This window comes from Thermobia domestica, chromosome 12, assembly GCF_964235325.1.
Source record: "Thermobia domestica chromosome 12, izTheDome1.hap1.1, whole genome shotgun sequence".
NCBI lineage: Eukaryota > Metazoa > Arthropoda > Insecta > Zygentoma > Lepismatidae > Thermobia > Thermobia domestica.
In genome coordinates, this window is record NC_137465.1 from 233,280,982 (window position 1) to 233,353,070 (window position 72,089).

The 72,089-nt window shown below is 36.2% G+C and overlaps 1 protein-coding gene across 1 annotated transcript; it reads right to left on the reverse strand.

Annotated features, from left to right (window-relative positions):
* Positions 1-14,649: 14,649 nt before the first annotated feature.
* On the reverse strand, positions 14,650-50,116 carry LOC145667121 (uncharacterized). Its single transcript, XM_081734865.1, has 3 exons — positions 49,311-50,116; positions 29,284-29,631; positions 14,650-14,912 (listed from the first exon to the last, which is right to left on the reverse strand). Exons 1-2 carry the CDS (start codon positions 49,840-49,842, stop codon positions 29,294-29,296), a joined length of 870 nt encoding a protein of 289 aa, XP_081590991.1. The 5' UTR covers positions 49,843-50,116; the 3' UTR covers positions 14,650-14,912; positions 29,284-29,293.
* Positions 50,117-72,089: the final 21,973 nt, after the last annotated feature.

The window sequence follows — 72,089 nt, forward strand, 5'->3', positions numbered from 1 at the left end:
AATTAAAACATGCTACAAAAATGCTAAAGTCCTCATGCCTACAGAAGATGAACATGGTGTCCAGTGAGAAGAAGGAGGACGTAAAGAAATTCTTACACTTTTTCAAAATGCCAGAAGTGGCAAGAGAATTTTATGAAGATGTTCTCAGAGACTGCTAACTACAACGCAAATGTATGCTTCATTACTTACTATTGTAAACACTTTGTATTCTTACATTCTGATGTTACTTTTTGAAATTTTGCATAATGTCTTTTATTTTTTCATTCGTGTACCAATGTAGAAGTAACGCTTTACACTGTACACAAAACTAACTGAATTAAACAAAATACTAATAAAAACTAAATAAAAATGTGGCTTATGTAGCTGAGGAGACGACGTAGTTTCCTTTTTGCTGGCACCTCCGGTGCTTGGGGTCCCTGGTTCGATCCCAGCTCTGACCGTGTGGACTTTGTGGTGAACAAACACCGTGCTCGTGGGTTTTCTCGGGGTTCTCCCGTTTCTTCCCACTTTATTCATTCCACCATTTCACTCATCTCTCATCATCACCGTCTCCTTTAGCCTAACCGGCATAACCGTGGGACGTAAAACTTCAAGATTTCATTTCATTTTTCCTTTTTCGCTGGCTGTCTGGAGTGATGTCCTGCTGTGTCGCTGGTTCGATAACCGATACCAGTTTCTATATACACACATGACTGAAATATGTATGGTGGCTCAGAGGTAGAGCACTTATCTCTGGTGCGAAAGGTTCCTGGTTCGATACCAGTCCATGATATTTCGTGCTGGACAACATCGTGTCTGAGGGTTTTCTCGAGATAGTCCCATTTCCTTTGCCCCTAAGAAGAACGTTGTTGTCGCATTTTGCCTAAAAATGGTCTTGCACAAGGCCACAAAATCAATCCAGTTTCTTAAACAAAACATTAATCATTATTCTGTTTAAATCCTGTACTATTGATAGTAGCCTAGAGTTATAGTTTGAAGTTAAACTATTCTAGTCATATAAATAAATAAATGTAAACATGATGTATTGCGTTCTCAAGCTGGAGAAGATAATTGAAACAACACTGTATGGCACATTTCAGTGGAAAAAAGAAGAAAGAATGTTCCTGGAATACAGCATTGTTCAGCTCAGAGACCAGTTTGTCAACACACTACTGCGGTCACTTGGACAATGCAGAAACAATTCTTTCAGTAAATGTCAGCCATGTTCCTTACAGCACTTGATTCCACTGGTAAGGTAGCACATCCCAATTATATGTCTTACAGTATTATTAGATGGAACGCTTCAATCACACTTCCTGGCTTACAATTAGGGATGGCCACAAAGTTCCGGTTCCGGCGGAACCGATTCTGCGAAGAACCGGTTCTCGGAGATCCGGTTTTCACAACCAGTTCCAGACCTGGATCCGAAAACCCGGTTCCAGAACCGGATCTTAGGAACCGGTTCCAGGCCTGGACCCGAAAGCCCCCAAGACCCGTAAAGGAGGCACAAAGTTCACCTTCAAAAAAAATGCAAAGAGGACCATGCGCTTGTGCATTCCACGCCCAGAACCGCTTGTGCCCCCAGAAAAAAAATTTGGTCCACCAGTGGGTGTTTAGCCAAATGAGTTTGCCAGTTTGCCTGTTTAGCCCATGAGTTTGCCAGTTACCCAGTTTATTTAGCCAAATGAGACAAGCTGCCGCCGCCTCGGCGCCTGCCTGTCACTTCCATCATTTCATCTAGTATACTGTTCACACGGGTTTAGCGTAGGGATGGTCACAAAGTTTCGGTTCCAGCGGAACCGGTTCCACGAGGAAGCGGTTCTTGGAGATCCGGTTTTCAGAACTGGTTCTGGATCCGGTTCTAGACCTGGATCCGAAGAACCGGTTCTAGACTTGGATCCGAAAAACCAGTTCCGGAACCGGATCTTCTAGAACCGGATCCGTTCAGACCCGAAAACCGGTTCCACCAGGAACCGGTTCTGGCCATCTCTAGTTAGAATTACTCTTGGTTTCCTCCTTTGTTTACTAGACTTGGGAGCAGCCGGGATGGCAGACGGAATTTGAATGCGCAGCAGCAAGGCCCGTCCTCTCATTTTCAACTGGAACCAATCATGCTCATTATTCAAGAGGTCATCATAGCGTGTTGAGTTCACACGTATTATTATTTTAATTTATCCCTGCAACTAGACGTGAAATATTATGATTCTTTTTGCTTAAGAGCTTGACATACTAATAAAGATAATTCAAAATTTACCATATTTCTTTTGCTTGTTTGTTCATATAAGGGAAAGGAGATAATGAAATATAATTCACCACAATCATAGATAATGTTATTCTACAACAGAAAATATGAACCTGAAGAATTTTCAGTGTTGCCCTCTATAGAATTTCCCCAAAACTTAAGTTGAGGCAGCGACTAGAGGGACGAACTCAATTGCATTTGATTACGTATCATATTGTTTTGGAATACTGTGAACTACTTACTTAAATAACATTATTATTTAATTTTAATAACTGTATGTTAAAACTATTTTGTTTATTACAAAATAAATACAACTATTATTTAAAAATTGATACATAATCAAATGCAGTTGAGTTTGTTCCTCTACTCGCTGCCTTAACTAGGATCTTGGGGAAAATGTTATTCTGGCAACACTGTAATTTCTATGGATAGCATCGTTGAAAATTTTTCAGGTTCATATTTCCTGTTGTAGAATAACATTATCTATGATTGTGGTAAGTTGCATTTCATTATGAAAAACAAGCAAAAGAAAAATGGTAAATTTTGTATTATTGTTAGTATGTCGGGCTCTTAATAACAAAAGGTAATAGTTGTGAGCGTTAAGTGATACAGAAACAGGATTGTCTATAAAACAGGAAATTACTTTAAAAAACGAGGCCCAGCAGAAACTTGCCACATTTCAGAAAAGAACCTAGGTGCCTGTGGTGTAAGTTTACAAACAACACAAATAATTATCAGCTTGGGAAAACTAGTAGCGAAGCGTAATCCTATAAGTAGGGTAGGCCCGACAAAGTAATAACACAAATAACAATGTATCACAAAATGTTTAAAATTTCAGTCAGAATCCTATTTTCCTTATTGAGTTAAAAATACTTACCAAATCTATTTATTTTAAAGAACTTTCTTAGTTGTAGTTCTAACACTATTCAAAGTTGAATTTATGTGCATGTATACTTATATTTTTCTTGTTGTTGTTTAATTTAACAAGTAAGAATGAATATGTAAGCAAAAGTAGAAGAAAAGTAGTCTATTATTATTATTATTATTATTATTATTATTATTATTATTATTATTATTATTATTATTATTATTCAACAAATATTTACACGAGGAAAACATGCAATATGTATTAATGGAATATTCCCATTTAGCTCCACTACAAATATTTTAAAGTAGAGTTCATACTTTCTTCTGTCTGGGATTTGCTTGGGGATTAAGGGGAATTTCCTTCTCACTTGGTGTTTTCATTTCCTGCATGTTTGAAAATGGAGGGAGAGAAAAAGAAAGTACATTCTTACAGTTAGCTGTTAAATTTCTTGGATAAGGGTCTGTTAGTTGCTTCTCTCACTCTAAAGTAAGTACAATACTGCATTTAATTAATGCATCACGTGATAATGACTTCACTAGAAATGTTAATGCTCAGAAGGAACTTTATTTGAATCAACACGAGATATTTAATATTGTATTATATGGAGTGGCATATTTAAGGGGGTTGGCTTCCGAACTTGAGCACTCATCCAAATTTTATCGCATCTTTTTATTGTTTATATAGATATATTACAGAATTTTCACATTTCCAGGAATAAAGTTAGCAAAGCCCTCTCGAAACAAGTAAAGCCCTCAGAAACAAAATCATACATACCCCTCTATTTCTATGAAATGAAAAACTCAACTAAACTTACAAACAAATATAATTATTTTATCCTGTACGGTAGTGTTTGGTAAATTTATACATATGTTTGATGTATCGCACTTATATTCTACAAGCTATTATGGACCAGGCCCCATGTAGGGGAAAAACACTTACTCTGAATAACTCCTGAGAGTATATACCTAAGTTAAACAAGTTATCACTAGTAGAAATACGTAATTCTACACAGAAACTTCTTACTTTGTGTTAAGGAAATCATTTTATAACATATTAGCATCGAAAGATGTTTTCAACGCTAAAACTTAACCCCCAGAGGCAAGCCTTCGTACCTTCCTAACAATTTGTGCAATCCTCAGCTATAATAGCTTCGCTCTCTGAGCAGCATAGCCCGGAAACCTGTTAAGCGAACTGTTGAAGCTCAGACGGAAGGGACTCCGAGTGTTTAAAACCTACTATTTTGTTACCGAAAAAACGAAAAGTTGAACTATTGACTTTATTTTATAAAAAAACAAATATAAAGAAAATGGTAGAAAACAGGGTAGTTCCGTCCTCAGAGCCTCATAATAAGCTTCGCCAGTGGGGAAAACTTGTGGGTGGGTTCGCAACAACTTCCCTGTGTTTAAAGATACAGTAGGAAAGCATCAAATTACGAACAAATAAGACATAAATGTACTGCCCTTCCCGGTGGTCTAGTTACTACGCGCGCGTCTTTGAGCATGGGGATCCTGTATTCAATTCTCAGTGGAAGCACTTTGGAAAATTTCGGCGCATTACTCTGATTTGTATTTCATCTTAAACTTCAGCACTACGTCTCACATTAACTCGGACCTGAAAAGAGACGTTAAATCTTCAATAATTGAGTAAACATAAATTTAGAGGAGGTATCTACATTTTCATTTCATTTTCAAATCATTGTAATAAATAAAAATAGATTAGATTAGAGTTATGTCCTTTTAACAGCGAGAATATGTGAGACGTGTACTTTAAGCTAATCGTGGATTTCGAACCACATGAGCTCCCACCGGCATTCAAACTAGTGCTGGATACAAAGATCCGGTTCCGGCGGACCCGGTTCCTCGAGGAACCGATTCTCGGAGATCAGTTTTTCAGAATCGGTTCTGGAACCGGTTCCGGACATGGATCCGAAAACCCGGTTCCAGAACCGGATCTTAGGAACCGGTTCCAGACCTGGATCCGAAAACCCGGTTCCAGAACCGGATCTTAGGAACCGGTTTCAAATCTGGATTTCAAAACCCGGTTCCAGAACCGGATCTTACGAACCGGTCCCAGACCTGGATCCGAAAGTCCCAAAGACCCGTAAAGGAGGCACAAAGTTCATCTTCAAAACACTGCAAAGAGGACCATGCGCTTGTGCCCTCCCCGCCCAGACCCGCTTGTGCCTCCAGAAAAAAAAATTTGGTCCACCAGTGGGTGTTTAGCCAAATGAGTTGGCCAGTTTGCCTGTTTAGCCAATGAGTTTGCCAGTTCCTAGTTTATTTAGCCAAATGAGACAAGCTGCCGCCGCCTCGGCGCCTGCCTGTCGCTTCCACCATTTCATCTAGCACACTGTTCACAGTCTGTCAGCAGCTCGGGATTAGCGTAGGGATGGTCACAGTTTCGATTCCAGTGGAAATCCGGTTTTCAGAACCGGTTTCGGAACCGGTTCCAGACCTGGATCCGAAAAACCGGTTCCGGAACCGGATCTTCTAGAACCGGATCCGTTCAGACCCGAAAACCGGTTCCAGCAGGAACCGGTTCTGGCCATTCCTAATTCAAACTCGAGTTTCTTTCGCGTACGCTAATTATACAGCCACGAGACAGCTTAATTAAAAATAGCAGCAAAACTGAAGTAATGATTTTTGTTTGTTTATTTTTAGTCAGCTTGATTGATGATATTTCAAAGCATAATTGTAATGAAGCAACAATCATTTATCATACAAATTCATATAGATCTAAATGAAATGAAATCTTTGAATTTTACGTCCCAAGCTTATGCCGACTGGGCTAAAGGAGATGCTGATGATGAGAAATGAATGAAATGGTGGAATGAAGAAAGTGGGAGGAAAACCCCGAGAAAACCCACGCACACTGAAAAAATCATATAATGCAATATATAATGAAGGGTCTGGAACGCAACATTATACTGAACTGTTCATCACAGATATAATTCTTGTATTTTTTTAAATTTCATTCTTTGAGTGAACAGTTGTAGGTTAAGAATAATTATAAGTAGTCAATTATTATCTGAAGAAAATATAGGTAGAGACGGAGAATAAAGGTAAATATTGCGGGGTTGATCTTTATTGCATTAGTATTTCTATTCGTAAGCTCTCCTCTCCCTCAGCGGCAACGATGGTCTAAGTTCTCGCCCGAACGCTGTGCAGTGCTAGCAGACCAATCGCCATCCACTTGCTTCCAACTCTAACAACATCGTACTCACCAAGAGCACGCGGCTTAAATATTGCAACAAATGCTTACTTTCGATTAGCCAAAACTAGAAAATCTCAATAAATGCTTTCTCTGGTTTGTCGGATGGCTACACAGGATATTTAAAATCACTTCTAGGAACGATTTTTACTTGGTTTTCTTAACACCTTTCCTTTGATTGATTCCCAATGACTACTCAAAGTTGAAATACAATATTCTTTATTTGCTAGTAATGTATTAGTTGGAACTATCCAAATTCTAGCAACTTGTCAGTGTAAGTGATTTAACACACTTTGGTCGCAGCTGTGTATAGGAAGGAGCAAATGTTTGTGTTATAACTGGCTCGGATTTTACACCAATTATACATGAATTAAAATTATATAAAATACCAATAGCAAGCACATATCATATATAATACAACACAAAATAAATAATTCAAACTGAAATGAAACGTTGAAAAATTTGAAAAAGAAAAACTATCATTAAAAAATTATGCAAAACGGAAGTAAGAAACAAGAACAGAAAGGAGAGGAAGAATCCGTCCATATTCCTCATAAACTATATTTCCTTTAACATACTCACGAGCATATCTGGTTTAACATATCAGAAATATGATTTGATAATAATCAGATTTTTAAGGGATGATCACCGATTATGCTCATCTTCAAAATCAAGTAAGAAAGGCCGTAAGAGTAGTATACAACCAACAGAGGAGTGCACTGAATGTTACGAACAAAAGTAAAAAAATTGTCATTTTTCTCTCATGTCAATATATCTAAAATACTCTAACTAATACATGACAAATACTGTTTTTTTTTTCTATTATGGAGTATTGTTTGTTTCAGTTGAAGATTAAGAGAAATTATATTCAAATAACTTCTCGTCTTGTTTGTTTTGTTGTTTTTTGTTCCTGATTCAGAAAGAACCAAGTATATCTTCATTTTCTAGACTCTGACGCATGACTTTATGAGAATAGCCACGAGTACAAACATTCAAGGCATAAATCATTACGGGCAAAAGCCATTCAACGGATTTCATGATTCTGTTTTAGCCTAAAGAACATAACCGTCCCTTAACATGTTAATTATCGTTAGTTACTCTTTCGGTTATATATTATTTTGCCAAAGCTTCGACACCAAAGATTATCCCATCTCCGTCCGTATCTCTCTATAAGTAGCAGACCACTTCCGGTTTCAAAGTTAGATCATAACAGTTTGGAAGTCTACAGTAGTTTGACAATGTGAAGCAAAACTCACTTTTTAAAAAATAGCTGAAAAGTTTTCTTTAAATCAAATAAACAACTTTCGACCAACACAATTTTATGAATGATTTCTTTCTTGAGAAAAACGTGTCCTTAAAAAATAAAAACAAGCGAAAGGAAAAGAGGAGAATAATTAAATTACTCTAAATCCATAAACAGAAAGTTCATACAAGAAGTATACACACTTTATTTAAAAACACTGAAGAAAAAGTACACTATCATTCAGTCTCCATCTTTTCTGTAGGCAAATGCACGCTACACGAATTGTAGATGAAATGGAATTTTGTAAATTAAAAAGTCATGTTTCTGAGCTTCAACACAAATGATACTCTGACTTTTCAACTCTCCATGAGATTTTTTAATCAAGGTATTTTTTTCCAACTCTTTTTTTTTATGTGTGTGTGTGTGTGTGTGTGTGTGTGTGTGTGTCCGTGTAGTTTACGAATTTATCAATTATGTTCCCTCCACTCGGTAGAGTATCAAAAACTATCTGTAAGAAGTGATGGAATTTTTCGCGACCCTCTTACCATTCCCCAGATATGGGCCAAAAAAGTTCGGATTTCGGGTGATTTAAATAGTCATATCTCGGGAACGGTATCTAGGAATATTTTGCGATTTTTTTAAAGTTTTGAGCATGTGTATTCGTAAAACAACGTATCGTAGAACGTTTTAACAGAACTCTTGAACAAAAAAAATTAATACTCACGGAAATTATAAATGGATAGATATATTACAAGAATTGTTTAATGAGTATAATAATAAATTACATAGAACAATTGACACAAAGCCTGTACAAGTTAATAAGAAATATTAATAATTTTTAGTTTGTTCTGGTAATGCTCTTGAAGCGTTCTCAACTACAGGTAGTTTAATTTTTGTTTTTATTTATTTCTCTCAAGAATTACAACAGGCTGTTGATCAATTAAACTAGTTGATAATTGATAATAAAGGATCTAAATGAGTGTAAAATATTAACTAACTGTGAAGTGCAGAGTGAGCATCCTTTCTCTCTTGCATGTGGATGTGTAAATTAAGTATATTTGCAAACAAATATTTAAATTATATGTCATTTGTACATTTCAATACAAATTTTTATTAATATTATTATTTACAGTATGCAATGATTGATGCTCTATTCCATATAACTGCAACTATTCAAAATTATTTGCTTGTATATAGTGTTATTTAAATTTTAAACTGCTTTTAATAATTTATTTATATTAATTGAATAGACACATGATTCATGTCAGAGAGACAGAGGACGCTGAATAAGAATGTTTTGTATTAGATTTGTATTGATGGAGAATAAGAAAATATCGTAATATTGCATTGAAGGGAAGATTAAAGCAATTTTTCTCTATCTTCGGAAGAACCAAGCGAACACAGCATTCTGGATTTTTCGTTCCTAACCCTTTTTCTGGAACTTTTGTACCAAACGATGCTCATCTCGGAATTTTGAAAAGCTATAAGAAGATAGCGAAGTATTTTATTTGGAAAAATATGTACGAAGATGTGCACTCCTGTCATGAGTGCCAACTTTCTAAGGCAAGGAATTATTTACCTCAAGGGCATTTAAATTCGAGGTACTATACTGAGCTTAATGGGCATAATTATATCGACTTAGCTAGTCCACTCCCATGTAGTTATGGGTATCGGTACATGTGGTAAGTCTTGATAAGCTAGTCTCTTTTTACATCTCGTGCTTTTACGGAATGCTACTAGAAAACTTGTTATAAAAGCCCTGACAACTGACAGATATCTTTTGTCGCTTCGGATATTGCCTTGCTCTTACTAGAGAGGGGTTCATGTTTTTCTTTTGCAGAATTTAAGAACTTTCTTTTCGAGAATGATATCAAACATATTCGGTCTTCACCTTATTTTCCGGGTGAAAACGCTGTAGAGAAATATGTGAGGTTGGTAAAAACAAGTTTGAAGTCATATTTAAGAGGAAAACAGGAGAAATGGGCTTACTTTATAAACCAATTGCAGTTTTCGTTGAACAGTCAGAGTTAAAATTGTCACCGTTTAGATTATTTTTGGGAAGAGAACCCATTGATACATTAATGCTAAAATGGAAGATTTCATCAGGAGATGTTGAAGTCCCGAATAGTGAGACAGTCTGGGAACAGGCCTTGGAAAATATGAGTTGACTTGAGTTGATTTCAAGCTTAGCAGCGAGGCTATATGAGGAATGCACCTACTGACTAACGTGGAATCCAAACCAGATGAATTGGAAATATGAATATGGCTTGGGAGGATCGTAAGAGGTTATATAATAAACGTATTTTCCCCGTAACTTTTGCTGTGGGAATTCGGGTTTTCATCAAATCCCAGCAAAAGTCATCCTTACAGGATACGATCAAAAAATTATTGGCGTATCCATGGTGGGGTCCGATAACTGTTGCCTCTAAACATGTGGATTTCAAGGCGAATGCGCTACTATTATCAACTTGCAAACAGACAAGAACACAAAGAATATAATATTATGGTAATTAAAAAACTTCATTATATACTTCGTATATTGAGTGCCATTATCTGTGTGCATATGCAGTAGGAATACATGCATTATACAATAACTTCACTAGTTTTTTTTGATAACTTCACGTACCAGCACACATCTTTGGAAGCTGTATTCAGTATAGAACACCAGAACAACAAGTATTTTCAAAACGACATAATGTAACCGCACAACAGTAAAATTATTGCTTTGAAATATTTTCTATTATACCATGGACCAACAAACCATAAAACCTTGGTGCTTGGAATCTGTCATAATATAACGAATGAGCAAATCAATCAGAATAATTTGTATCACTTGTTTTCGAGAAAATTAAAACGGAACCTTCACACAAAGCCATACTCGTACTTCCATTAAAATCGATTATTATGAACCCTATGAAAACTATTAAACACATATTTGCTCTGCTGCTATTTCATGGATCAAGACGAAATTTTCAGTTTAAGTTGAACATAAAATAATACACTTAAACTCGTTTTATTACTCATCTAGTTTGCAGTCTTGCCAAGTAATAACTAAAAGAATCGTGAGAAGAGACTTTTTACGGAAATTTTCTTAAATATACCTTAATTATTTTTCGTTTGTACGCAAAAATGTCTCATTTATTACGTAAACTGAAAGCCTACACACTTACAAATTGATCGTGTTATAACTTGTTATTGTGTTGCAGTAACAGTTGGAACATGGACACAAAGTCATACTCGTACTTTCATGAAAATAGATTTTTATGAACCCTGTTAGAACTATAAGAAAACATATTTCCTCTGCTGCTATTTGGTAGATCAAGATTAAATTTTCAGTTTAAGTTAAACATAAAATAGAGCACATAAATACATTTTATTATTCATCTAGTTTGCACTGTTGCCACGCCATAACTAAAAGAATCGCTAGAAGGGGCTTTTTCAGGGAAATTTTCTTAAATATTCCTAAATAGCAGAGGTGGATTAAGGGAGGGGCTTAGGGGACTATAGCCCCGGGCCTCCAGATAGACAGGGGCATCAATCCTGATCAAAATCTCAAATGGCTATCCAAAAAGAATCATGAAGATACAATCATCATCATAAAATAAAATATAATCAAAAACATGAAACACATTCCCTTATAACTATCCTACTGTACTTTCATAGAAATGTATTAGGTGAAGGCAGCAGGGGCTACATATTGTTTCTAGCCCCGGGCCTCCAGATGGGCTAATCCAGCCCTGCTAAATTATTTTCCCTTTGTAGGCAGAAATGTCTCGTTCATTACGTAAACTGAAAGCCTACACTCTTACAAACCGATCGAGGTATAACTTGTTCTAGTGTTGCAGTAACGGTCTCATCTATGGCCATTTGCAGAGACCACATCGATGTCTGTAAATATACACGAGTGCTAAAGGGTTAAGGGCCACAGGACCCAGCTGTTGTACTTATATCTTGACCAACAACTATTTTTTGATACTAAGGAACATTACTAATATAAGGGGGAGAAAATTCCCCAAGGGATAAGAGCAGTTATCACCCTCTCTAGCTCTTGCTCTATTCATTTTCTGTCCTTTTCCCTGTTCCTTTTTTTCTCTTTGCTCGTCGACCTGTATATATATATATATACACCGAGCGAGTCAAATGTACCTTGCCATAGGCCAACTCGGTAGATATTGAAGATATCAAGAAATGATAAGAGAGCATTTTGATTGCCAAGTGTGGGTTGTCAATCTAAAATGGCAGAATTTTCGTAATCGGACCAATCGTTTAAGCTGGACCTGGTATAGCACCCAATAACTAAAAAAAAAAAATGAAACGTTGCCACGTCAGTGGAGGACAAGATGGAATGAAATAATCTGGAGCGTGAAATACCCTGGGCCAAGGATAATAGAAAGCTTGGCAAATTAACGAACAAAGAAGCAAACCTATTTGCAGGGCCCACGACAGTGGCGTCAGCACCACAAGGGGGAAGGGGAAGGAGAGAGGAGGTACACGAGCAATACAAACAAATGGAAATAAGTCGAGTCGGTTTCTGACAGGTTTATTGTGCATGTTAGTGAGAAGAAACGTACATACCTCACGCACGCACGGCACTTGCTTCCAGAGGCAACAGTCCTGGGCACTATGCCAATAGGTGCTCAAATTGGTGTCCCTCCTGCTTGTAGCACAAACGGATACGGCATCGTACACTACCACGCATATGCCGGAGTGTTTGGGATGTTATTGCTCTATACACGTTCCGAATATTCTCCTGCAGCTGTTCCATGGTTCTGGGTCTATTCCAATACACAACGGACTTTAGGTACCCCCAGAAGTAAAAGTATAATGGCGTGAGGTCAGGTGATCTGGGTGGCCATTCCACGGACCCCTTTGACCAATCCATAGGCCAGGAAGCACCTCATTGAGCCATTATCGCACTGCGCGGCAGTAATGTGCCGGTGCTTCATCGTGCTGGAAATAAAATACACGCCGCGATACCAAAGGCTTTTCATCCAGATATGGCTGTAATGTGGTGTGCAGATGATGTAGATACTGGTCTGATGTTAACCTATCAGGCAAAAATACGGGCCCTAATATCACATTGCCGTGTATTCTACATCACGCATTCACTCGCGGATCAGGTTGATTGTGCGCTTCAACAACTATGTGGGAATTCTAGTGAGAACAATACACAGCGTTGTGTCTGTTGACTGTGCCGTTAAAGTGGAAAGTAGCCTCGTCACGGAACAGAATGTCAGCCTCTAACATAGGATTTTGTATTCGTGTCCGGTGAAACCACTCACAGAACTCTGTTCGTCTGTGTGTGTCATCCCCATGTAACGCTTGTACGAATTGTATCTTGTAAGGATGATACCGTTCAAGTGATAACATTCTGGAGACCGACTTCTGACATATGGACGTCTCTTGTATATACAATCTTCCCTTGTTGGTCTTTCAGGACTAACTGCCACCTTTGCAAGCACATCAATAGTCATGTCGCAGGATGTTGCAGTTCGTGGTTGTCCATTACGAGGCCTGTCCGCCACGCTACCTGTGGCTTTAAAGCGTGCCGTGAGTGGGACGGTGCTATCTGATTTGGATGAATCCTGTGATACTCTGCTGCTGCTTCCCTTGATTCATTCCAGCTGCATGAAGGAACACCATTTCAGCTTTTTCTTGCATTGAATACATTTCACGTCCTCAAAACACACGTGTCACAGGTGAAATCGATGACAGAGAACTATCCCAATTCATCCAGAGAAGTCGCATTAGACACACCACGAACAAATAGCCGCGTAGCACAGGTAGGTCCGATTGCTATGTACTCATTGATCAGCACATTGCATTTTTTATTGTTATCCATCAGGTAGACTTAGTTTCTTTATTAGTTGTTCTTAATGTGTTTTTACTTATATATAAAGCTCGGAAGAGCCGAAGCAAATCAAGCCATAAAATAGAATGTTCTACTTGATCAATGCAGGTGTGTATACCTACTTTTGGGCAACCCTGCATATATGTGCTATAGCTATGGTACAAGATCTCATAATTCGAAAAGTAACCAATTACAATACAATTTGGTTACTTTTCGAATTATGAGATCTTGTACCATAACTATTAGTAAGCAGTCATATGATCGCAGTTCTGTATTATGGTATTTGTTAATTGGCCTTTCCTCAGTGATGGATAGAGAAAAAGCAAAAGGACCCATCACTTGTCGTCTTCATCGGTATGTACAACATATATCTTCTGAGTTGTGTAAGAAAAAAGTTTCATTTTTGTTAGTTGTATTATCACTTATGTTATTACTATATATGTGTGTGTTTTATGTAGAGTAGTCAATAAAATCACTTGATATGTTGAAGAATATTGTTGGTTAGATAGGAATGAGACCTGTTAAAAAAATATTAATTTGGAATATTGTCCCCAATTTATGATTCAGGCAGTAGCCATATTAGAACCAAACTCTAGTTAGAACATATATGCAATATTGCTAAGGAGAAATTATGTGTACATATGAACTCGATAATTAAAGGTAATTTAAGATTCATATAGGTGTATTTATTCTATTTATCTATTGTAGACGTTTATTCTCGTAGGAACTGAAAGATTTTTTTTTTTTTTACTATTTTGTTAATAAAATTGTTACGTTAACTTAATTCCAAGGTGTGTTTGTTAAGTCAAATATTTGCTCTATCCTGCAACCAATGAAGGCTGAATATTTAAATGTTCTTAATGTTTATCTTTTTTTCTAGTTATATTTTCATTTTTACGTGCGCTAAGTAACATTGAGAAATACATACCTGTTGGGGATACCTTTCTCAGGAAGACTTTTATTTTTCCGAAAGAAGGTTTAGCATTTTGTGAAAGTTGTTCTTTTTTTGACGGGGTCGGGGTGGTAATGACATTACCCATCATTAACAAATACATCAGATGATCAATTGGATAATAAATGGCGTCTTATTTATATAATGTGAAACAAAGTGGAGAAACTATGTTAGTTAATAAATAATTGTTGCATGGATGAGAGGAATACTTTTCATTTGAAGTTTGATTTTGAAAAAATAATCGTGTAAAATAAAATAAAATTGATTAATGAAAACAGTATACAAAAGAATTACGAAATCTGTTGATTTATTTCTAGAAATAGGTTGCGATAAATAACAGAATAAATACATAAATAGCATTTTTAAACAATAACAGAACTATCAACAACAATATTTACAAGTTGTTAAGTGATGATATGTAGAAACCCGTCGGTGTATATTGTAACCCGTATGTTGTCATGTCATTTGTCGTATGAAAACAATCTTGTCCTAAGTCCTTTGGTCCAATAGTTTTGACATTTTTTTCTCTTGAAAATAAATTAGGTCAGCTTTCAGCGTCGTCTTCACCTGAAATATATAGAAGAAGAAGAAATGAAACAAGTGTATTGAATGTTGAAGAGCATAACATAATGTGTTATCGGCATAATTGTCTTACTTCAGGAAATACTGATAAGAGATATTGTATCATGAGCGTGTAATTATTATCTAAAACCCGCATTCTGTTTTTCAGGGACATTGTATAGCAATTGTAAGAACATAGCATTTGCCCATTTCCATTGCAGGAAGTATGTGTTAACTCCTTATCTTTATGACTAAAACACTTCAAACAAAATATTTTTTCTGCAACGTTAGTGCGCAGTATTTTATTCTAAATACATATTTTGACCCCAATTCCTCACAAGCGGAAGGAAAATAATTTTGTGTTCTTTGGTATTCACGAAGTTATGAACCTTTGCAAAACACAAATAATTATCTATTCAGACATTTTACCAAGCATAACGGGGTAGCAAATAAAATGTTTAAACTTATATGTTTTATGTAGTGTACGAAGCGGGAACAGTATTACCATTCAGCCAGTTCGGTCGAAACGTTTAGTAAAACTTCTCAGGTGCCTAAAATAAGTTGTTAACATTCAATCTCCAATATTTATGATAAAAGCAAAAGAGCTCAAGTATTATTTTTTAAGAATCTAATGTTTACTTTTTCTTTCCGCTTTTTGAAAGATACAATTAAGAGATCTAACAGTTGAGACAAGAGACTTCACTTACCCTGGTTCGAAGGGTACCCAGTTCGATCTTCGGCCAAGTAAATTTGTGGTGGACAACATCATTTCCGTGGGGTTTCTCGAGGTACTCCCGTTTCCTCCCACATTTTCATTCCACAGATTCCTGCATCATCATTCACTTGCTCTAATCATCGTCTCCTTAGTCTAAGGGACATAACCGTGGGACGTTAAACTGAAAGAATTCATTTCATTACAAATACTTTAATTTTCTCAAATGATTTTTTCAGTTTGTGTGGCTAATTAGAAATTCCTCGAGTCATTAAAGAGGTCAAGAAAAATGATTAAATTTGTTTCTGTGAGTCCCGTGGAAGCAAAGAGGGCATTTAGGTTAATGGATAATGTAATTAAAAATAGGCCTATAAGAAATTCCCTCCTATTGTTGGAAAACACATCGCACGCCTGTTTTTATTTAAAAACTCATCCGGTGTCGTGAGAAAAATCGAAGCGAGACGCAAAATATCCCTTAAAAAAGCGTCACATACTTGACTCGTAGTTACATAATATGCAGGGGTCGTAATGGCGGGATTTAGAGTGCAGTTGCGCATCAAGAAGATATTAGGGGTCATAATTTGTCATTGAAATTAGTACAAAACAAACCGGAGAATGATAAATTTGAGATTTGTGTCCAGGCATTTCGGTGATGGCCACTCCTTATGGTTTGTATCGGCTTCTACAGTTTTTTTTAAACGAAATAATCCCTTGTACAAGAAATTCAGTCATTAAAAAATATGGCATTTAAGTGACAATCGATATCTCCTAATCCCGATTCCCGATGAAGTGACAATATAAGTATACTACATGATCTAATAGGTACTGGTACTAGTATTATTAAAATAAATAAATAAATAAATAAATAATAATATATAAATACAAAAAATATACATACAAATACATAATCACATAATAATATCAAACTATGTTAACTTACTATTTTAAACACAGAAGGGTATGTCCACGGAAATAGGGACAAAAATTCATGAAAGAAATATAGTTATAATTTTTAGTCAAGTTGTTCTTTTGATAAAAAAATATAGTTGTATGTAGCTGGCATCATTATTTTTTTTTCAGAGAAGTACTATTTTCTTATTTTTCCCGTAGGTTGCCTTTCATCTACTAAGTTTTAATGTTGATTATATTATACAAGCCTTATTTATTATTACATAGGTCTTACTTCTTTCTGTCGGTATCCCAAGTAAAATTTCATATAACTGATGAAACCTTTTCTTAAAGTAAAGTTCAATGTTCAACTTAATTAAACTGTGCTTATTTCAAATTATTATAAGTGTATGTTGCTTATACTTAATAATAAAAGACCGTTGACAAATGTAACGTGAGTTACCCGACTCTGTGCATATTCCACTAAAATAAGTAGTCATAAAATGTAAATAAAAATTTAATATTTTTGTCATAATTAAATTATATGTGTTCCTATTTCACATAGTAATGTCATGCACATATCTATGCCAGGACAAAAGAAAATGTACTAAAAAATCACAGGTTCTGAATGTAGGGGAAAAATTTGTAACGTGAGTTACTATAGTAATTTCTTTTCTCCTAGGTTTGCTGTATCATATAAAATGACAATATTTGGTAATTATCTGTATAAATATGACAGCTTTCCTTTTTTTTAAAAAAAATGGAGTTTTTAAGTTTATTGTGGTTAGTATCCTTCAAAATATACGTCATTACGTAACGTGAGTTACCATGGACATACCCAGAACTGGTTCTTAAATGATTTGAATAACACCACTGAGTGTGGTAGAGCGCTTGTTTCTGTTGTTAAGGATCATTGGTTCTATTTCAAGACCTACAATTGACTGATTGAAGACAAAAATCTCTAATACTTTTAGTGTTCCGTTGTTTAATACATTTTTGTTGATGAACAGAATAATAGAGTAAGAGATTTCCTCCATTTAGTCTATATTCCTTTATGATCTACACAGTGTGTTCAATAATTTCCGCGACTACCTCAAAGTAATATACTGAACGATGCCAGAGAAAATTATTAACGATTTACTTTTCTACTATACAACCCTTCCCGCTTCATAAAGGCTTTGGAAACCCGTAGAAAAGTCGTCTATTAGAATTCTGTTTAACACCCAGTCACGCTCCCTTCTCAGATCAGATTTCACATTAGGGAAGAGTATGAAGTCTGCTGGGGATAAATCAAACAATTATGGAGAGTGCTCATGAACTGTGGTCCTTCGTTTGGCCAAAAGCTGACGCACAAGAAAATTGATGTGTAAATCATGTCCATACGGGTTCTGCATCAGTGTATATCTCAGTCACGTTGTTTTTTTTTTTTTTTAACTTAACTGCAACACGTTGTTCCGTTCTCTTAACACTGACAATGAATAAAGAAATACTGACAATGAAAAAAGAAACACTGACAATGAATAAAGAAACATTAACAACGAATAAAGAAACACTAACAATGAATAAACACTGACAATGAAAAAAGAAACACTGACAATGAATAAAGAAACATTGGCAATGAATAAGGACACATTGATAGTGAATAAAGAAATACTGGCAATGAATAAAGAAACACTGACAATGAATAAAGAAACATTCACAATGAATAAAGACACATTGATAGTGAATAATGAAACACTGGCAATGAATAAAGAAACACTGACAATGAATAAAGAAACATTGACAATGAATAAAGAAACATTGACAATGAATAAAGACACATTGATAGTGAATAAAGAAACACTGGCAATGAATAAAGAAACACTGACAATGAATAAAGAAACATTGACAATGAATAAAGAAACACTGACAACGAATAAGGAATGTGAGAGTGCGATGCTGAACAGCATTCTAGTGGATGATTTTCAGGGCCTAGGCCCCCAGTTTTTTGGTGACAAAAATAATTTAAGCTATTATTTATATATATTTGAAAGCTTATGGTAACCTCATGATATACCTATCATGGTCTGGGTTCTGGCTGCCCCCGTTTTTACGTTCTAGATTCGCCACTGGATTCTCCTCAAGCATTCCAGAGCTTCTACGACCGATACCGCGAGTATATGGCGCAGAAAGTAATGTACACTTCTGTCCAGAATTTCTGTCGCATGTTTTTCAAAATCACATAAACAGAAATAACTCTTTTTATGATAGACAATGCCAAACGTCTTCTTAAAAATAAGCAGGAAAAGAAAACACATATTTCCAAAAAATATTTCTATAAAAAGTTAAAAAATGAAGAAGTTATAATTAGTAAAAGAAATCTTCGAAACTTTAATCGCCAAATTATAAGTTCCATTTTCGTAAACGTGGCAAACGCGCAGAGAAATTTACATAGAGAGAGGGAATTTTTTACTTTATTAGAAATACAACGTAAATCTTTCATAAAGTTAGTTAGTATACATATTGCACACCTCTAATAATTATAGTTATTAAACACTTTACACGTAAACAAACAATTAAAAAGAAATAAGCCAGAAAATATATGAAGCGATCAGGCAATTTGTGTTAGTGATTTCCTGATACGCTTCTAGTAAGGGAACAGACTTTAACATGACTTCGTAGAGTAGATGGTTAGCGTCTGCTACGCAAGTATTTTATTTTTATCCACGATCCTCAGTTCCAATCCCATACCCTACACTAACCTTTTTTTGGGAAGTTGAATCGATTGGATAAAACTACATCTCGATATCTCTTACTGTAGACATAACAGATGTTTGCAATCGATTGAGCGTCCCAAGGATAGGTTTCATCTCCTCTATTTACTCTCTGCTTAAATCGGAAGTGGTTCAAATTAAACGTTTCCGGTTTCAACGTTTATGTCCATAGAGCAAAATGGTTATTAGATAACAACAGGCGGTTTCTGAAAACGATCCAGCGTTTCAAAGCAACGTATCATGACAATAGCGAACACTCTACCAAAACCGGGAATGGTTTAAATTTACTACTACTTCCGGTTTCGATACCGATTTCCGTGGAGCAAAAACTGTAAGAGATATCGAGATGTAGTTTTATCCAATCGATTCAACTTCCCAACAGTACGTTCTGTCTTTTAACCATCTATTCAAGCCGGACGCGATTCAAATTAACGATTTCTGATTTCAGTCTTTAGCGCCATAGAACAAAAAACAGTAAGGGTTAGCGAATAATGGCTTTCTGTATGGATTCAGAATCCGAGGAACAGATACTATCTCTGATCTCATTAACCTATTTATAAATATTTATAAATATATTGCTTTAAGTTTGAGTATTGAATTCACATAATTTGGAAGTCTACAGTAGTTTCAAACTGTGAAACGAAATTCACTTGTTTTAGACATACCGGTATTTCGACTTTACAACTTATAAGATTCAACTTTTCATGTCCAGATAATGTAAATAATTATTATAAGGTGAAGAAAAACAGTGTAATGTTTTTCGTTTTATTAAGCGTTCTTTGTAAATGGTATGTCTATTTGTCTCACAACTTAGGTAATATTACTTGTTTTCATTGCACTCCCAGTGCCCCAATTGTCTTACTGAATACCGTATTAGTATTAGAAAAGAAATTCCAGAGGTATGTTTCCTTTCTACTTTACATTGGAATGTGCGTGCATTTTATTTTCTGAAGATGATTAACTAACCAGGCACTACTTATGGACTAATAATAGCACCAAATGTTTTACTACCTTAGTCTAATACATTATTATCTAAAATACTTAAGAATTAGTTGCTGGAAGTATAACGACTCCCTGCAACACCGAGTCTTTATAAAACTTGGACTTACAGATTAACGTCGAAACCGCAACAAATTCACTTCTACTGAGATTCGAATTCGAATGTACCTTACATCTTTCAGGAAGACACAAGGGCATGCTGTATACAAGTAATTTAACAAAAATAGATACTTTACATATACTTGAACCATTCTCAATTTACTTTATAGCAGTAACGTTGAATTCAATATACATAAAACATATAAGACTGATGAAGTAAATACAACTATGATAATAGTATAATCTACATATCAAGGATGCACTTAATATTTCTATTTTAACACTCGTCAGACTGCTTGAAGAAAACCCTGAAAGTTTCTACATTTATTTATTTAATAGCAGAAATATCTGTTTTTTGAACGGGAAGATGTTTATTTGAGAAATATTTCAAAGGTTCATTTAAACCTCCTTCCTCTCCTTACGATGGGAATTTCAACTAAAGGGATCTCATGAAAACTAGCAAGGGAAAATTAGACTTAGATAAATGATCCTCGGGGCCATATTTCGCGACATAGTAGTGCACATTTAAAGTGTTAATATTACAAACTGGGAGAGCGCAGTAGCCAGAAAAAAGCAAAAAAAAAAAAAAAAAAGTCTTAAAGTTTCTGACTCGCCGAATATATGATACGACGTGTTAAGTTGTCAAGTGACGGTGCGTGACAGAATGAGGAGCATCTACACCTCACGTACAAAGGGTCCCGGGTTCGATTCCCGCTCGAGTCTCTTTTTATTTTAACAAATAAAGTGGCCATTTGTAACTATAAGTAAAATGTTAATTCACCATATGTTTGTAATGCATAAAGCAATAGAAATGTTCAAATCAGTTGTAAAAACCTTGCAATGTTCCATGTTAACTAGCAACAAAATGTAACCTATTTCGTAACATATTGATATCACGAGTTATATTATGGTTACCTCAGTCGTTGTATAAAAAATGTCTTTGACATTTCGTATATGAGTCAATCCATTCTAAGTGATCAAGCATGTGCCGCTCGACCATCTTCAAAAAATCTATTTTTTTCATGAATGTTTAATCTATATCAGGGTACTTCAAAATCACAATTAATTATTTTTTACAACATCGCATGGCAACACAACGGCTGCCGCTATTTTGCGTTCTTTCGATTTTAGGCGTTTACGTTGTTTTGAATATCTCAGCATGTATTAGTTATACCAAATTGAAAACTGCTGGACGTCTCCAACTTGTGCAGAGCTAAAACTTTGATCTCTTAACATTTTTGGCTAAAACCACTCGAAGGGGGTGAAATCAGAGTTTACAGTAGCAATATTTTTGGACATCGAAGACATGTTAGGGAAGAGAAAACAGCTGACGTAGAGGCCTAAATTTGTGTGAGCATGTAGTCTCGGGTTATAAGATGATAGACAAAAATTTACAGACCTATAGCTGCTCTCAAAGGCCTGCAAAAATCGTAAAGTTGGGGAATTATGCCAATTTAGCATGTTGCACTGTCCAATATCTCAAATGGATGAAAAAATCTGAAATTTTGGGAATAGTTGGTCCTTTAGTATATCATAACACACAACAAAGCGCGTTTTGTGTTTTTGAGCAGAAGGGGGTTAAATTATTAAGTAATGACGACATACTCTATGAGATGTTGTTTTCATAAATTCAACTGGAAATTCGTTGTTGTGAAGTAAAATAATGTTAGTCCAGTGAAGGCTCTCAATCTCGTTTCTTTCCTCTAATTGTAACACTGTCTTATCACACCCACAACAGCACTGGTGAAGAATGCCGCTATCAGCAGAAGGTGAGGAAAGTCAAAATACACACTTGACAAAAAGTCCGTAAGTACTCCTTGCTCTTGCTGCTTCCTATATCAATGATATTCTATTATGATTATTCTTGTTTTAACTGTCAAGTCATGCAGAAGACTGTTGTCCTTTCGTTTGATCTACATTCCCAAGTCAGTGAACACTTACTCGCTGTAAACACTGAGGGCCCGGGCCTTAAGTGATATATACTTTGTAGGCCCAAGTCCGGCCCGCATGCAGACCTCTACAACGCATACGGTTGCTGTCCACCCCAAAACCCATTATGCAAATCTTTTACACAAAATGTCCCCATTCCCTGATTAGAAGCAGAATTTGTTACAACGTTTAGATATATGGACACTTATTTCTAATAAGGAGTTTATATACCGAATTTCGTCTTCCTAACATGAGAAGATTCTGAGATTCCAATTTTTAACATAAGAACTCTCTCTCTCTCTTACCTTAGGATACGGATTTAAATAAAAGTAATGTGACAAGAATCCGACAGGAGAACAGTGCTATTTATGTTCATAAAATAATTTAAAATTATTTTTTTTAAAGATTTAATTCTGGATTATTTGGAAATATTCAAATAAACTAGAATGAAGAAGATGATACTATAGAGCATTATTATAACAAAACGTTGTTTAACGAATTGACAGTATCAACCTTTTCAACAAAAAAGTGTAGGGTATGGGATTCGAACAGATGATCGTGGATAAAAATAAAATACTTGCGTAGCGCACGCTAACCATCTACTCTACGAAGGCATGTTAAAGTTCTTTCATTAGTAGGCGCAAATCAGAAAAACACTACCATAAATTGCATGATCGCTTCGCATATTTTGTAACATTTCTTTTTAATTGTTTGTTTACGTGTAAAATATTTAATACCTATAATTATTAGAGTTGTTCAATATGAATAGTAACTAACGTTATGAAAGATTTGCGTTGTATTACAAATAAAGTATAAAATTCCCTCTCTCTATGTAAATTTCTCTGCGCGTTTGCCACGTTTACGAAAATAAAGCTTATAATTTGGTGATAAAAGTTTCGGAGATTTCTTTTATTAATTTTAACTTCTTTATTTCTGAAGATTTTATAGAATTATTATTATTATTATTATTATTATTATTATTATTATTATTATTATTATTATTATTATTATTATTATTATTATTATTATTATTATTATTATTATTATTATTTTTGAAATATGTTTTCTTTTCCTACATATTTTTAAGAAGACATTTGGAATTTTCTATCATAAAAAGAGTTATTTCTGTTTATGTGATTTTGAAAGACATGCGACAGAAATTCTGGACAGGAGTGTACATAGAAAACTAAAGTGGTAATTAATTTTTCTGGCATCGTTAAATACTTTTTTTCGAACATTGACTGCAGTATGTTGTTGCAATCTCCTAACACTGACAATGAAAAAAGAATCATTGACAATGAATAAAGAAACACTGACAAGGAATAAAGAAACATTGACAATGGATAAAGAAACACTGACAATTAATAAAGAAATACTGATAATGAGTAAAGAAACAATGACAATGAATAAAGAAACTCCGACAATGAATAAAGAAACATTGACAATCAATAAGAAACACTGACAATGAATAAAGAAACACTGACAATGAATAAAGAAACACTGACAATGAGTGAAGAATCACTGACAACGAATAAATGAAATCTGTAGTTTTACGTTGCATGCTTATGCCGGCTACGCGAAAGGAGACGGTGACAAGAAATCAGAATGTGTCAGTACGGTGCTGAACAGCATTCCAATGGATGATTTTCCTCAAGCATTCTAGAGCCTCTACGACCGATACAGCGAGTGTGTGGCACAGGAAGTAATGTATGTAGAAAAGTAACATGGTAATATTTTTTCTGACATCGTTAGTTTTTTCTCTTTACCTGGAGGTGGTCCCAGAACTAATTGAATGCACTATGTATGTCTGTACAACTTCCGTTTTTTGGGGTGTGTGTGTGTGACGTGTTTCAAAATGGTCGACAAGCTCCTTCGTGTATAACTGCTCAGTGTACACAGTTCGGATCCCACGTAAAGCTGTAGGTCCACATTTAAAATAGCCTCGCTGATGAAAGGGATACTAAAGTGAAAATAAAATGGGGTCTACAATACAATCTAATCAAAATGGACCATGGAGCATTAAGGAGCACGATTCAAATATTTGAAGAAAGGAAAACTGCATTTGTCTCCTATTAAAAATTGAAATAAAAACGACTTCATTATAAATTGCTAAGAACTTGTAAAGCACGGAATTATTTTACAATAAAATCAGAATCGTTTTAAAAGAATCGAGTTTTACGAACACTAAAAATAGACAACTTTTATAGCATACATAAACTCTTAAATCCTACTGCTATTGCATATTGAAACAAAACACAAAAGAAAGAAAGAAAGAAAGAAAGAAAGAAAGAAAGAAAGAAAGAAAAATTGGATACGTTTAAAATTGTTTCTTATTCAATGTTTTTTTTTTTTTTTTTTCTAAATGTGAAAGTAAATTACATGGCACGAAGTCCCAAAGCGCTTTAGCCGACCATATTATGCTTTCATCGTATTTATTTATGTAATGATCTGTTAGCGTTTCTTTCACATAAATCCCCTAACTGTCTTCAGTACGCTAGATAAGGGCAGCGGCAGAACTCTCACCTCTGGTGCTTGGAGCCATTTGCTCGATCCCAACTCCACCAAGTGGACTTTGAAGTGGACAAATAGTGTAGGCGAATTTTCTCCAGGTTTTCTTGTTTCCTCTCATTTGTGTCATTCTACCATCACCATTCATCTCATTCTCACCGTCTCCCTTAGCCAGGGATAAACATGGGACGTTAAACTAAAGCATATTAGAACGCTAGGTGAACAGTGATCTGTTTTAGTCATCTGGTTTTCCCCTCTACTGATCAGAATTTACACTTCTAGAGTATTTGGGATTTTTCAGATATAGGGTTGGCTTTGGTAAGCGCTCCAAAGGCCAGCGTTTCTTACATTGTAGTAAGTGGACCAAAGTAGTCCTTGAAGTCTGCCCTGGTAGTAGTCTCACAAAGCAGGGTACCTCGGTGTAACACTCCGATTGCACAGACATAAAGAACATCAAAAATGAAGCGACACGTATTTTTTTTATATCGGCATAAGTTGCACGTATGCGAAAGAGACGCAGATTTATCTCAATGCACGAAGATGGGATAACACGCAGGAAGGATGCAAACGCCGTTTGTATAGGCAGCCAGCGAGACAGTACTGCGCAGTGGGTTGCATATATCGGGTAATGGGAACAAAAATTCATAGCACAGTAGACGGTAATAGCAGCTGCTCCACATACGTAAGATAAACAGCAACAGTAATATCAGTAACACGCATGAATATCAACATTACATAAATACGGAAATACGCCTATAACATTACAGTAATAGTAACATTTTTGATTTGTGTTACTACTGCCTACACACAATTTCATTTCGAACATCCATCTTATCATTGCTCCCATTACACGATATATGCAACCCGCTGCGCAGTACTGTCTCGCTGGCTGCCTATACGAACGGCGTTTGCATCCTCTTTGCGAGTTCTATCATCTTCGTCCATTGAGATAAATCTGCGTCTCTTTCACGTACGAGCAATATGCGCCCAAAGCAAAAACTTATTTTCTGTTTTCGTTTCTTCTTTCTTCCTATTCCTTACCATCCTTTTCCCTCATTACCGTAACACATTTTGACAATGTTGTACATATGATTGGTATATTTCCGGATGTTCTGGTTTCTTCTCATGGGTGTTTTCTGCCTTATTGCCTTGCTTCGACTATGGGTAGTATTTCCGATATCTCTTCTCGTTCTGGCTATATTCCCCATAATCTCATTATGACCCCATTTTTATGCCCCTATTTGACCCTTTCAATGTGCTTGTTGGCCGATATAAAAAAAATACGTGTCGCTTCTTTTTTGATGTTCTTTATGTCTGTGCAATCTCATCACAATCGGCGCGTTACACCGAGGTACCCTGCCTTGTCAGATTAAATATTAGTCCAAGAAGACCAAGGAAAAAAGAAAAGAAAAGAAAGAAAGAATTTTAACTGAACATCATCATAGCACACATTTTACAGTAGTTGAGAATCTCACAAGGAACGGACATGAACCTGTGATCCGGACATCCGAATCAAACCTAGTCTATTCGATAAACATAACAAAGATATGTTCATGCACAAAAAATTAGGTACCATGGACAACGGAGTAAGTCCCTGAGACCTATTAACCCTGTTAGTATAAAGAAAATCGTAGACTCGCAGTGAAATAACTATTTAGCACCTCTGGCCCCAATACATAGCACCTCTGGAGAGCTTGTTTCATGCTGAAGGCAATGATCTATAAACCATGACTTTCCACCGAACAGTGTTGATGCAATAGCTATTTCACTGCGAGTCTGTGATTTTCTTTATACTAACAGGGTTAATGGGCTCCAGGAGCTTAAATGAGCTCCATAGCACCTAACTTTTTTGTGCATGAACATATCTTTGTTATGTTTATCGAATGGACTAAGTTTTATTCGGATGTCCGGAAAACAGGTTTATGTCCGTTCCTTGTCAAATAACTTATACCAGACCTAAAATAGATTTACCTATAATTTAGTCAGATAAAAATAATACAAATTATAATAGTTTATTTAGACGTAATATCATAAAAATTGTTTATAGATTCAATTGTTAAAATATCTACTATGTATTTTCTTCTATTACCCTATACTTATCATAAAATTGTGTGTGTGTGTGTGTGTCATCAGTTTTCGTATAGAAAGAAGTTACTGGAGCCACTAAATTTAATAAACAAACAGATATTTACCAGATCTAATTCTGTGCAATACCTTTTCTTAATTTTCAGCTCGAGGATTGGATTTGATGGAGGTGAAAATGTATCCGACGACGTGTGAACGTTTTTTTGCGGTTACTAATAACGCCTTGTGTGCATGCAATCCCCATTATATCGTTGGTGTACGGGGTTATATAACAGCATAGGATAAACACCTGGGAACGGAGTAAAAACATTTTGTCCCCTCTCTTTTAATCGATGTTCTGAATTATGATCTGATAACAACGAATGCTTACAGCTAGTACCAAATATAAAATAAAAGGAAATTTAATTAATGCTATATTTAATCTTCAACTAACGATCGACCGTTATGGAAGTTAGGTTACGTGTTCTTTATCATCAACGACTGTAATCATAATCATAACAGAAATACGAAAGTCATTTCAAAAGTTCTGTACACTTGGAAATAAATAATTTATTGTATAAAATAGCTTTACAGGCCTTCAATATAATCTTCATTCTTGTTTATGACAGCTTCTCAACGTTTTGGTAAACCGGATACGATACCTTCTTTGTTGAGCTGTATGATTACTCGGGTCAACTCTCTGGAAGCATCGTCAGTTGTATCGAAACGTTTTCCACGGAATTATCCCTTCAAATTAGGAAAGAAATCAAAGTCTGGTGGGCTCAAATCAGGATTGTATGGCGGGAGGGGTAGTATTTCCCATCCATACTTGTCAAATGGGAGCTTTCTACTCTTCACTCAGATCATGCGGAAATCATCTGGCAGCGATTTTTCTTATCTCTAACTTTTCAGTAATGATTCTGTAAACTGAACTGACAGATATTCGGGCCTTATATGCAAATTCCTCACATGTTTTTCGTCGATCCTCTCTCAAAATGCCATTCATAATAATTTCTGAGGTGAGTCTGTTGCAGTTGATGGTCTTCCACTTCTTGGGTTGTCCACAGTGCTTACACGACCTTCACGGAAACGAGGTGACCACCGTGATACAGCGCTACGATCCACTACACTATTCCGCAAATTTCTGGCAAAGCATTGTAAACTTCAGTTATATTCTTTCCACGTAGAGTTTCGATTTCGCTATAGGAACGCTGCTCACTATGTGTAATCCGACTTGAGTCGGGTCCACCTTCCATTTTACACTGAATTTCCCACAATACAGACACACGAACCTGCAAACACAGACATAACTGTCAAGCCCAAACTCTGACTTACAACTGACATAAAATTGAACTAGATCACACCACTTAAACGGTTGCGCTGTGTGCAAGACATTTGAAATGACCCTCGTAATATCAACAATAGCATAATAATTGATATATCACTAATGTATTGTTATTATAAAATTATAGAAATATGAACAATTTTGTATATGAAAACATCTCTAGATTGTGATTTTAGAAATAAATGGAATATGTACGTAATTAAAAGGAACAAACTGTTAAGAACGGCCGACAATGGATAGGAGTGGTATTTCATATTGTACTGTATTGTATAGTAGTTCGGCAGTCGTAACCGAAGTCGCTCGTAAATTGAAGTCTAACAGTATGTTTAAAAAATGTAAGTATACTGGTATTAACATATGAAGTGTTCAGTGCAGAAGGGAATCAAGTCCTTTTTTCATGTACTTAAGCGTACTGTACAAACTTGATGTCTCTTTTCTCACAACTTCGGAAAATTGGACTTCATTCCCTCGTACTCTGAACGCCCCTGCTAAGAATAATTTTAAGAAATTAATTTACATTTGATTCATCAGGGAACAATGCTGGGGTGTTCCGTGGAACATTCTAACGAAAGTTGACCTCAATTAAAAAAAACGTTAAAAGCAGAAGTGGCTTATTTTTATCACTTCTGGTTTGAATATCACTTTCACTAATGAATTTGATTCTTAACTTCTGACATCCTGACGAAAATTAATGGTGAGCAATCGAGTAGTTCTTGAGACATTTTGAATGACAGGACGAACGGAAGGATACATGGACAACAATAAATAGACTATAAGTAGGAAACTACTCTCCTAATTGATCTGTTTTTCACCGAAATTTCTTTCGTTGATAAAAGAATAAACTTAGTAAACAAAATTGCTTTTCTATAAAGTCTCTGTATGAATTGCCACTTGCTGATGTCCTGTCTTCTATAATTTTGCCATCTGGTGGTGAAAAAGATAACTATTAGAAGAAAAGGAAAATTGAAGAAAGAGAGACGTTCCGTCAAATACATCGTGTATTTGTTCCCTGAGTCGTGCCGGTGACTTACCTTCAATGGGGCAGAAGTGGACTGAAGACAGTATGCCACTGGTACCTACCTATCACAGTCTAAACTCCGGTCTGATAATAGTTTCGATATGCAAGATTCTGAGGATCCCATGTCTTCCTTGAGTAATGGTCCTTGGAGTAGCCGCTACTGTACTCGCTTCCGCCATAGTATTCCCCGTGTCCTGTAGGTGGAGAGCTCCATCCTTGAGACAGTTGAGGTTTGCAGATCTTGAGAACACCAATAAGTCCAGGCAGGAAGATGGCGGCGATTGCTAGGATCTTCTTTATGACAAGGATACCAAGAAGGATCGGGATCAAGATTACTTTGATTTTGAAGAATTTGAACAAAACCAGCAGCGGAAGGATAATAGCAAGCTTCTTCTTTTTGCCTCTTGAAACTGAAAAAATAAAATAAAAAACAGGATATTACTAAACTATTTTAACAGTACTTTAGAATGCGTAAAACAATCGTCATCAACTAACAAATTGAACGTGTCTTTATTATAAATTGTCTTTCCTATCGTAAAATTTCATTTGTGTTATTCACACTATTTTGCAACACATTCGCTAAACTAATTTATATTCTGTATTGAAATATATATGTATTATCCGTCATCCTAACTTTCCAGCATTTGCAGATGCAGGGGTGGATCCAGGGAGGTGATCGGGGCAATTGCTCCTTCCGCAGAAGAGGAAACCTGCTTATTTTATATATAAATAAAAGCCATCCCAGAGTTTGGAGCTCTTATAAGTAGCTCTAAGTAGCAGTATTACAACCCATTGCCCCCCCCCCAGAAGTCCGTCCTGGATCCGCCCCTGGAAGGATGGGACACTTACCTTGAAACGTCCTCGTAGCATTTAAACTAATGTATAAAATTCAACGAACTTTCGCAACATGCAAACGTCGACAGGGAACATTGTTCCACATACTCTGCAATATCATTCGATTAACAGTGGTGCCAAACTTACATAAACTTTAGCTTGTTTAAAAGCAGTACGTCATATTATCAATTATTTCAAATCTACATTTAAAACGAAAGCTTACAATATTACATTTACCATTCATTGTTAGAAACTAAGAAAACTATAGTATCATGAATATCCGTACAGAGAAAAATCCGTTATCAGGACAGCAATATATTGTAGAAATATACGAAATCCATACATTTACTACGGAAATCTGTACGGAGCATACGTTGCCCATATGCTACATACGTACTGCTTTTTTCCGTTTAGATGTTACATCATACTGCTGCAGTATGTCTGACATCTAACAGTCTTCCGTATATTGCATACGTCAGCTATATGTTACATACGTCCATCTGTATGTGAGATCCTGACCGCCTGTATACATTTCTTTGTTTCATACAGAAAGTACATATAGGTTGATCACTCGTACGGAAAATATGTTATACGTTTGTTGCAGGATGTTACCTGGTCATACGTTAAGTCTAAAACAACAGGATTTACGCATGTAACCTACGTTTTCACGTACGCCACATAAGTTTTTTTCTGTGAATAAACACCCAAAATTTCGAGACCTTTACAACAGTAATAACGGCAGTGTGAGAGACATGTGAGAGCAAATTGGAATTACCTTAGTGCCGAATACTATGACTGTGATATGACGAATTTCTAACAAGTAAGTACAAAGTTACAAAAGATTGAAAATGTTACTTTCTATAAAAGATTTTTAATTCGAAAAAAGTGATTAGATAAGTATCACATCAAATAATAAAGCTGATTTTCAATAAACGTAAAAATCATAATCCCGTTTGCAGCTATTTGATATCTCAGCCCGTTCCGAAGATGTAGAAAACATGGATAGAGATTGATATACTACTTAAAAGACTTAGTTGAAGGAAATTGTTTCATAATATGTTGCTTTCGTCTGCTTCTAAAATACTTCTTGGTAGTAGTAATTAGAACGAGTTCTCGCAATTAAGGAGTATTCATCATACGTATCTCCAGAACGGTTGAGATATCAAATTGCTGTAATAGATAAAAACTAATGGGTTGAGATGTCAAATTGCTGTAATAGGTATTGTGATCTTTACGTTTATTAAAAACTAACGGGTTGAGATATCAAATTGCTGTAATATATATTATGATCTTTACGTTTATTAAAAACTAACGGGTCGGGATATGAAATTGCTGTAACAGATATTATGATATTTACGTTTATTAAAAACTAACGGGTTAAGATATTAAATTGCTGTAATATATATTATGATCTTTACGTTTATTAAAAACTAACGAGTTGAGATAGTAAATTGCTGTAATAGATATTATGATCTTTAATTTTATTACTTTTATATATAGCAAGAGCATGACTTATTTTGCCACTTTTCCTGTCACTATTCCACTAAATGTATTTGTATATGCAGTAAGAAACTGCAATATGAAAAGATTCCCTGAAGCTTCCAATGCGACTTACAGAGGGATACAGAGTAATGACGTCACTCCAAAAAACCTGGTTTGGTTGTCGTGACGTATGCAGCTCGCTTTTGCATAGTTTGAAGCGTTGTATCTCCGTAACGAAGAAATATTTTTTCTGAGATTTTTGCTATGTGGTATATTGAAGATTAGTTCTACACAATGATGTTTCTAAATTGCAATGTTTGGCCAAAAAGGAAATGTCCATTATTCATTTTCCTTGATTCTTTGCCCACTTTAACCTATAGACCATAACTATAGGACATTAAAGATTTAATTTTTAATACGAATATGTGTTATAGTGTGAATTTTACTTATAAAAAATGTGTTTACTGGAGAAGCCAGTAAAACGTCACAAGGAGAAGCTAACAATGGCTATGTCGATGAACAAGCTCACATGTATCATACATATATCTTACATGCATAAGTATATAACATATTATATGGCATAGTTATTATTATTAATTTTCAACTTAATTACGTGGTATATGTCTTTCAAGTAACGGAGTAAGTTTATTTTTAATAACTTTTTAAGGGACCTCAGTACGTCAGTGATAGAGCGCTCACTTCTGGTGCATGGAGCCCCTGCTTCGATCTCAGCTCACACCATGTGGGCTTTGTGGTCAACAGCGCCGACTTTCCAAAATTTATGTGGGTGCATATCAATGGCGGGACGTATTAGCCTATATGTTTTCAGGAAAGTCTCAATATTGAATTGCTTTATTTTTAGTTAAAATCTTTCAAGAACACTGTGATAAAGGACTATGCTGTGTTAAAGTATAATGTACCGGTCAAACCCGGAAAATGAAATCAAATGAAATCTTTGAGTTTTACGTCCCACGGTAATGCCGGCTCAGTGTTGGGAAAGTTACTTGTAAAAATGCAACGCGTTATAAGTTACTTTATTTTTTCATCTTAAAATATAACGCGTTAGTAACGCATTACTTGCCCCAAAAGTAACTGTTACTTTACTTCGAAAGTAACGCGTTACTTTTAGGTCCGAAACTTTAAAAATGTGAAAAAATTATGACTTCAATTTTTCGTACTACTATTACTACCGCCATTATTATTATTATTATTATTATTATTATTATTATTATTGTTATTATTATTATTATTATTATTATTATTATTATTATTATTATTATTATTATTATTATTATTATTATTATTATTATTATTATTCCACGTTCTGAATTGCTTTATGTAAATGCAAGGACAAAGTTTTACTTGATATATGAACATTTTCATATAATGTAACATTAATAAAATGCGTTACTCGTAGGGATGGACACGAGCGAGTTTGCGAGAGTTTTCTTTGAAACTCGATTCAACTAGTAACAGACATCTGTGAGCTCGACCCGAAAACTTGACTCGAAAAATTTCCTCCAACTCGACTTAAATTGGTGTCGAGTTTCATGTCGAGTCAAGCCAAATCCGGTGTGTGGTTTCGAGTACATTCTTCGAGTATATTACATAGACAGTATACTTATCAATGATACTACTACTACTACAACTTTTATTATTATTATTATTATTATTATTATTATTATTATTATTATTATTATTATTATTATTATTATTATTATTATTATTATTATTATTATTATTATTATTATAACCACACTGTATGTAAAAATGAAAGATAGGCGGTTTGTATTTAAATACTAAAAAACTAGTTGATTGCCAACCTCGGTAGTCGTGAAGTCTAGGAGTTAGGGACATTGTTCACGAGGTTCTGAATTTGGGTTGAGGGTCTAGGTTGAGTATTCGGGCTCGAGCCAAACACTGTTAAAAGTTATAGGACACTGGCCAAATATCTTCAAAACTGCTCGGCCCGGGTTTAGAATTGTCAACGACTCGAGCAGCTCGGTTCACAGCTCACTCACTATCGACCCGAAGTGAGCCGAGGCAACAGCTCACCCAACCGACTCGACTAGAACCCTTGGCTCAGTTGAACCGAACCGAGCAGATGGCTCATCCCTACCAAGCCAGCTCGAGCCATCTTCTCACTTGGGCCGAGCCGAACTGACCTTGTTATAAAATATCTCTTGTGGTCTCGCTATCGAGACGAGACGAGTACGAGCAGTGTCCCCTCTCGTGAGCAACACTAGCTTACATTTCTCATGGCTTTCGTTTTCCAGTGTAATCAGGCCATGATTTCAAGACGAGTTAAAGCGAACGAGCCATTTATCAGACTCGACTGGACTCGAAACTCGACGAGAAAAACTGAATCGGCTCGGAACTCGACTCGAGGATATTACCTTTGACTTGACTCGAAACTCGACTTGAATTCGAGTCGAGTCGAGTTTTAACTTGACTCGTGCTCATCCCTATGCGTTAGAAAAATGGTTGCTTATTATTATTCTGCTAAACTAATTATATAATAATAACAATGTTTTTATGTAAAATTAAAAATACAGAATATAGAGAAATATTATACTAAAGCAAGGGCGCACATCAGGGAGGGCAAGGTGGGGCGCTCGTTCCCCCCCCCCCCTAGAGGAAATCATACTTAGGAATATCGAAAATCCAATAGAATTTTTACATTAGTTACAGCAAAGTTTGAAGCCATATTTGAAATGTCGCTTATACTTGCTCCCCCTTGGAAACCACAACATGGGTGCCCTTGACTACAAGTAATAAAATGAGAACACATGAACTGGAAGTGTATCAAAACTTGCCAGTAACTTTAAAATCGATACATGCTTTTTAAAGCTAGTTTCAAACTCTATAATCAACGGGACTCTAGGATAAGCAAAATTATCTGAAAGAACTCCAATATTACATACCATCAGCAAACTATTTTCTAGTAATAAAGTAGGCCTGCTCATCAGAACACAGTTTATTCATATTAACCTCTTACTGTAAATCGTTAACCTTCCTTGGTCACACTTATTTTTTTTTGTGACACGGAGGTCACACTGGGGTCCACAGAACCCCAGCACCTTTTTTTTAATCTTATTTAATTATGGCATCCTAGCTGTTGATAAATATTTTCCGCCGGGGCACTTCAGACACTTTACTTTTAAATTCTGTGCACCATCATCCTCAGCTCTTAAGAAAAAAGTATTCTTTGAAATGTACGAACGGTAAAATATTTTCGTTCTCCATTTTTATAAAAACAACACCAATCAAAGTAAAGTAGACTACCAGTATCATTGCAATCCTAGTTCACTCACTGAATGTATTGATTTGGAGCTGTCAAAATCTACGACAAAATCTTCCAGGTGCTTGCAATCAGTACACGTGATTTCCCTAAGGCTGTCCTCATCTTCAAAAAGCAGCAAGTGGTACTACGAACTTATCTGTTTCTCTGTGTGTCTGTGACTGTCGGTCACTGACATACGTAGCTCATGCTCGATTGTTTCATTCTGAGAAATTCACTTACAGGAAAGAAACATTTGTTTCCGAAAAAAAAAATATATATATACATATAGTGTAGTTACTCATCCGAAATGTAACGCGAAAAAGCAACGCAAACTAGGTACGTTACTTAAAAATTTGTAACGCGTTACCGTTACAGTTACTTTGGAAAAAATGTAATGCGTTACTAGGGAACGTTACTTTCCAATTGCTGACGTCCCCATTAACCCCCTACTCACTTACTTACTTACTTCCCAAGACTGTGCCGGCTAGGCTAAAGGAGACGGTGATGATGAGTAATGAATGAAATGGTGGAATGAAGAAAGTGGGAGAAAACGGGATAACCCTAAAAAAAACACTCACACGGTGTTTGTCCACCACAAAGTTCACTTGGCGGGAGCACTATTTGAACTCGGGACCCCATGCACTAGAGGTGAACCAGTGAGCCACCGCGGTCCCCCAAACTCGGTCCAAACTAAAAGTCTTGTGGGTGTGGCGCACCCACAAGATTATTTTTGGGGGTGCCGGAGCCCCGGAGCACCCTCGTAGTCGGTGCGCATGTTTGTGGTGAACAAACATAATATTCTTGATTCTCCCGTTTTTCCCACTTAGTTCATTCCACCATTTTTGTACATTATCATCATCACTTCTCCCTTTAGCCTCGGAGCATAATCTTAAGAAACTAACAAGAAAACAGAAAAAGAAACTGTTTAAAATAAGCGAACTGATTACAAGGCTAGAAAATTGGACCGAGTTGTTCCCTATTGGTCCCCTGTTGGATAAGCAACTATACTGACATGAAACACGTTAGTGTTCTGTTTAATTGTTCTTTGCGGTCTATAATAAGTATAATCAGTGGTGAATATACGATTTTTGTTTCAGTAGTGGGGGGGAGGGATTTGCTAACTTCATCAGGAACATCCTACAAGATACTTTATTTATTTTAAAATAGTAAATAACATTTCTGGGGGACTTAAGTCCGGAAGGGCCCCTTAAATACGCTACTGACCATAATAAAATATATTAATTAACCTCTAACGAAGCTAAAATAATTTAGAGAATTAAATCGCGAAATTTGAGTTGATAGTGTCTACTGATACTTTCTTCCGGTTCCCCGATAAAATTTGAAAACAATAATAATTAAAATATAAGTTCCACAATTTGTTCTTTTGTATTCTAAAAGGTTTGGCAATAAAGTAAAAAACAAAAAAAAAGTGTACGATAATAAATGAAGAAATGGTGGAATAAAGAAATTGAAACGAAAGGGTACTTAAGGGAGGGGGATTTGATCCAGGTCAGCTCCCCCTTGTGTATACATTAGTGGAGAGGACTTCCTACGTCAAGTGGAGGAGATAAGGAGGAGAGTACCAATGAATTTTCATTTAGAAGCTTTCCAATTGCTTCAAGTAACCTGCCAGCAGCTGCGAACACACGGGGGGGGGGGGGGGGTTATCCACCTGGTTCAGACACCCTCCAAAAAAAAAAAAACTAACTCAACATACATTTATAGACTTTTTCAATAAAACTGTACTTATTTAACAGGAAAATGATTGATGTAGCATGAAAATTTCATCTTCACTTCATGTGTACTCTTTCTCTTATATAAACAATGTAATTCTATTATTATTATTATTATTATTATTATTATTATTATTATTATTATTATTATTATTTGAAAGTATAGCTGGAAATATTTTATAATTACTTAGCGTATTTTCAGGTGCAGAACAGTACCAGTTCAATACTGGACCCCCCTTAAGTTTGGACCCCTCCGAAAAAAAATTCTGGTTGCTCGTCTGTCTGCCAGTGATAGCAGAATAATTTTGATTATGATAATGATATGTAAACGGAAAATGTTGTTTATCATCAAGATTGTTGCTCGTTTGTTTATATAGCTGAAATTTATGTAATTAAATTATTCTCTTATGTTAACATAAAATGTAAATCTGAGGAAATACATAGATCGACTGAACAGTAGACTCTATAGACCCTATAGAAATGAATTCTAGGTTTGTTTATGAGCAGTAACACGAGAAATTTTTCCTTGTTGAATCACTGCGAATGATTCACTGAAGTAGAACGTTTGTTTAGACTTTGGGTACGAAATTCATTTAAATTAATTCCGGGAAAGGAAGGAAGCTTGAACACACATTTTGTTTATGTCAAGAGTCAATATTTATTTACCGTCAAATTTGACTTCCTCCTATTTCACTTGAGGTAAACCGATGTGGCTCTCGGGCAGTAGTTACCAGTCTTTACCTGCCGCTACCCCTTCTCCCTTCCCGTTTGTTGCTCATACGTGGATTTTGTCTGAACTTTTCTGTGATGTGAGATGCAGCATATATTAATAATAATAATAATAATAATAATAATAATAATAATAATAATAATAATAATAATAATAATAATAATAACGAAGTGTTACATACGACGTTGGAAAATGCACTTGAAACAATTGAAATTGAAGAAAAAGTCTTAAAGATAATAGAAAAGAGCGTAATATTGGACACATTCAAAATTGTAAGAAACTTCCTCCAAACTTCAGAATAAATGGAAAAATAGAGAGGACAGATAACATACTTGGGTTACCTATATACAGGTTGGCGCCGAGCTGATTGACACATTTTAAACTTCAATATTGCGCAGGTGTAATAACTTACCTATATTGGTGGGCGGAGTGGGAACCGAAAGAGAAAATAATACCACTTATATAGTCAGTCGCAATGTTGCATTGCAGCAAAGAAGCTTATTATGTCTTTTCGTAATTACTACAAATACTACGAAACAGTCTGTGGAAGAGTGCAACTTTTTATTATTATTATTATTATTATTATTATTATTATTATTATTATTATTATTATTTTTTTTTTTTTTTTTTTTACACGAAACTTACTGTTGATCTTTCCACGTTCTCAAGAGTTCACGCTATTCTTGGAGTTCCATGTTTTACATCTAATACACTACCAGTCTCTTCAAACTTATTTATCCAAGCCAATATGTTATGAGACGGAACCTTACTATGTCGACCAACATTTATGTTTCGTCTAAAAGAAAAAAGTTTCACTTTGACACAGACTTAGTTTCGTAACTAAGTTAACGAACTGAGTTAACACGATGTTCTGTGCTCCAATGATCCATTGCGACTGACCATATAACGTGGCGTTCTTTCCTCTTACTGTCCCCACCCCGCCAATCAATACAGGATGATTTAAAAAAAGGTAATTTTGAAAATTAAATAATTCCATTAAAACAATTTTTAAAATTTTTTAAATCTCACTTACTAGTAAAAATAATGCCATTTTAGAATACACAAAAAGAAATCACAAGCTGGCAATCAGTGGATCTGGGAGGCCATTGAATGTTACCATTTTCCGAAATTACACGTTCCCCAAACAACTGGTTTACAGCAGCCATCGTTATTCGTGCTGTGTGGAACGTTGATCCATCTTGTTGAAACCAGGTTGTTTCAATAATGTGTGCAAATCTCTGTGGTTGCTGCATAACAAAGGTTTCAAGCGTGGCGACATAACGATTCGATGTAACTGTGATCGTATGGCCATTCTCGTCCTCAATACAAAAAGGCCCATCACATCGTATGATGGCATAGCGCACCACACAGTAACTTTGTTGCTGTGCAATGGACGCTGGTGTACCTCTATGGGATTGTCTTGTACCCGTGACGTCATAAATTAAAATGACGGCGGAATTCTCTACGTGCCCTCTCCACACTGTCATTGTTCTTGTAAAACGTTTTGATCACGAAAGCAGGTTGCACACCACTCGAATCATTCATGATAACTAGACCTAAATGTCAGGGTGTCATTAACAGGCTGGTATACGTTATTGAGTGTTACCAAACTTCCACTGCCAACACAACTTTCAAAATTCCTCGTTTCTTTGAATAATCCTCTATAAGTTATTACGCCTGTCAGTTGGTATTACTAGTATAATGCCTGCTTAGATAAGGGGTGGAGAAAATACATAATAATAATAACCACCACCAATTAATATTTTTATTTATTAAATTTTTAAGTACGTAGAAAACTTGAATAGGCAAAATATTAAACACGTAGTGATTGTGAAGAGTGGTAAATCTAAATTGTAACTAGTTACTACAAATAATGCTTTATTTATAATTTTTCAGTCACTTGCGACCCTTTCCTTGCTGTTCATGCTTACCAGCTTGGGTACCACAACCTTAGGGCGATGTAAATTGTAAGGTTGCCTACCATACGAGAGTTGGGACTATATTGTCTCGTGAATTTTGACACCTTGTGTCGGAAAGCGTATGTTTCCTTCGAAAGAGTTCTGTCTCATCTCGTCGAGTGGGTAACCCAAATGAGTTGATTGATTTATTTATTTCGTCCTTGGTCAGCAGTTAGGCTGTATAGGAGAAGACCTACTACAGTTTGAGCCACTGTAGTGCTATCGATGATCTTCTATTTAGGAATCGAACTCAGAACCTTATGAACAAAACCCACAAATTTTTAAATAAAATTTTACATTAATCAACAAGAGAAAGCAATATATTCTATACGTAGTGTGAGCCGCAGTGGCTCAGTGGTACGGCGTTCACTTCTGGTGCGTAAGGTCGTTGGTTCGATTCCCGCTCGGGCTTTATGGTGAACAAACACCTTAAAGTCTCCTTGAGCCTAACACAGCCTAACAGTAGAACTTAAAACAAAGACTTCCAATTGGATACTCTGTGACATCAACAAGTGCTGCTCCTATTCTCAGCAAAGTACCATGACAGAACAAAGAGCAGGCAGCAAAACTAGTGTTGTTAAAAGAGAGTAGTGATAGGCAAGAACAATGATGGCGTAATCGATCGTTTCCAAACACCCTACTAGTGGATCCATGGCTACTGGTGTATCGATGACGTAATAGTTAGCTTCCAAACACGCTACTTGTGAATCCGTGAATACTCGTGCATCGATGGTTTCCAAAAACGCTACAATTAGATTTATGGCAACTTATGCTCTGCTAACACTTGCTTTAGTCCATTCCCTTCCGATTACGAGAATATGGCCTTTTAGAAGAACGTAGGTAGCCAGATTTATTGAACAAGACGGTACATATAGGTCTAAATTTCGACTAAACTAGTGATCCTGTGAATTGTAGGAGCGAGCAACTTTTCCGCTTTCCTCTCGTTAATTTGAAGCGCAAACTATACTAGAATAATCTAGATCAAAACACATGCATGTCTAACAAAAATGGAAGTATCTTTTACAATATTTTGATTATAATCAGGGCTGAGGGTTCACTCCCTCTCTATTGACTCATTTGAACTGCAAGTAGTACAGACGATTGTGAGTCCTCAGAAATGTTTATGACATATTACACTACAATTGATTTTTGACAGGAAAGCTATCGTGGAACATATTATTTAAAATGAGGCAAGAATATTTACCGTTTTCTCTTGCCAGTTTATAATTTTCTTCTACGGGAATCATCGGAATGTCCTAAAGAAACTATATAAGTTATCAAGTTCTAATAATTTTTACGTAGTTTGCTTTTTCTTTTCATGTATACAAAGTTGGAACTTCAGGGTGGTTTTGATTCTATGTTAACCCGTTAATCTTAATGTATTGCAACTCCAAACAATAGACTTATTTCGGAAGGTTAGAGGAAAGCATACCGACTTTTATTAAAATCAGTTGAGATGTTGTAGAATTTAACTTCCCTTTTAGCAGGGAGACTATATGAGACGTGGACCTACTGATTAACGCGGAATACGAGATCCACTGCGCTCCCACCGGGAATCGAACCCAGGTCTCCCAAGCCAAATTCGCGTACGTTAACCGCTTAGCCCCGAAGGAACTCCCACTAAAATCAGGTATGTTTTACGAGAGTTATAATGGAAGAGACAGAGGGATACACAAATTCCGATCCATTAGAATGAGAGAAGCTCGCTACGCTCGCTTCAATTACTCAGATTAAAGAGAGTATGAAATTTGCTTCTGCTACTGTTAGCATTTCTGTACATATCTCAGTTTCTCTCTCTTTTTTAGTAAAGAAGGAAAAACAATTTAAAATAATATTCTTGCTTAAGGATGCGTAACCCAAAAAGATACCTAAATGCTAAATATTCACATTTTCGTGCTCTAAACTTAAAACAGCAAATCAGTGTTATTTGCATTTCTTATCTCATTCGAAAGAAGCTTCTTTCAAAGAGCATTATCTAAATTTTAATGATAATATATACGATGTTCTCCATTCAACAGTTAAAAACTATTTTATTCTTCTCTATATTTAACACACCATAGTTTCTTCTGGTTGAAGGAACTTTTAAGAAAAAATGGCTCGAAGACAAATTTCAGTAATGAAAATTAAATATGACCAGGGATCTTGTATTTTCTCGCTTCTTTCTCTGTCTCTCTCTCTCTGTTTTGCTTCTTTCTTTAATCCTCAGAACGAAGTACTTCCTTGGAGGAAAGGAACGGTCATAAATGCTTAGCTTATGCTTCACAAAGTTATTGTTTGTTTATGCACGTAGCCGACATTGTTAAATAAAATTTTTCCGACTTTGTATATGCATTTATTTTCTATAATATTGCTTGCAGTATTCTCTCTAATGTCTGGAAAAATATATTCGCTGAATCCTGAGTTGTCAAATAAAACTTAAACGTAGCATCAAACACCAAAATATTTCTCATTTTCGTTCATTTTACAAAAATGAATTACACAGTTTAGTATCATCATTCGGCACAAGTGTGCGTTCTATTCTTTTAGCTGACATTTTGTCTAATGTTAAGGAAGTGAATTGCAAACTACAAAACGACATTGTCAGTAGTACCATATACAGAGTAAGTCAAAATGATGGACGCGATTTCAGAAATTTTTTCTATGAAAGATAGTAAACATATCCTATTATGAGACAGGTGCTAGAAAGATGAAATGTCAAACTATTCTTTAAACATATCTCAAGTATTCTATGTGACACATCACGTAACACAGCACACATCAAGCCCATAGTCTATCTCCTGCCCAACTTTTTGTTGCATATTGCGGTCAATATCATCAATGACTGCTGTGATACATGATCCGAATCACTGAAATGCTCATACTACGTACGTTTTTGATACGGAAATGCCGTTGTACACTAATCACAGATTTGTTTACATGGTAATAAGCCCACAGTAAGATCTCTCATCTGCAGTGAACGCCATTTTCCTCAACTCCTCGCTGCTGACTCCTAGCGATAGAAAGTGGAAACACTACGTGGAAACTAAACTTATCCTAGTTCGAAGCGCATGTCTCATAATAAAATATGTTCAATAGATTTCATAGAATACATTTCTGATACTATTTTGAAAAATATTTTAGAATATTATTAGTGTTCAACGGAATTTTTGACGAAACATGAGACATACACTATTTGATAGATCTCATTAAGCAGAAAAAAGTGATAATGTCAAACCTCATGAGTAGTTTTCAAGAAGGTAGACAAAATATGAGTTTTCAAACGTAAAAAATATTGCTATATGAGAATCGCGTCATCTATTAATATGGAAATGATAAGGAATTATACATAAATCAAACTCTTCATTATGGCATTTGTAAAATAACGTAACCTAAAATTATGATTAATTTTTAAACTTAAATTTCAGTTTAAATACGAGGGCTATCCAGAAAGTAGATTACGTTTTCGTCTGTGTCCGCTAGGGGCGGGGCTAGCGCGGCCATCTTGGGGTCAGAGCGTTGCGCAGCTCAGTCGGCATCTAGCCGTGCTAGTGAGAGGTTCGTGCTGTGCTCCGTTAAGATACTGTGACGGTTTGAAATGTCTGCGTTAATTGAAAATCCCGCGAGCTGCGAGGTGCGTGCAGTAATAAGGTTTCTGACAGCAAAAAACTGTAAACCGATAGAAATCTATCGGCAGCTGTGTGAAGTGTATGGGGACAACATTATCACTGAAGGTGGAGTGCGACAGTGGGTCATAAGATTTAAAAATGGCCGAACCAATGTTCACGACGAAGATCGAAGTGGGAGACCCAGCAAAGTGACTGCCGAACTTGTCGAAAAAGTCGATGTTAAAGTCCGTGAAAATCGAAAGTTCACAATAACGGAACTTTCTTTGAGTTTTCCACAAATTTCGCGAAGTTTGTTGCACGAAATCATCAGCGAAAAGCTTGGTTACCACAAGTTTTGTGCAAGATGGATTCCAAAAATCTTGACAGAGGACCACAAAAATCAGCGAATGGCTGCAGTGTTGCACTTTTTGGACGCCTACAATAAGGATGGTGACTCTTTACTCGATCGCATCGTTACTGGTGACGAAACATGGGTGAAACACGTGAACTGTGAAACGAAATTGCAATCAATGCAGTGGGGGCACACAGGTTCTCCCCAAAAACCCAAGAAATGCATGCAAACAATGTCGGCAAGGAAGATGATGGCGACTGTTTTTTGGGACAGAAAAGGTGTGATTTTGGTGGACTTCCTGGAAAGAGGCACTACAATAAACGCTCAAAGGTATTGCCAAACTCTGCAAAACCTCAGAAGAGCAATTCAAAACAAGCGCAGAGGAATGTTGAGCTCTAAGATCTTGTTGATTCACGACAACGCCCGGCCCCACACGGCAAATGTCACGCGTGAAGTTCTTGAATCTTTTCAGTGGGAGTTGTTTCCTCATCCGCCGTACAGTCCCGACCTGGCACCGAGCGACTTCCACCTATTCCCAGCAATGAAGAAGTGGCTGGCTATGCAGCGTTTTGATGACGACGAACAGCTGCAAGAAGAGGTAACGAAGTGGTTGAAGTCGCAGGCGGCCGAATTTTTCGACGAAGGAATTTCCAAGCTCGTACATCGCTACGATAAATGCCTTAATTTGAATGGTGACTATGTCGAAAAGTAGTATTTGTGTGTGGCTTTCATCTGTATATAATAAAATTTGTTTCCTATACTTTGTTGATTTTTTATTCCAAAACGTAATCTACTTTCTGGATAGCCCTCGTAAAATAATGCCCAAAGCCAGGGATTACGCAGTAGTGAATCCGTGCCCCTCTGCAATCCCGATCTATCTGTAAATTTAGTCTAATTTTAGGCACGATTTTTACAAATAGGGATGAACACAAGACAAGATTTGGGGCTGTCTCGTCTCTAAAATGTCCTGTAAAGGTGATGTCTCGACTCGAAAAATGTATATTTCTCTATTGGAAGAGCTGCATCTCGACTCGAATTTTGCCAGGAAAATTTTGCCTCTTCTCGTCTAGTGCGTATCCCTACTTACAAATATTAATATAATTTCTCCTCATATTGCATTTGCTTTTGAAGAAGATAAGAGAAGCATGGAGCTTAGAGTATTTTGGCTAATACAAGTGGTTTCCTATTCAATAAAATGAAAAATGAAATCTTTGAGTTCAACGTCCCTTAATTATGCCCTTCAGGCTAAGGGAGACAAATGAATGAAAATCGAAGAATTGGTGGAATGATAATCTGGGAGAAAGCAGAAGTTTCCTGAGAAAGCCCGCGGACAAGATATTGTCCACAACAAACTCACTTGCTGGCTGCGGTGGTTCAGTGGTAGAACGTCCACCTTTGGCTCGATCCCAGCTCGCGCCTAGTGAGCTTTGTGGCGGGCAAACACCATGTGCGTGAGTTTTCTCGGGGTTCTCTCGTTTCATCCCACTTTCTTCATTCCATCATTTTATTCATTTCTCATCATCACCATCTCCTTTGGCCTAATCGACATAACCGTAAGACGTAAAACTTAATGATTTCATTTCATTTTATTTCCCCGAGAATGGAATCAGGGATCCCATGCACCAGAGGTAAGCCTTTTACCACTGAGCCACCGTCTCCCATTTCCTTGTTGAAGAAAGTTTGCATTTGAAATAAGACAACCTTATTTGAATTTAAAATTTCAATATTTTGCTGACACGGAAAATGAATTGAAAATAATTGAGACAAAATTTCAGTTGTCCTTTCCTTAATCAAACTAAGGAGGCTACGATTGATTAGTGGTAAAGCACTTTCCTCTGATGCGTGCGGTCCTTGATTCAATCTCTGGTCAAGTAAGTTTGTGGAGGACAATATCGTGTCTCTGGGTTTTCTCGGGTTACTCCTCTTTCCCTTAACCTAAAGGACGTAATTGTGAGAGGTTTCATTTCAAAGTATCTAAATTAGAACCGATGTCTTAAGAACTAACCATCTCTGAAACCAAGTTTGCTTCGTTTATCTGACTCCGGCCTTGTTATAAAAAGAAGAAGAAGAAGAAGAAGATGCAACGGTTATATCCCATCTGCCAGACTTACTACGAACGCTGCTGAAAATTAAGTATTTAGATCTGAAACGTGGCATTCAGATTATGTGAAAGTATAAACATAATAATAACAATGTTCAAAGGAAAAGAATGGCCAGCTTGTCCAGCCTCTAATTAATGCCTAAAGATATTAACTATTATTTATTACGAAGTACTTACAGGAATATCACAAATTATAATGTTATTGTCTTACAGAAGCTCCTTCCGAACATAAACATTTTTCTTTTTAAGGTTGTATAACCATTAATCACTTATATATGTCCGCAATAACCATTTGTTTTGTTGATTTCGGGTTTCATATTTATGATATACCACGGCGTGTCCTCTTTAATGGATGTTAATATTGTACAACATTGAAATTATGGACCGCTGGAAGAGCTAATAAATGACAGCTCTGGTAATAAAATGAGAAACAGACAACTATCACTGCATACGCACAAACTAAACACCTGTTGCCTTGTGAATTGAGGTAACATCATGGTAGCACACTGGACCATGGGAGAAGGAGGAGTCTCTCTCTTATTGAATCCGCGAGAACACAATTATACTTTATAAGCTGTGAAAATTTATTCCTTCAACATCTGCTACTGGCTTCGATTTAACACTTTCATTTCACAAGCTGACAAATTGCTTTTACCATGCAGGCTACTTACCTACATTCCTAAAACGTATACAGGACAGATTTCATCAAGATATAATGAAAACTAATGGCTAAACATTTGACAACTGCGATTTAAAATGTTCTAAATTTCCCCATTTTTAAATTTTAAAACTACAATAACTGTTAAAGGTAACTCAGTTGAATTTTGATGCTGGATATATTTGCCAGAGTTTGGAGAGGGAAAAAGGACGATTTATAGAGGAAGAAAAAGGAAGATAATATAGATATGTCATATTGACAATTTAAATATAATAAGCACATACAGGCAAGGGCGCATCCACGGGGCGTCCACAGGGTCCGAATCCCTCCCCCATAACTTTCTAGTTCAACATACATTTGTACACTTTCTTAATAAAACTCGTAGAGTCATTTTGCTTTACGCAGAGTCGTTTTGAAGCGCGATTAGTGTTATACTAAAGAGTACGACTAACATAAGACTCCTGCAGTAGTCAGTACTTTAGTATGACGCTAATCATACATCGAAACGACTCTGCATAAGGCGGTACTTGTTTAACAGGGAAATGATTAATGTAGGATGAAAACTTGATCTTACATTTCATCTATATTTTTCTCTTATAAATACATCATGTTTTCTGAACATATTGGTGGAAGTATTTTACAATTACTTGTAGGTTGCAGAATAATATCCGTTCAATATTACATAGACGTAGTGACTTGTAGCATTGGATCCTCCCCAGGCCATTATCCAGGGGGAGTCTGGGGATCGGGCCCCCCGTAATTTTCACTGGCCCCCTCTAAAATTTTCACAGTAAGCTTGCAAATGAACTATAATATGGTGATGAACTATATTTTTTGATCAGGGACCCCTAAGTTTCACCAGGCCCCCTCTACATTTTCGGGCTGGCTACGGGCCTGATCCTCCCTCCCACAAAAAAACTTCGTCAGCCCCCAACAAAAATTTCTGAGTGCGCGTCTGGATACAGGTATGTGTTTTCACATACTAATGTATCATAACAATTTAATTGGAGATTTGGGCAGTTTCATTATAAACACAATAAAATTACAACGCCCATCATCACAATACCATATGAGACCAGGACCTACAGCTCGGATCTCACGTTGTGCTATAGATTCTCGTCTCATATAGCTTCAGTACCAAAATGGACATTAAACTCAAATACAAACAATTAAGTATGTTACACTAACATTCTTTCGCCTTTTAATTGTATTTTAATGAAGGTTTTGTATCTCTTAATAGCGTTATATTTTTTTATACTACAAAAAATTATTGCACGACATTCAAAATTCCCAACCACTGAGGATTTCTACTTTTATTACTTCACAGTAGCTTGTTTCTGACATCAGTATTTTTTTTTTATTACTTCACAGTAGCTTCTGTTCCTGACATCGGTATCTTTTATTAGTTCACAATAGCTTCTGTTCATAAAATATACCGTAAAATGTCCCAGAAAAAAAAAAACGTAAAATTTAGCGGGGAAAGTGTAAGATCGATACATACGATGTAATAAGTTTATTACCCGGAAAATATCTTAATTTTATGGTTAGTGTGATAAATATTTATATTTGTTTGAAGTTATAAGTAGAAATTGTAACTAATATTTAAGTAGTGTTCCCCATGAGACGAGACGAGGGAAAAAATATTTATCATCTCGTCTCGATTCTCGAAGGATTCTTTGTAGTGTTGACACGATTCTTGAAAACCTTTCGTCGTCTTGTCTCGAAATTTTTCTCGCATCTTTTGTAAAATTATGGGAAATCAATTTATGATATAGATAAACAGGATTTGACTTCAGTTTATTGCTATGAAAGAAATTGTGATAGATAAAATAATAAATGGACAAAAAATAATGTATTGGATTCTAAAAATATAATTTGCATTCCATTATTTGTTAAAAACAAATTTAAAATAAAGTATAATCTGCAGAAAGAAAAACTATAATTATACATATTCAAAAGTATAATGTAGGTTGCTCTTGTAGGTTAATTAATTACATTAATTATTGGAATTAATTAACAACCTTATATATATATATATATATATATATATATATATATATATATATATATATATATATATATATATATATATATATATATATATATATATATATATATATTGGTAGTAGTAGTTGAGAATGAAAAATGAAATCTTTGAGTTTTATGTGCCTGGTTATGCTGGCTAAACTAAAGGAAAAATGAAATCTTTAAGTTTAACGTCCCACGGATATGCCGGTTAGGCTAAAGGAGACGGTGATAATGAGAGATGAGTGAAATGGTGGAATGAAGAAAGTGGGAGGAAACGGAAGAACCCTGAAGAAACCCAAGCAAATTCACTTCGCGTAAGCTGGGATCGAACCATGCACCAACCATGAACTCTCTATTATTGAGCCACCGCGGCCCAGTAGTTCAGAAAGAGTGTTTATTTTTGTAGCTAAGTTATTTTTGAACGATTTTCGTAAAATAGACTAAGAGAAATTTGTTCATACCTCAGTAATAAATATTTCACTAACGATCCTATACGTGATATAAAAAGGTCCAAAAAATGATAAAGAGAAATCCATGAATAGCTTGCACTTGGCGGATGAATTCTAGAAAACTGTTCAGCCGATTTTGTTAATATCTAACGACTATTTCATTAACAACCTTACAATTTGACATAAGTAAATTTCTTATGAAATTGTCCACAAGAGGTACAGTAGTGTATTTCGGATTATTTCTTGTAAAGCGTCTGTTATAATTTTCTTTATATTTTTGGATCAAAAGATCCAATATATTTCAGGCAAAAGTTTTCTTGTAGGCCTTATATGTGGAGAACTACATATAGTGTAGCCAAACCCAAACTATCACTTAACTAAGTATGAAGTGTTTATTCCGTTAAAAAAAAAGGACGGAAAAGAAAAGAAAGAAGGAAAGAAAAAAAGAAAAATACGAAAACTTGATTTAGAGGCAGTTCAAAAATTTTGTGACCCTGATTCAAAAACTAATTGTTGGCCAAATTTGCAATCATTTGATGCATTTTTTGGATCATTCCTAAAGTTCTTGTTCACAAAAAAATTGAACGAGAAAGTTTAGTGCGGTATCCCGTACCTTTGATTCAGAATACGTTTAGATTGAAAGAAGACATTTCTTTGTTTCAGTAAAAGTATCCCATGATCAATTCACGATTTTTTTAAAAATATAATTTACCAAGAACCGAAATAAGGAAGACATTAATCTTCAATAGTTTTTGATAAAAGAAAATTTTATTAGGACATCCAAAGCTGATTTTACATGCAATTTTCTAGTAGTCAAACATAGTGTTCATATAACTTAACGCGTATAGAAATGTGTAATAAATAAATAAATAAATAAATAAATAAATGAACACTTACGTTCTAATATTTCGTTATCTCCAACAACATCCTCGTCAATTAATCTCGGCGCCAGTGATCTTTCTTCTGGTAAAGGTATGGTAATCGCATGAGATTTAGCAAAACGCTCCATCTCTCGCAACAGAAACTTAAAAAAATGATCAACTTCTGAATCGGAACTCCTGGGAGCGGCCGATAAATCATACTTGCCACTGTCCGTATAAGGAATCGACACTAACTTCAACGAATCAGTGAGTTGAATATTCTTCTGCATTACTAATGTATGAAGGTGATAGAGAGCGCGATATTTGGCACAGGCCAAAGGGTCTTTTTGCTTACAGTCCTCATAAGCACGGTCCAAATAATCATCACCAGAATATGTCCTTGCGTTCAAGCTTCCATTAACGTTGATTTCATTAAACAATGAAGAAGTGTCTTCCTCCAGATATGGTTTGGCAAATTCGTAAGCTCTAGCGGCCAAATCTTCTGGAAATCCAGAGGCGGAACCGTGGAAGAGAAGTAAGAATACAGCAACTAACGGATAATGGTCCATGCTTTAGCAAGAAGAAACACTTGTTTGGTTGTGAAAAGAGTTGTGGAAAACGAAGCAAATATTCACTGAACGAAACAATCTCACTGACAACCTCTGCAATGAATAACCAGCGAACCACGGAAGGCGCATCTTTTATGGCTTATGGTGTATAAAGGGGTCAAATAATAGGGTCATGAAAAACTGCCCTTGAATATTAGTGAAAAATCTGGGACTGGTCTCACTTTTCGTATCACCAAGTAATGTGTGTGTGAATGTGTAGAAAAGAGGGGAGGAGAGGTAATATTATTGACAGATAGTGCCTTTGCCGGTAAGTCTTCACTTGTTGGCTTTGGATCCACCTATCCGGGTGGAACGAAAGCGTCTATAGGCAGGTGAGAAAACGAAGATCAGGGTCAATGCCACGGTTGCAAACTGTCACTTATTTTGCTCTAACTTAGTTATTTCTCTTAAAGTGAAGTGCTAATGCCGAAGGTTAACCAAAATATTCGATTAATGTAAACAGTGGTGCCCACCCCTTATGTCCATGACGCCCCCCCCCAATTGTCTATCCGTAGGTGTTCTTCCATGAAAAAAAATCTTCTTTTCGATTAATTTTTACACCCCCTCAAACATGTTTATACAGATTTTTACCCCCCCAAATATTTCAATGACGCACTTTGCGTCATAGCCCCCCCTTGTGGGCACCCCTGAATGTAGATATGGATCAGAAATATTCTGTATTAGCTCGAGAGAGAGAGAGAGAGAGAGAGAGAGAGAGAGAGAGAGAGAGACAACAAGACTTCAGAAATCAGTTGCCGAATAATTCAAACGCTCCCATCTGATCTAGTAGCATGCACTATTGATGCGCTAGTTCTGCGTTTGATTTCTTGAGGGACATCTATAAGGTAAAAGCTGGGCGGGCAGTCAGAACCTTGACTATGATAACTATATCTAAATAAAAGTCTAAATTATTTTTATCACTCTAAAACTACAGGCTAGATCTACCATTGGCATTGAAGTTTGAATTCGCTACACTCGTTCGGACTCCATCTTGAACTGTAAGTCTATGTCCCACATAACCCCGGTGCTAAACTCTAATCCAATTCATGGGACCGCGGTGGCTCAGTGGTAGAACGTTCACCTCTGGTGCATAGGGTCCTTAGTTCGAACCCAGCTCGTTTCAAGTGAGCTTTCAGGTGAACAAACGCCGTGTACGGGGTTCTCCCGCTTCCTCTCCCTTTCTTCATTCCACAATTTTTATTCATTTGTCATAATCACCGTCACCTTTAGCCTAGCCGACATAACCGTCGGACGTAAACCTCAATACAATCCAATCCAATCTAATACAATTCAATCCAATTCGGATAATCCGAAAACGGAATATCAAATGATAAAATCGAACTAACTTTGATTTGTCTCCATTAAAATCTGTAACTGTGTTGGTCAAGCTTGCAAGAATATATGAACACGCTACAGTACTAATGTATTGTACCTTGTTAACTCTAGTCAGTGTCGCATGTGCCTTTAGTGTACCAGGTTCAGCATTCGATTCTCAGTGGAAAAACATCAAAGTCATTAGAGGTTTAGATTCCATTTCAAACGGTAAGCACCATCCTATATAGCATTGAGGTTGACAAAGGGCTTAAACACAAATCAATCAATCAAGAACTTTTGTCATTGATCCATATACTATCAGTTTAATCAAATGCATTTCAAACATGTTTAGTAGTTGTTAATCTCTACCACGCGGAGCATAACTTGCTATTCAGACTCACAAACAAATGTGACAAGAGTTTAGTAATAATTAATAACGTTACACGCCTTGAAACATCTATACAAACACTCATTTTTTAAAGTCTATAGCCAAGGGCGCCAGTCATGGGGGGCAAGGTGGGGCGCTTGCCCCCCCTAGAGGAAATTGTTCTTCGGAATATCGAAAACCCAATAGACTTTTTACATTAGTTACAGCAAAATTTGAACCTATATTTGAAATGTCGCGTATACTTGCCCCCCCCCCCTTGGAAACCACAACATGGGCGCCCTTGTCTATGGCTCAGCTTTTAGGCGATCATTCCCACAGCACATTACCAATTATCGATTTCATTAACTCCGGATGTTTACTTTTATTGTGTAAAATTTGATGATCGTAAGAGCAACTGTTTTGTTGTCATAGTGAATCTATATGAACTGAGCGAGCTTCGTTCAATTAGCTTAATAATGGTTAAATATTAGATAATGGATAAAGCATGATGAATGATATCCGCAAAAGGGATTTGGATGACGAATATTTGCGTATCGTTCGTTTCCTGTAATTTTTGTTATCCGGACATCTATAAATCTGATAAGATGTAAACTCGATATTCGAATTTGTCCATTTCTAAACAGAAAATGACTTTGACCATTTCTATCTCTTTTTCAAATATCAGTTCAAATAAACTGCATGAGGATTTGACATGTTATTTAAAATAAAATTTATTAGCATCGATGCTCTGAACAAACTTTCCTGATCTAACAATAATAATGTTGTAGTACTGATATTGGATGTACCGTTATGGGCATGCCTAGAAACAAATCCATATTTGTGTGCACGATTAGATGAACATTTTACAACTATAGAACCGTGATACTTAGTTTATTATTATTTTGAATTGTGTCCAAATTTTCTCACATGAATGTTAAGCTTTTATTTTTGAAGCCCCACGCAGTAAAGTTCCGTGGCGGGGCGGCGGGGCCGGGCGCCGAAGTGAGCGGGCGCAAAATTCCGTTGGAGAGAAGAAACAAAGATAGAAATAGAAAGAGGAAAAATTACTTGGAATATTACTAGTAGGCCTATGTACCTCAATCCTCTTCCTGCTTTAGGAAATGATCCTATAATATTCTTCGTGTTATGAAAATGCATGTGCACGTATATAAAATGGAAGGATAAAAGTAGTAAAAATTGCTCAAAATGACCGAAAAACAGGATTTCTTTTCGAAAATTTTCTTGTTTCGCGGCTGGTCTGTCGATCTCACTCATATATACGGGGGCGCCGTCGTCTAGTGTAACCCCGGGCGCTGATTTTCCACGGCACGGCACTGGCCCCAAGTAAATCATAGTTTCCCATCGACAGAAATTACGAAGTTATATCGTGTTGCAAATTTTTAACTTAAATAAATAATATAATTATTCTCCATTTATAAAGCCAAGGTTTATCTTATACAATTTAAAGATTTATTTTTCGGAATATTTGATTAAGAAATATATAACTACAGATAAAAATGAAAATGACTATGTTTGTGACTTAATAACTCTTGAACGACACGACCACTCGATCAAATTTTCAACATAGATGACGTTGGAGACTAGGATGGTTTTTATTATCTCACTTTGACGGCACAACTTAAGGGAAAGGATATATATATATTCTAAAAATGACTTATATTAGTGCCGGAGCCATAGTTTTCGGGGTCGCTGACATGAACAGTGACACTTCCGATGAAATTTAAATCCAAATTCAGCTCCGCAACTTCGGGGAGGGGCAATATATAAAAATGATTGAAATTGTCCATTATCAGAGAGATGTTTGGGCTGAAGATGCTTACGTAGCATCTGAGAACAGAAGATGGAAATAGAACTCCAGAACTAGGAGAATGATCATTAATATATCATATTGTTAGTGTGGGCTCAGAAACCCAGAAGGAAGGAGGCGCATGCAAATTTTGGTGAGGGACAGACTAAAGCGATGGCGTTTGATGCATCCAAGTTGACGGATCCAAGATGCAGATCAAACAACTAAACAATCAAGATCAGCATCCAAGTTGTTTTTTTTTTTTTTTTTTTCTAATAACCTATTCTTCCTTCTTTTAGGTAAATAATTCAGCTTACTAAAGAGACGGCATCCCCTAACGTTCTTCACATTTCCAACCTTACTGCAGGTAAAGAGCGCGGAGAAATACAGGGTGCGGCACGTAAAACCGGCCCGTAAAGTGAACACATAAAATGAAATGTAATGTATTGAATATGAATAACTACAACACATAAATGACTTAAAACACGTCTGCAACTTCTCTCACTCGCATGAACCTGTTGACTCAATCTCCTAATGACTTTCGAGGACTTTTTGTCATTATCTCCTCCACCTGCATCTTTAATTCAGGTGTGCAGACAGATGGTCGTCTGTTCCTGGGAGCATTTTGAACCGATCCTGTACGCCGCCATTTTTCAATCAATTCCTGAATGGTGCTTTTTGCTGGCACAGAACGTCCTGGAAATTTCTCCCGAAACAAATTCTTTGTTTTCACAAAAGATCCAGTGAGAATGAACCCTTCAACAATGGCAACACGCTCGGGTATCGAATACGGCATTATCACACACTGACACTCATCCGGCTTAACACAACGAGGCCTTTTTCTCAACTGGTTTCGACAAGTTTCACTGGCTGCGGCTGCACGTGACTGCTGCAGGTCACGTAAGTCGACCCGACCTCGACACGCCAGCTCTTGGTAGGAAGGTAGATTATTTAAGTGTTGCCAAAAACACAATATACCAGAATATTACGACGGGCCGGTTTTACGTGCCGCACCCTGTAGTTTAATGTGTTAGTTACCTGTTCCCCCAGCACCAAGCCTATATGTAATGGGATATATGTTCTATGCCTACTTGAGGAGTCCACTATAACAGAAGTTTATTAGTTTTGGTTGGTTGATTAGAGTTTAGTGTTCCTTTGAGTAGCGAGACCATATGAGACGTGAACCTATAGCTGAACGTACGATTCCGAGACGTGATCCACCGGGAATCAAATTATGTTTTCCCCGCCAAAGACGTGTACTCTAACTATATAGCCACGAAGAGCTCTCACTGCTTTGGTGTGTCAAAGGAAAGCATTGCAACTGAGTATTTGTCCGAAGAAATTGTAATAAAAGTCGAGATCCTAATATATTTTATTCTAATGTTGTATATGTGGGTCTTTTCGGAGTTCTGTCGTTACATCCCACTAATCTTCGTTTCACAAATTCCTCGATCATTTGTCTTTTTTCATTAAATCATGTCCTCTTGTCTTACAGGGCACAATCGTAAGACATTAAACAAAAAGAAATCTTTCCATTTCGTTTTCTTATTATTTAAGTGCTATCTTGTAATCGAAAAATGAAATGAAATCTTTGAGTTTTACGTCCCACGGTTATGCCGGTTAGGCTAAAGGAGACGGTGATGATGAGTAATGAATGAAATGGTGGAATGAAGAAAGTGGGAGGAAACGGGAGAACCCCGAGAAAACCCACGCACACGGTGTTTGTCCACCACAAAGTTCACGTGGCGGTATCTTGTAATCGAATAGTTGGCTCGCAAGGTTCCACATTTTAACCCTGATTAGGATTGTGAAATATTTCAGCATTTTACTCCATGAATCGATTTTCAAATATCAAAATATCGACATAAAAGACAGTTATTGCTCGAAATAATGATGTTTCTATATTTTTCGATATTTTTGATATCAATGCTTTTCTATATTTTGACATTTCGTTCAAATTTTGATACTTTATCGATATTGATTTTCAATCTCGAAATCCAATATTGAACATCTTTACTTCTGATGAGAGAGGAAATCTTTTGAAGACACAGGATGTCCCACATGTCCCATAAGTGTCCCGGGCATTCATACTCTTGTTAGAAACTTTAAGAATAATGGAGTCTCCACAAGATTTCTCTTGGATTTCCATGAGATCTATGGCTAGGTAGGTCCTAGTAGAAGGCTTACGTATAGTGCATAGGGTTCCTGTTTCAATCCCAGCTCGCGCAAAATAGGCTTTGTACTGGACAAACACCGTGTGGGGGGTTTCCTTGGGATTGTCCTCTTTCCTCCCAGTTCCTTAACTCCACATTTCATTAATTAACATCATAACTATTTTCCTTAGTCTAGAAGCATAATCGTGGGTGGCTAAACTAAGCGATATGTCACAAGACAATATTTGAATACCCTATGATTATAACACAAAGATCTCAGAAATGCTCTACAGAATACTGGAAGAAGTTCCGTTACCAAGACGTCTGGATCCCAACTGTGGTTTGAAAATTAAAATTAAATTTCTAGTTTTAGTCCCACGATTATGCCCTTTAGACTAAAGGTCATAAATGGAAGCGATTATTACAAGAGAACTGGTAAAATGAGAATGTAGGAGGAAACGGGAGAAAATCCATGGAGATGGCGCTGTCCACCACAAACCCAGAGCCCCTCGCACCAAAAAACTACGGTCTACAAACCAAAATAAGTGCTGATGGAAGGTAATGCGGTGACCACACATCATTCAACTAAAGCCAGCTAGCTGCCTGTTTCTTCGGTGATTTGTAACACAGTAGTATTTTCTTACTAGTTACTCTTGATAAACAAAAAATATCTTTAACAAAGTTCAGAAGTTCCTCCCCTGACCATATTGCGTTGGAGATCCAGGTTCGATTCCCAGCAGGAGCTCATGTGGTTCGGATCTTACATCGCTGCTGAAAGGGGCACTAAACCGAAAACTCATTGTAGCCCTGCATAGCGTAATCGCTAGCGCTCTTGTCTTTGGTGCGAGCGGTCCCTGGTCCGATTCCCGGTGAGGACACTCGCTCGAAAAAGCGTAAAGTTTTTCAGACCAACCATCCTGAGTGAAGTTTTCCTGAGTTTTTCACTCACACAAGGCAAATGCCGGGATGGTACCTCATATACAGCTCCCAGGCCGCTTCCTTCCTTCCCCAATCGTTTTTCTCTTTTTTTTTTCAGATTTCTGGGCTTTCCTCGAATAGTTTGATCGCCGAAGGGCGTCATAGCCCATAAGTGACAGGTTAACATAGCCATAAATCCCGAGAGCCTAGAAATCTAATTTCTTTTCCTAGTCCTAATCCTGAAGTCAACTCTATCTCCTAACTGTACAAACTCTTTTCTCCTATTAAGCTCCTCCGTGGCTAAGCGGTTAGCGTACGCGCCTTTGGCGTGGGAGGCCCGCGTTCGAATCCCGGCGGGAGCTCATGTGGTTTGGATTCCACGTTAATCAGTAGGTCCACGTCTCATATAGCCTCGTTGCTGAAAAGGGACGTTAAACTCAAAATCAACTCAACTCTTTTCTCCTATTGCTTCTGGTAACTTTTACAAGTTTGTGTAGTTTGCAACACTACATGTAGACTCCCTCCTACCACGTGCACGTAGGAAATACTGATGCGCTGACAAATACTGAGATGAATGAGTGTATGTCACACACACACACAGATGGATCTAGACATACCACAAACACATATGAAGACATTTTGGAGAAATCTATATGGCAAACAATAAAATAAACCACATTTGGGTTACGCATTCTTTGGATAGGAAATTAACACATACTTCGGAAAGAGAGAGAGAGAAAATATATATTCGGATGTAAATATTTGGGAGAAACTTTTCTCCTGTTTCCAGCTTTTAAATCAACAACTTTTGAATATTTTGGTCTCGCAATTCAATGGAAGAATCCTCTTCTCACGTAGACTGGTATATGCGGTTACAATTGCGGAGACAAATAACACAGAATTGGTGACGAAATTGCTCCCTCACGGCAAGGTTCTGTGAATTTATGATCATTCATTGGTATAGTTATATGTTGTTATTCTTGTTTGTAGTCAAAAATCAAAATCAAACATTAAAAAAAGAAAAGAAAAGAAAAGAAAAGAAAAGAAAAGAAAAAGGAGAGAAAAGGTTTTAAGTTCCGGCCACTTTGTTCACATACGCACAACTATTTGTGAAATTCGTGTGTTTTTTGAATGGATTACATTGCACGTATTGGTGTAGTATGTAAAGTTTCCAGCCAAAGTCCTTATCAACCTAATTCCAAAAACTTAAAAATCTAGAATTTCACATTAGCAGAACTTTGAATTTTTAAACCAGGCTTTTTCAACCTGTGGATCGTGACCCCTAGGGTCGCTAGAGGGTTTCATGAGGGTTGCGAAGATAAGCGGAAGAGATAAATATCGTTAGAATCTAACACTGGAAAATATTTTTAAATATTATTTTGAATTTTGTTCTGATAGTCATATTTTTACTTTTATACATACTGTTAAGAAGAACAAAAAATAAGTCTACTGAACATTTTCAATAGTTGAAAATTTGTTTAAAAATTAATTTAAATTATAGAAGTACGATATGAAACTAATAGGAATTGGATTTGAAATACCAGAAAAATACAAATGCAACAAAATCTGCATGTTGAAATGCATTTAAGATTGAAAGGTAATGAGATTCCTGAGCATTGTGTGATTTCACTAGTGCGGCAACGACCGGTTCAATCATGTAATTTAAAATACTCAGTGTCTTTTTCTTTTTTAACAACTGTCTAAGTTTTTTAAACCAAAATTAGAAAGTTTTTTTTATCATAATGATCCAAATTAAGGGAGTTATGAACTTTTAAAATTTTCAACCTGTTTCGAATTTGAAACAATATGACGGATTGGATTCGATATTTGTAATATGAATGAAGTGACCAAATTTCGTTTTAATCCATTCGCTTTTAAGGAAGTTACTATATCCAGCATATACAAGAAATGTATTCTATTATAATAGAAATAGGTAGACATCGTGAGATCTCCACAGTGAGTATATTAAAAATCCCACACAAGCTTATTACAAACCAGAAATTATAAGAGAGTCGCTGGCAAGAGAATGTGATAAAATGGAGATTGTGATAGAAATTAGGTTGAGAAAGATTGTTTGAAAGGAAAGAAATGTCGAACAAAATGTGACTTGTCATCTTAAGGTATATAGGGAGAAATCGCGTTTAAGCAATTTGGTTTCCCATAAGTCCTTTATGTATTTACTCTATGAGTCTGTCCGTCCGTCCGTCCGGGAGCTAAAATAATCAAGAACTACTTGGTGTACCACCATCAATTATGGCCATGACGTAGAAGATCAAAATTTAGGAATCGGGTTCGTTCATGGAAATGATAAGAATCAAACATTTCCAGTTTTAACCTTGATCAAAGCGGTAATAGATAGCGAGGAATTGTTCCTGCAATGGATTAAGCGTTAACTCTCTACTAAAACCGGATGTGATACACATACACTACAATTTCCGGTTTCAATATTGGTTTACGTAGACCAAAAATGATAAGACATAGCTAGAAACTGTTTCATTGGAATGGATTTAGCGTTCCGCAACTCTGTATTCAAACCGGAAGCTCTAGAAACCAGCCACTCCCAGTTTTAACGCTGATAGGTATAGAGTAAAAACGTAATGGATATCGAGAAGTGATTTCTCTGTGATCAGCCAAATGTCCTAAGAATATACTGTATATCTACTCCAATCTCTCTACTAACACCAAAAATGGTAGAAATCTACTACCACATCTACCTTGAATACGTCCCACGCTTATGCCGGTTAGGCTAAAGGAGACGGTGATAATGAGAGATGAGTGAAATGGTGGAATGAAGAAAGTGGGAGGATACGGGAGAACCCCAAGAAAACCCACGAGCACAATGTTTGTCCACCACAAAGTCCACACGGCGCGAGCTGGGATCGAGCCAGGGACCCCAAGCACAGGAGGTGAACGCTCTACCACTGAGCCACCGCCCCCCCCCCACCATTAAATCAAAACTCCTTTCATTGATAGAAGAAATTGGACATCCCGAAAAAATCTTTCAGATATCTACTTATGTGATATTGAGGGTAAAGACAATTTTCCTCTTTAAGCTCATTTTTACATGCTTTTCTTTTAGCTTACAATGGTTCAACCGTACTCTCAAATCTGGCAACCTCAATTTAACTCATTACTTAACATTATGCATTGACGAATTGCACAGCGATATAACATAAGTCGGGTCACAATATTCTATTGTTACATTTCTAAATATTTTTTTACAAGGCAGATCTCTTTTTTTCGATTTTAAAAATCGAAACTAGTCTTTTTGTACGCTACCAGCTTTACTCTTAAGTAAAGCGGGATTATCTAGTATACCGAAGTTAATATTTACACGCTCGAACAAAATTTCAGATTTTTTACAATTTTTCATAATACTTTAGAAAAAATAAATAAAAAACACATTTTAAAAAGATAAAAACGTATTTTCTAAAAATAATAACAAACAAAATGAATCAAATAGCACTAAAAATTTAAAAAAAACTTGAATTCAAGAGAATTGCCATTTTAAAGAACTACAGAAGTATTTGTGGATGACTGGAAAGAGAGGCACGAGGAATATATCTTTTTAGCCGTACATACATGTTTTTCAGAATTAATTTTTTAAAAACATTTTTTCATTTGCTTCACTTTGCTTCTTACTTTTTTAAGAATTTTTTTTTTTAAATTTCTTAATATTTTAAATTATTGTTTGCGAGTATGGACAATAGTGCTTATAGTTTCTTCCAAATTTTCACTTTTATAACACTTTTTGTGTTATTGTTATTTTTAAATATTATTTTATATACTAATCAAAGTTACATTAATCTTTCTGGAAAGTACTAAATCACACGATAGATGAAAATAAAAGCTTCAATAGTAATTCTTCTCTTCTATCTCTAACTTGGTTAAATTCAACGTAGAGGCCCTAGTAGCAACGTTGGTTGGCCCACAGTTGGGAATTGAGTAGGATTTGGTCAAAACGGTCGGTGCGAGCCGATAGCGGAAAAACTCACGTTGGCTCAACGTTGGTTAAATGTATGGTTGGCCAACCAACTATTCTCCCGACCTTCACGCAACGATACTAGAATAGACTGTTTTCCCAACCAAGAAATACGTTTTTTAGCGTTGGCTAAATGTCGGGGAACCGCTCTTTTGGTTGGGAATATGAACCAGGTCTAGAATTTTAAGAGAAACTTGATAGTGTAATCACATTTAACATAACTCTAATAGTGTTTAAGCTATAATTACGTGGAACACAAATTTATCTCTTGTTTCCAGATTCTGAACTATGCTATTGGTCAAAGGCGTCAGCATCGAGATCGTCAAAGTGGAATGGTAGAGGTGCCCATACTACTGTAGCTCGTAATTTCAATGAAAAGCATCCCCAACATGCTCCAGTTTCGCACGTTACTGAACAAGAGCGAAGAGAGAGGGTCATGATCAGGTAGGCCAAGATCTGTCACTGATGAAGGCACCGCTACGGCAGTGCTCGCATCGTTTGTTAAGTCTTTACAGCGCAGCACACACCAATTAACAGTGGAATGCTACGTTAGCCAAACCTCCATTTGCACAGTGTTACAGACGCATAAGTGGCATCCTTACAGGCTGCAGCTGCAGCAACATCTTTCTGAAGATGACCAACTTGGCAGTGCAAAGTTTACACACTGATGAAGCACATTTTTATGTTACAGTAGAGGTAAACAAACAAAATCAATGCTAATGGTCTCCAGACAACCCCAAGTGAAAAGATCCATGTAAAATGGTTGGTGCAGGGAACTTTATGATGTGGGCAGTGATCTTGGGGCACGTATCATTGCCCATTTGTTATCCCTGGTACCTTAACTGCACAGAGTTACTTGAACCAGTTGGAACAACTCATTATATATCAGTGTCGGACCTGGATGACAGTTCCCTTATTTTACCAATGTGAGAGGCGCCACCTCATTATGGACTGCAACTTCGTCAGTATCTGGATGAATAATTTCCTGCTCGATGGAGTGGTCGACATGAGCCAGTGAAATGGTCTGCCAGATCACCTGATTTATCACCATTGGACCTAAAGACAACGGTATATGGCAAAAAGGGATTTGAGTCATTTGAAGCAACTCTGTGTTCATACAGTTTGAGATGTCTACAAACATGCATAGCACAACACGGCTAGCACATCGAATGCATTTTGTAAGAGGTAATCAGAGTATAGTTTCATTGTTAATGCAGTTATGTTAAATCTGATCACACCATTGAGTTATTTTTAAATCCTAGTCCTGTTATATTTATATCACATGATCCTCTTCCAATTTAAATTTTTTGAGCGACATTCAAACTCTCGGACAGCAAGATATCGACACAGGCTATAAAGGTTTCCTCTTAGTCTATAGCAGTGGCGGTTTTAGTGGGTTGGCCGGGTAGGCACAGGCCTACCCAAAAATTTTGAAAAAAAAAATATAATTGCTAAAAGATACAGCAACGAGTAAATGTATTTTCCACTATTTGTATTAATGGTAGATAATTATTTAACAAATAGCATCAACCACTATTGTAAAAGTAGACCTAATTTCCTACTGTCATTAATCAATCAAATGTGTATATATATCCGTAAGCAAGGGAGCAGGCCTGCCCAAAATTAAAATCTTAAAGCCGCCCCTGGTCTAAAGTCTCCCTACAATTACCAATTCCGGCTATCTATACTTGCTTTCATTTTATAAGGGGTGTTAAGGGACTTTTGACTCACCCTAAAACGTTCAGAAGAACTACAACTTATTAATGTATCATAGAAAAATAAGATAACTGGATGTTCTAGAGACACATTATTGTTTTGCTAAATGAATTTGCTTTGTGAGTATGGTTATCTTTCTCACCTGATACCATCCGTCCTATTATCAGGTAGTTAAGCCTTCCAAATAACCAATGTTAGGCAGGATTTATATCGTTATTTTATAATTTTGTCTAGTGCCTTCGGCGCACCCGTTCCATCCAATCGGCACATGAATTGTATGAACTGAGAGTGGTAACTGGAAGATATCCTTGTGTGATGTTTCTAAGAAGAAATTACTCTAATTGTAACTGTACGTAGAACAAACAGGTATTTTGTAGGGATGGCCAGAACTGGTTCCTGGTGGAACTGGTTTTCGGGTCCGAACGGATCCGGTTCTTCGGATCCAGGTCTGGAACCGGTTCCCAAGATCCGCTTCGGGAATCGGGTTTTCGTATCCAGGTCTGGAACCGGTTTCCAAGATCCGGTTCTGAAAACCGGATCTCCAAGAACCGGTTTCTCGCGGAACCAGTTCCGCTGGAACCTGAACTTTGTGGCCATCCCTACGGTAAACCCGAGCTGCTGGCAGGCTGTGAACAGTGTGGTAGATGAAACGCTGGAAGCGACAGGCAGTCGCCAAGGCGGGGGCCGCTTGTCTCATTTGGCTAAACAAACTGGGTAACTGTCAAACTCATTGGCTAAATAGGCAAACTGGCAAACTTATTTGGCTAAACATTTACTGGTGGATCAAAAAAAAAAATTCTAGGGGGCACAAGCGGGACTGGGCGGGGAGGGTACAAGGTTTGGTCCTCTTTGCAGTGTTTTGAAGGTGAACTTTGCGCCTCCTTTACGGATCTTTGGGGGCTTTCGGATCCAGGTCTGGAACCGGTTGCTAAGATCCACTTCTGGAACCGGGTTTTCGGATCCAGGTCCGGAACCGGTTATGTAAACCGTATCTCCAAGACCCGGTTCCTCGCGGAACCGAAACTTTGTGGCCATCCCTATTATTTTGTAACTACGGTATAATCTCATGCAACGACAATAAAATATGATTCTTAAGAGTAAGTGTAAGAATAAATAGTCGTTTTGCAATACATACAATTATATTGAAATATCATATTAAATTCCCATATGATATTTAAGCATGTGCACTATCCCATATTAGGACATCAACTCAAATTTGCCTCTCTGTCTCTTCGTTTTTAGCTTAACAACAAAGAGTGCAATACTACGGATGATTACTTTTACATTAGACAAGAGGTAAGGGATTAAGCATTCACTTCACCGCGTTTTGGATAATAGTAGATTAATTATAGTAAATTTAAAAGATATTCTATTGTTTATGTTATGGTGGGGTGGGATTTGGATATAGAACCTCCATATTGCGAACCGAGAACGTTCTATCGTTTACATTCATGCGGGAAATGTTTCAAGTGTGTCTCTCCCATATTTAATCACACTATAGTAACAAGGTGTGCTATTATCTTCCGAACTGTATGTTGTAAATCACTGCATCCGACTAAATGCTACGTTCATATTTCCAAATGGAAACCACCAACTGGACTACAAGAGAAACTGCTGGGTTATGGTTTTAGCAACAAGAAATGCGTTTTATAAGGTCAGTTGCAAGTTTCATCTTTAATGGTTATGCGGTAGAATACTTCAAGAATGCAAGGATATGGTTGGCCAAACAGAAACTTTATTTACAGGGGAAAATATTGTAGCGACGTGCTTGTAATGGAAAAGAAAAAAGACTATTTACGAGTAAAAAATTGACTAAAATTTTTTTGTTGTTTTATTTTAGAATTTCAGTCCATGTTTTCATCGTTTTTTTATAAATATCTTGAATGAACAATATTTCGTCCTTGAGCTACAAGAACACGCAAGAATCGGGGGAAGAAAACCGAAACCACCAAGGACATAATGCAAGCAGCACAGTCCAGATGGATATAATTATAGCAATTCGAATTTAATTGTAGCAGTTCCAGAACCAAGCTTATATTTTTAAAAAGTGGGAGGGAAATATATTGTAAAGGAAGAAAAAAAACTCACTAGAGGACTGAAAATACGGCTTTATATTACTTTTTAAACTTCATAATTTCTGGAGGGATGCCTAATTCTCATATCTATTCTACCTGGAACGGATTTCGCAGAGATTTTAACTAAATTTCAAAATAAAATAGGATTGGCAATATAGTCACTTTGTGACTAGACCTAGCCATTTTGAGAACCTGGATAGCCAGAAATTTTCTAAAAAGCCATACTAGTAGCTTTTCTAGCTTTCTGTTTCTTGATTTTACCCATTTCTAACCATTTGCTGAGTTCAGCCATTTGTTGATAAATTCTGTTTATAGGCCCTTCGATGTACAGTACATATATACTATCTAAAATGAGAAATTAGCAGTGAAAATAGCAACACTTTCGGAAACTTTTTGCCGTCATGTTTCGATTTGGGGCTTAAAAGAAAGAGCAGTTTTGCAAAAACAATAGTTTAAGTCGATTTTCTGAAGGTTAAGGAAAAGGATCCACGAAGCAATGCAATATAACATTTGTCAAGTAGGGATGAAAACAAAAGTCAGAAAGAGAGAAGAACAATTTTTTCTGGATATCACTTGTGACACTCTCTAAAATACTCCCCACCCCTCCGTTGTATGTATCAGTGTTGTCAGATGTAAAGAATATTGTAACATGTCACTTTGAAGAGTTTCAATGAGACTGATTATTTTGGTAGTTATGGTGCACCCACCCTCAGAAAATCCTGGATCCGACCCTGTCTGTGTACCATTGTGCTATTTTCTGAAGTTTGATTCGTTCTGGAAGTGGTAGCATTCTAAACTCCACTGCTAGAATTGATCCCCTAAAACTCTTAACGTACGGCCCTTTGGCGTGGAAGATCCAGATTCGATTCCCGGTGGGAGCTTACGTGGTTCGGATTCCACAGTAATCAGTATCTCCACGTCTCATATAGCCTCGCTGCTGAACGGGACTTTAAACTGAAAATCAACTCAACTCAACTTGATTCCCTGAAAGGTAGCATTGATGACTATATTGGTTCCTCCGCTTATCTTGTTTCGCAGTAGAGAATGAGTTCAAAACATGTAATTTACAAGTAGACGTTGAGAAAAATCTTCGTGGAAGAAGTGTAAGTTTGAGTAAAACACTCATTAAAGAAATTCGGAAAGAAACTTCCTGATAATATAACCATCCTTCAGCAAATGTTTTTCAGTATCAATGAGGATTTGAAATGAGTGAGACAGTTTTTTAACTTAGCTTCAGCTTTCACTTTGGGATTTGAAGATAATATCGATAAAGCTGAAAATCAGTGACGAACATAAATTTCATGAAGTGGATGAAAAAGTCTTCAACTGAAGAATTTTTGCGAGAAGTAAATCAATTCATGGATGCATCTAGTCTATGAATATAGTCAAAAACAGACTCAGGAACAGATTTAAAACAAAAACTATTTTTTTTTTTCAATTTTAAGAGAGATATTGGGTTTGGCTATATGCAAAAGTGTTATTTTCTATACGATATTTCAGCCACAGTTTTGCAATTAGTTGAAACAAAACGAAAGCGATACAAGTAACTGACACAAAAGAAGCTTCACCTCAACCTGAAAAACAAGATGATGATTGAGATTTATTTCTGTTAGAGAAATCTAGACTTAGTTTTACGTTATTGTAGGCAGCGCAAAAGCTTGCTTTTTTAAAAATCATTTCTGGCCATTTTTAGCCACTTTTTCTCGTTGAGTGTTCGCTACACTAAACGGGGCCAAGTACCGGTGATCAACGTCGTGTCCGTTTCCTCCCACAATTTCATTCCACCAATTCTTCTATCATCATTCATTTGCTTTAATAATCGTCTGCCTTAGCGTAAAGGGTCATCGACTCTTCTATGGACAGCGGTATATTGTACAAAATATACGGAATCCTCTTGCTTAGTACAGAAATCAGTACGAAGCATACGTTATCCGTGTACTACATAGGCACTTCCCTTAGATGTTACAACATGGCGTTGCAGGATGTCTGATATCTAACAGTCTTCCTTATATTACACACAGATTATATATAACGGGACGCTTCGTCTTCGTCAGCTGTATGTTATACACGTCCATTTGTATGTGAGATCCTGACCACCTATTTTGTTTCATACGGAAAGTGTACAGATGAAATATTGATACAGAAAGTATTATAAAATATGCTTTTCAGTTATACTTTTGCTGTACGTTAAGTCCAAAAACTACAGGATTTATAAATGTAACATGCAATTTTGAGTTGAGTTGAGTTGATTTTGAGTTTAACGTCCCTTTTCAGCAGCGAGGCTATATGACACGTGGACCTACTGATTAACGTGGAATCCGAACCACATGAGCTTCCGCCAGGAATCGAACCCGGGTATCCCGCGCCAAAAACATGCAATTTTACGTAGCTACAATGCATTTTTTCTCAGTGTGAAACTGAAAGACTTCATTTCTAACATAGCAGCGTTTCATTTCTACCAGAAATGATTCATTTGTCAATGTAACGATGAACCTTTGAGTTCCTTAATCCATTTATTTATTTATTTATATATAAATTCATAGTTGAGTACCAATTCATTCGTATCATTCACATTAGGAGCTCATAAGTTTTTTTTTTCCTTTAACGTTCAAGGACAAAAGAATAAAGTCCATTCGGAACCGTGAGCAAAATACTATGCGCTTATTCTGTTTACTTTGAACTAGAGATGCAAAAAAGCCGGCTTTTTTGAATCGATGGTTTTTTGCACATAAAAAGCCGGCTTTTTTGGAAAAAAAAAAAAAAACGAGAATTTTGGAAATTTTGGCTTTTTTCATTTTCATGATTTTTCTGTTTAAATAGCTTTCTTATAGTATACTCTATCTTTTGTACTCTAAAGTTAAATAATATTCCATGACCTGAATGACATATTTCGCTCTGGAATTCACCATCATGATGGATGGAGCACATGGTTTATGAATTAAAGTAAATATAAAGTACGTAGTATTTGAGGGCAATTTTAGAAGCTATTTAGCCTAACTTTATTTTAACTTCTGAATTATCGACATTTTTTCTTCTCTAGATCATTTCTTTTTAGTCATCCGTGTTTCACTTCTTAGAGCTTAGTACTCTAGCTTTTAGCACATAATTAAACTTATGTTTTTCAATATATCCATCAGAGTGTACGTTTTTCAATATGTCTGTCAGAGCGTACTTCCACATTTCCGTTATACTGTAGCTGTGCAACGATTTAACAATAATCTTCCGGACACAACCGTGAATACCATTTGATAGAAATAATCAGTATCGAAATTGGGAGGGGCGTTTCTTATTAATGCTTGGTTTTTCTAAAAATTCCTATTTTTTATTTTTTATTTGCGGACAGCTTGAAGTTTATGAGTAAAGCAAAACTAATATTTAGTTTGTTTTAGAAATTCCCTAATTTCGGGGTAGAGGCTTCAATCCGAAAGACAGGTTAGTGCAGATGAAGTTTTAAATATTGTGTCAAAAATGAAAAATACGTACAGTGAAGATTTTTATGGTCTATCTACCTTTATTATAAAGCAAATAATTGATATAATTGCATTTCCTATCACGTACCTTATTAATTGGACACTAAACGACGGCTGTTTTCCTGATAGCCTAAAAGTAACAATAACAGTACCTATATATAAAAAGGGTGATAGAGGTAACCCTGGTAACTACCGTCCTATATCCCTTGTTCCAGTGTTTTCTAAAATAATAGAGTATTGCGTTAAAAAGCAATTATCTCCTTATTTTGAACAAAATTCACTTATTAATGTAGCCCATTTTGGTTTCAGATCAGGGTTATCTACTATTGATGCTGTCGAGACAGTCGTGGACGAAATACTAAATGGTTTTGAATCCGGCTCATATACGTGTACTACTCTTATTGATTTAAGTAAAGCTTTTGACACAGTTGTACACGATATCTTACTTACAAAATTACGATTCTATGGAATAAATAACATTGAACTATCTCTTCTTAAGAGTTTCCTCACTAACAGACGGCAGATAGTAAAGTTTAACAATAAGACATCTGATGAGTTAGAAGTTTTGACTGGTGTTCCTCAGGGCTCGGTGCTAGGCCCATTTTTATTCTTAGTGTACATGAACGACCTACCAAGTTGTCTACCGTATAAAACAACAATCTATGCTGATGACACTACTTTTATTACAAATGACCATAGCATACTCAATGTAAACATTAAAAATAAAGAAATGTTAAAGGCTTCTTCTCTATGGTTCCAAACAAATAGCTTGGTATTAAACACGACAAAAACAGAAACTCATTTCTTTTACCTAAATAAACCACCGTGTATCTTGAATAACCAGAATTATGTGAAGTTGTTAGGCATATATTTAGATACAAAATTAAACTGGGCAGTTCACACTCAGGAACTATGCAAAAAACTCGCTCGTGTTCTTTACGTATTGCGAAAATTAAAAAGGTCTGTAAGTAAGGAAATGATGATTTCAGTATATTATGCTCTTTTTCACTCTCATTTATTGTATGGTAATTTACTATGGGGAAACTCTGCAGGTGCAAAGGACGTGTTCAAATGGCAAAAGAAGGCATTACGTTGTATTAAGGGTGTACCTGATATTGAGTCCTGTAGGAATATTTTCAAAGAATACCGAATCATGACAGTTCCCTCAATAAATATTTATTATAGTTTAATTTATATTAAGGAAAACCAAACTAGTTATAATTTGCGATCTAACGTGCACGATTATAATACAAGGTACAAAGATAATTTAGAAACGCCGTCTGTCAGATTATGCAAGACGCAGCAAAATTTTAAATATAATGCAATAAAACTGTTCAACTTGTTACCTTTACATGTACGTAATTTGGAAAACAAGCAGTTTGTTAAACACATTAGTAATATATTAATAGAGTATTGTATATATAGTATTACGGAATTTGAGGAATGCATTTGTAATCAATAAAATGTAAATAGCTGGTAAAAATGTGAGGGTAAAGTTCCATAGACGACATACTTCCTTAAAGGATTCAAACATGGTAGCAGTAATCAACTAAACCTGCAATTACCTAATCTACTACTACTATCGCTACTGTTACCATTGCTATTGCTTCTACGGATCTTCACCCAAATTTGAAAGATGTAATTCAATAGAAGGCTTAACCCTAATAATCGTAATAATGGGCTTTTTGTTTATTGATATGTGGTAGTGCCAACAATGTAAATATGAAGTATATTTATTCTATGAAGTATATATGTAGTAATACTTCTATGAAGTAATTATGAAGTCTATATGTAAATATGAAGAATGCAAATTGTGTTATAACTGTTAGTAATAGTTTCAATTAGTTATTAACTGTCAATTAGTAATAGCCATAGTTTCTTTTTTTTTTTTGTTACATTTCAATAATTTTTACAATTTAAATACTATTCTGGACGAAGTCTATTGCAACTATGTTGTCTAATGACTAATAAAGTATTCTATTCTATTCTATTCTATCCCCACCCTAACCCTCTTTGCAAACCCATCACTGCTGGTAATTAATAATAACAAAGATTTAAAAACGATTAGAAAGTAAGTCGGCCAGGACTCTCAGTACACGCATTATCTCTACATTCACAGATACAATTAAGAAAAACTTTCGTCAAAATGGTCGAATGCGGGGTTGAATCCCGGACTTCACGATAGAAGCGCGAAAGCTAACCACTCACTCATGTTTGTTGTGTAATTGTGCTTAACTTAAATGTATTCTCTCTCTCTCTTTCTCTGTGGCCACAAAAGCTCTCCATTGACTTCTGCCCTTATTCAATTCAATCCAGTTTCTACTCTGTATTCCTATTTCTGCTAGATCCATCTTAATATTGTCCTCCCATCTGGGCCTAGGCTTTCCTAATGGACGTTTCCCGATTGGAAAAACTTTGAAAACGTTCCCACTTTCTTCCATTTTGGCTACATGACCTGCCCACCTGAGCCTCCTAGACTTGATGACTCTAACGATGTTTGGTAAACCGTATAAATTATGTACTTCCTCCTTATGAAGTTTCCGCCATTCCCCATTCCCGTTCCTCTTGGGTCCAAATATTCGTCTCAGAATTTTATTCTCAAAAAATTTCAGTCTGCGTTCTTCCCTCAGCGTAAGCGTCCATGTTTCACAACCATAAAGCATAACAGGCATGATTATCATTTTATATATTTTAAGCTTTAAATTCCTTGACAGAATTCGTGACGACAAAATATTTTGAACTGAATAATAACAAGAATTTCCTGATTTTAGTCGACATTTAATTTCTTTGTGAATATGATTTTGGTCTGGTAATACTGATCCAAGATATTTGAAAGTATCCACTGTGTCGAAAGTATTAATTGATATTTTAACGCATTCATTATTTGCCGTAGCTTCCTTGTATTTAGATTTCTCTGCATTTACTCATGTCCCTGCATGCGTTTAATAAGGCCTCTGCATTTCTTTCGGTAGTTCTATCAGATTTACATCATCAGCATACACCATAACCTGGTGAATACCATTCAACTCTAGGCCCTGGTTCCTATTTTTTTTATTTTTCTTATAGCGTACTCTGGAACAAAGCTGAATAATAACGTCGATAACGCATATCCTCGTTTCAGGCCAATCTCGACGTGGAAGCTCGCATTTTTCTACTCGAACTTTACTCTGGAATTCATTTAAGCACTTAATAAATCTAGCTTTTTCGGTATTCCAAATTCTGTAAGAATATTGTACAATGTCTCCCTCCTTATCGAGTTGGTAAGCCCTTCTAAAATCAATATACAGTTGATGTACTGGGTAATATATACCCATTCTTTTCGAGTATTTGTCGAATGGTAAATATCTGGTCGATTTCGACTAAATTCACACTGATAATCTCCAATAATTTCATCTGCGTATGGAGTCAATCTTATTAATAGAATGTTAAGAGAAATGCCTCGATAATTATTACAATCAAATTTGTCGTCTTTCTTGTGAATTGGAACAGTGATTGATTCTTCCACTCTTTTCAAATGTATTCCATAGTTTTTCTTTTTTATATATAAAAAAAGTTTCGTAACTATATGTTAATTTTCTTGTTAAAAATTCAGAAACCTTCAGCATTGGGTAAACCGTGATGGTGGTTATATATTCTACAGCCTAGGAAACTATACGCTCAGATGAACCGTCTATTACGGATATGATCCATGAACAGAAAATTCGATATTTTCCCGATTCTGAACAAGCTTAAGGAGCAGTCAGTGCATTACAGAATTTGGAGCTTTACCGATTTTGCAGATCCAAGCACCTGATAGGTGGTAACAGATTATTACGTATGTGATCAATCAGTGAAAAAATTGTTCGAAATATTCATACAATGTATATGAAAGTTAAAACTTAACTGAAAAATTTCAAGAATGTACAGAACCACCGGAAACGAAGCTTTTGATGTGCAGATTTCTCTCATGTTTTTCTTTATTTTGCTTCAAAAAGAGGGTGTGTGATATTTTGAAGTAAAACTACTACATACAATTTTGCTAGTTATTTGTGTATCATTTTTAAAGTACTTATTGTATAAGAGGTTAAAATATTAGTACATATATTGGTTAATCCTTTGGAATTCATAATGTAAATATGTCAAGAATTAAAAAAAAATCTTTTTGAAATTCATGGTTTATTTTCGAGGTTTCATATTACTATCTGCATCAACCACTATTTAAATGAGTTTTTTTTTTTTTTTTTTTTGGTAGAGAAGCGAAACAAAGTCTGCTTTATCAGTTTAAAGCAAAATTTTCAAAAAAGCCCAAAATTTCCCAAGCAAAAACGCGAAGCAGAAAAAACAGAGTTTTTTCCAAAAAAGCCGGGTTTTTTTCCGAGCCCTTGCATCTCTACTTTGAACCGAATCCTGCTAGGTAGCTCACATAA

What these genes read in the sequence shown, in the direction of transcription:
- LOC145667121 (XM_081734865.1), bottom strand. Translation starts at nt 49,842, where the DNA reads ATGGACCATTATCCGTTAGTTGCTGTATTCTTACTTCTCTTCCACGGT. An exon ending in AGATAACGAAATATTAGAAC is followed by an intron (nt 29,632 to 49,310) that starts GTAAGTGTTCAT and finishes TTATTTTTTCAG; the next exon opens with TTTCAAGAGGCAAAAAGAAG.